We start from the raw sequence: 70,793 nt of genomic DNA, 5'->3' as shown, positions 1-70,793 counted from the left end.
CACCTTTCCTCTTCAGATCAATTACTGTTCTAACCCAAACCTTTACTACTTAGCCAAGGTAGCAAAAAAAGGCCAGAGGAATGGTTTTACTTATAACCAAGACAGTGGTAAAGACAGATTAAAAGCTCTATAAACCAATCGCAAACATGTTTCCTCATATATAACTGTGTATCACTAACCAGATTTCAGACACAGAACTGAAGCAGTAAGAACACCTACTAAGATTAAGCAGAATAATAAAACATGGAACTGCTAGCATGCCAGCAATAAAAGCAAAAAGTATCAGCCACTGACTGCACAAAACTTCATTCTGAAGTATCCAGACAGTCAAAGATTTGAGTCTGAATGAGATATATCAAAAACACTACTGCCAGTTTGAATTAGCACTTATCAAATGTGACTCCTTAATTCATGAATTAGTCTACAAATTTAGGATTATTAAAAACAGCCTTCCTAACAAAAGCACAATGTAATAGGCATCTACAAAATATTATGCTTAAGAAAATACTATGCAAAGATCAAAGTGAACTGAAAAGACAACTTCCTAGCAAGGTATGATTAACACACTGTGGGCCTCAGTGTCTCGATGTGACAGATTACATAGACTTTACAAGTCTGTACAGACTCACAATTTACAGACTTTAAACTACAGATTTGAGTGATCCTACTCCAACTAAACCTAGGTACACACAGTCTAAAAGCAGAAGTCTTGATAGCAAAATATCCAGCCCCATAATCTCTAGTGCCACACATTACCTACCAATGAGGCACAAAGACCAGAAAGTAACTCCTACAAATCGTTTGGAAGGATTTGCATAATAAAAGATGAAGTTATCAAATGTCAAAGTATTTTCTGTTTCATTTACAGAAGAAAGTTTGAAAACGCATAATATTTTCTGAATGCGCTTTTTAAAAGGAGCAAGGCCCCTAGATGTTCAAGGGAGTGATGATAGGTTATGCCTTGCATAAAGCTCACCAAGTTGAGCAAAAAGATCCTAATGGTTGTCCAGGAAGGTTGTGAACACTCCATCCCTGGTGATGTTCAAGGCCAGGTTGGATGAAGCCTTGGGTGATATGGTTTAGTGTGAGGTGTCCCTGCCCATGGCAGGGGGGTTGGAACTGGATGATCTTAAGGTCCTTTCCAACCCTAACTATTCTAAGGTTCTATGACCCACTAGTCACTGAATCTAACTTGTACATTTTTTTACTTCTAGGTTAAAACAAGATTCAGGTTATCAATGGTTAGCTTTAATCCAGTTTTAAAAAAATAGCATGAAGCATGCCAATTTCAATTTCTTAGGACATAAAATCACCCAAACATCTTCTATTACCCAGACTGCCCACCCTAGACAAAACTCAGTTAACCCTCTGACACATATCAGACATCTCACTATTTAAAAGTGCTCAGAGGAATTCCATCCCAATTTTATTCTGCTAAGGTTTCCTGGTTTCTTTCATAAACACTAAAGCATTCTCAGACTTAAGATATTAAGAAAACCTGGCAACAAGCAAAAGATTCATACTGGTGGAAGTGAACTATAGTTAATAATCTGTGAGTAACGGATAAAGTAAGCATTGATAGTTTCCAAACCACCAATGTTTAAAAGGCCTCATGAAGCAGTGACATACTCTTTTATGCTATGGTAAGAAAAAAAATGAAATAATAATAAAGTATATATAAAGGCATTTAGTTCATTTTATTAACAAATTTCACATCAGTGATTTCCAACAGTGAAAACATTAGCAGAGGCCCAGTCACTGTTGCTTGAAACAGAAGCTAGGAGAGAAGGCTCATAGGATGCTCTCTGTGAATTGAAATGCAATCAAACTGAAAACAGCAGTTGATTTGTCTGAATAGAGAAAGGGAAAATGTGCAATATCTTTAATATGTGGATGGTTGAGTAAACTAAATGACTGTCACACAGAAAGCTTATTTGTAAACACTCCAGAAAGCCTTACGATTTTACTGTGGTAAATGACTGGTTTCAATCAAACCCTGCTGCTTTAGCAAAAGGCATGGCCCACAGGATTAATTACCAGTCTCCTGACTGAAACAAAGGGCAATTACAGGAAGCTGAAATATGCTCACAGTAGCTCAGCACTTGATTATACAGTGCTGCAGCAATCAGCAAGAGAGGGTTATTGGGGATGAGGGAGAGTGTATGTGGTCCTCTTTTAATATAACTGCATAGCGAGGGATGGTCTGCCATAGAGGCTAACTTCATGCAAAGCTTAAATGTTTACTTTTAAACCACAAGTATTCTAAGTATTTTTAAGGAATTCTAAGTATTCCCTAAGAAGAGAAATAAAAAAAATCACAAGGCAGGAGATGAAGAAGGGAACTTGGTGTGATCTTGTGACTGTAAAAAGCAGTAGACTCTCTACTGGAGAAACAAATACTACATTGTGGTACTGCAGCATAGGCAATGCTCTGTCTACAGTAAATTTTTGCATTATATTTAGGTTTGCCTTCATGACTGACAGCTAAAGCAAGACTACCAGAACTGTTACTACATTAAAATACACAGCTCAACTGCAATAGCATTAGAAGCATTTTCACAAAAATCAGCTCAGGATACTCCTAAAGCCAAAAAAAGTTTTGGCACTGCTCCTTTCACATTTCAAGTGAGAGTCTCAAAAATTTCTGTCACCTCATTAAAATCTCCACTGTGGCAAGACTAGTGGAGAACACATAATCAATCTGACAGAAAAGAGCTCGTTTGTGGATTAGGTAGTCTGCATTACAGCTACCTGGGGAAAGAGATATGCTATACTTGAGGCATATGGTTTGGCAGGAGCACCTGTGGTGACAGGTTCCAGAGCACAGAGGAGCACTTCAAGTGCCAGCACACATAGTATCTACAGCTCTTAAATTGTAATTCCATCAACTAGCTTATATTACATGAGTTACCCTCTGTAGAATTTATCTTCAGAGACTTAGCATCATTTTCCTCAAAGCAGCACCCAACATGCAGACTCACCATGCAGAATAGACCACAACTCTTAGTTTCACCATAGTCATTCCTACCTCCTAAAGGCTAGAAGCCTGGCAAAGACAGAGCTATTAGAATGGGAAGCAGTTTAGAGGATGGTGGTGTAAATCTCAAAATTGCTACATTGCATGAGACAGATGATCTAGCACCTCCAGTATCCCACCTTTTCACTAAAGTGCACAAATAGCACCATAAGAACATGCCTTTCATATCACCAAAGAGGTACACCCTCTTCGACTCCATCTATCTGCAGTTTTTAGATGCTTCTCTACACTAGAGAATGAAAAGCCAATGAAATATGGTGGGTTTGGGGTGGTGGTTGATGGTGTGAGTGAATGGGGTTTTGTTTGTTTGTTTTTTGTTTTTATGGTTGGTTGGTCTGTAGGTTTTGGGTGTTTTTTTGTGTGTGGTTGTTTTGGGGTGGGGGAGGGGGGCAGGGTTCCCCTCTGACAGTGCAGGCACACAGGAGCAGAACAGAACACACTCCAAAAGAGTGATGCGCCATTGTATTTCCATTATGTTGTAACTGGCTTTTCTGCTCTCCATGGCACTACCCCAGGACAGGAAGCCAAAGATAATGTGGTTTGTGATGTCCAAAACTTCAGCTGGCTCAAGAGGACCTGCTCTCACTGTCAACAATTGCAATGCAATGTGTCATATTGCATATTTTAAAGTTCACCAAACAGATACTGTCAGTAGGGAAAATCCTAATATATCTAAATAAAATATCTAATATTCAGCAAGAACCTTTGTCTCATACACAGGCAAATGTAGCTACTTCTGCTGAGTACCTGCAGACAAGGCAAGGCATATTTGCTTGGCATAGAAGGGTCCTGTTTGCCCCATTGCAAGGCAATGATTTTCACTGTGATAGCTGTTCCACAGAAACCTCAAGTCCTCATCTTGCATAGAGCCAAATAGAGGAATACTTTTTTTATACAATGTATTATTTTGTGCACTAAATAATTTGAGGACTATTGCCTTAAATGCCAAGCATGTTACAGGAAGGGAAAAAAGTCATATGTGAAATGAGTAATAATTTCATTTCTACTGCATCCACAATACATCAAAGGGAACTAAAGAATTTCCCCACTTCCCATCCTCAAATGAGTTTCAGGTGCAACTCCCCAGGCGCTCCCAGAAGTGCTGATCACAGTACATAACCACCTAGAGGTATATTATCTGGTCATACTGAATCTGTGACCTTCATACACAAATGCAGAGGTGTCTGTGCCTGAACTAAAAGGCCAGGATAGTTATCTTGAAGGCAGTAAGTCTTTTTCAGGAGACTTTCAGTCCAGGAGCAAGGGAAATGAAGTCCTGCAGTAGGTTAATGTGGGTCATATGTATTATGTGGGCACAGCTGACGTTTTCAAGGCTGCCTAAGGGATCTTAATGTCCAATTCACATAGTGCAAATAATTTTAATAATAATACAACATCAACAGGCTCTAACAGTCTTGCTTATTCAGGAGAAACTCCCCATAAAAATGAGAAAGTAAGAACAAGATTCAATACAAATCTGTCTGTTAACTTAAACTCCTAATAACTTTCAGTGATCCAGCTGTTGATTCATTCTGCTCTCTCAACTGCCTCTGAGTACTCTGCTGTTCCTGTACAGGTTAATGTCTTAGCCCATGCTTATTCTTAACCCTTATCCTTCTTCTGTGGGTACCACACTTCTCTAAGTTCCCCTTATGTTTACTGACATGATCTAGACTTGCATTTGAACAATACTGACTTAGAATGCCATCATATCTGCATTAAATTGCAGTTCAGTACTATAATTTGTGAGTTTTGAGATAATGTATGTGTATTCCAAGGTTTTTGGTTTTTTAGTGTTTCAAAAACGTTAAAAAAAAAAAAAGCATGAAAAACCATGCCTGGATGATGAGATGGATGGCCTCTTAGAGACAACCAGAGGCTACTTAAGCATCTGAGAACAGGCAGAGCTATACTATATGGTAATGACCCAGGGCTGGGCCTGAAATATATGTACTTTTATTGTACAGTTGAAGAGCAGTATGAGGGGCAATTTCATCTGATCTTAATAATACTGACACCCATCTTTAAAGAATTTCATCAGTACTTCCAATTGCCTGCCTCTTTTACACTTTTCTGAACACACAGAAAAGCATGTGTGCAGGCTTCGTGCCTTAACTTGAAGACTCACCTAGTTTCACAAAGTACATGAGGGAAACAGTAACAAACCCTTCACAGATGAGGGTGGTCTTAGGCTAGGGAAAAGGTTGTTATGGACCATAAATAAATGAAAGAGAGAGGGAGGAGGATATGCCTGTGTTCATTTCCATCAGACAGGACAACATGCACAGGAGTCCAACATCACAATTAATATTGTCACTAGAACACTAATCATTCACTTCAGACACCTTATCTGTCTCCCACACATCCCTGCCTCAGTAATGTCATCATTTACATTGTACAACATAACTAAAACCAACCTAGAATTTTAATTGCCCACAGAGGAAGAAGCTTTAAGCATTAGTGTTGTTTCCCTACCCTCTGACTTTTTTACATAACATGTAAATAAATTTATTAAAACACCAAACATTTTGTATGGATTTGGCAGAGGCTATTTATTCAAAGACACCCAAACTCTTACATTGCCAGTTACAAAAGGGGGCCAGAAGGCCCCACATGAGAAAGGTCACCTCTTGGTATCTGCAGAAAGGAAGAGATACCCAAACTTACTTCCCACTGGAAATCTGCGATTTTTTAACAGCACAAAGGTACTCACAGTTCAAAGTCCAATAGCCAAGAAATTAGTCTGTGGTTCTGCTGACAGCAAGGATGTAGAAAGGCTAATGCTTCTTCCAGTATTTCTGAATATAGTAACAAAACAATTTTAATTTCTACCTTGAAAATCACGTTCAGTTTTTTGACTTTCCAAGTAATTGTGATGTTTTCACAAAAAACCCAAACTGTTAGTTATGCTAAGTCCAGGAAGGAAAGGAAAAACATGATAAAAAAGAATAGCTTGAAGAACCTTTGGTTGTCAAAAAACTTCTCCAACATCCACTGGAAGCCCTACAGGACGGGGGGCCCAAGACTCTTGGTTAATATTCAAGGATCACCTGCTACAAGCTCAGGAGTGTTGCATCCCAGCTAGAAGGAAGTGCAGCAGGAGGGCCAGGAGACCTCCTTGGATTAATAAGGAGCTGCTGAGAAAAGTTCACAGGAAAAAAGAGGCTTATAAAAGGTGGAAGCTAGGACAGGTGGCCTGGGATGAATACAGGGATGTTGTTCAGGAAGCTAGGGACCAAGTTAGGAAAGTTAATACCCAACTGGAGCTAAACTTGGCTAGGGATGTTAAAGATAATAGGAAGGAATTCTATAGGTATGTAGCGGCTAAAAAACAGGCTAGGGACAATGTAGGCCCCCTCCTGAAGCTATTGGGAGAACTGTCTTCACAGGACTTGTTGAAGGCTGAGGTTCTGAATGACTTCTTTGCCTCGGTCTTCACTGGCAACAGCTCTGACCGCACCACCCAAGTCTTGGAAGTTGGACGCAGGGACTGTGAGAATAAAGACCTTGGGCCCACTGTATGAGAGGATCTGGCTCAAGACCATCTTAAGAACCTGAACGTACACAAGTCCATGGGACTTACCCAGGGAGGTTGTGAATGCTTGCCCTGGTTTGAGCAGTAGCAGTTATTTTTCTCCTTGGTTAGCTGGTGCAGTGCTGTGTTTTGACTTTCGGGCTGAGAACGGTTGCTGATAGCAAGTATGTTTTGAGTTACTGCTCAAATGTTTGGTTTTGTCCAAGGCCTTTTCTGAGCTCATGCTCTGCCAGGGAGGAGGGGAGGCCGGGAGGAAGGAGAGACAGGACACCCTGACCCAGGCTAGCCAAAGAGGTATTCCATACCATAGCATGTCATAGCCAGGATGTGACCGGGAGAGACCCGGAAGGGCTGGAGCTCTGGGGCGGAATGGAGGAGGTATCGGTCGGTGCTCGGTCAGGCAGGGTGGGGTGAGTTATGGGTCGGTGGCTGGTGAGATGTTGTATTCTCTTCACTTGTTATTTGCTTTATCATCATTATTTGTAGTAGTAGTAGCAGTAGTGATTTGTGTTATATCTTAGCCATTAAACTGTGCTTATCTCAACCCATGGGGGCTACATTCTTTGGATTCTCCTTCCTAACACTCCAGGAGTTGGGGGAGTGAGGGGGGGAGTGAGTGAACGAGATGTGCAATTTGGTTTTAAACCACGACAATGCTCTATCCCTGTTGGTGTTCAAGGCCAGGCTGGAAGAAGCCTTGGGTGACCCGGTTTAGTGTGAGGTGTCCCTTCTCATGGCAGGGGGTTGGAACTAGATGATCTTAAGGTCCTTTCCAACCCTAACTATTCTATGATTCTATGAAATTGTAAAAGCCTTTTTCAAACTGGGGTTCCTCTCTACCTATTAGAGTAGGCTATTAAACAGGTGGAGAAATTGGCCTGTGACGCACCTCACTGTACTAAACCTTAACTGAAAGGAAAATATAACTTAAAAAATGTTTCAGTTGAAGTGAACTGGCCTCCTTCCAGTGGAAACAATGTTCAGGGAAAACCCTGCCACCTACTCTATCTAGGAGACAGGGATTCTGTATATTTATGCTCATTCCTATCAAAGATTTGCTTCCTCATCTGAACATAAGCTATTTCAAAATAGCTTCCATGGGTGTTTACCTCTAACACAAAACCTTCAGAGGGACACAAAACTGACTTATATTAACAGTCAAAAATTGAACCTGTAAATTATGCTTTCAAGGGCTGAAACCAGGAATCCATAGTATTTTAAAAACTTTCCAAACATCTATTTAATATAAAGAATTATCTCTGGGTCCATGAGACTAAGTATTAAGAGTATTAGCTGCATAGGTAGATGTTGCTGATATAAATAAAGACAACAACAAAGAAAGATTTTGTCATTGAAAAACAAAAATGTTCTCTAACTAACTGGGCCATAGATACTGTATCAAGACTGGAGAATCATCTCAAAAAAAAAATTAAAAGTTGAGAATATCGAGGTATCCTAAACCTAATTTCTAATATCAACATTTATTAAAGAAACACATAATATTGCAAGTGAAGTAGGAAAATAAAATCTCTACAGCAAAACAAAAATATTCCGGTATGATCATATTGCTAGACATATAAAGATTAAGCCAAATCCTACTGAGATCAATAAATTTCCTCAAAGTCTAAGTTGGTATGCTCCATATCACATGAATAAATGTTTTATAATAGTTATAGCAGAGATGAACAAAACACCATGGGTTCTCCAGATTTGATACATCATTCTCAACATCATTCTTTTGTTTCTTGAAACCATATCTAGTTGATGTTTGCTTTTTTTCATCATTTCAAACACAAATATTATTTTTAGAGCACTGTAGTATGTCCAGTTGTCAGCTAAAACACCTCTAAATTCTCCTTTGCAAATGTCCTAATAGCCTTGAAACCAATACAAGTACAATTCTAAAGCTGATTGGTATGCAGGAGTAGAAAAGACTCAGACAGGCAAGTTTTGTTATAATCAGACTATTAAGCTTTTACTTTCCACCATACTTCAACAGCAACAATTCAAAATCCAGAGATGTTCGTTCTTCCAGATTAATAGAACTATACAAGAGATTTATTCTTTTTCCCATTGTCATGGTTTAAGCCCAGCCAGTAACTCAGAACTACACAGCCGCTCACTCACTCCCCCCTCTTTGTTTGCCCCCTGCTAGCAAGAGGGATGGGAAGGTGAAACAAAAGAATGTAACTCCCATGGGCTGGGATAAGAACAGTCCAGTAACTAAGATATAACACAAAACTACTACTGCTACCACCAATAATAATGATAAGGGAAATAACAAAGGGAGAAAACAATTGCTCATTACCCATCAGCCAATACCCAGCCCAACTCAAGCAGCAATCTGGGCCTTCCGGATAACTCCCTCCAGTTTATACACTGAGCAAGACGTGTTTGGTATGGAATACCCCTTTAGCTAGTTTGGCTCAGATTTTCTGTCTCTGCTTCCACCCCACTTTCCATGCCCCTCCTCACTGGCAGAGCATGAGACTGAAAAGTCCTTGATGAGAGTAAGCTTTACTTAGCAACAATGGAAAACTTCAGCGCTATTCTCAGACTAAAGTCAAAAAAACAGCACTACACCAGGTACTAAGAAGGAGAAAAATGACTGCTACTGCTGAACCCAGGACATGCATGTGATACATATACCTCACGTATCGAAGTAGATACCTGCATGGACAGATCATAGAATCACATAATACCAGGTTGGAAGTAGACCTTTCTCTGCAAAAACAGCATCTAGAAAAGATGCACCAGCACCCTGACCACCTGAAAAATAAAAATTAATTGGAAATTTTTGAAAGGTCAGGTATTTTTTGATACTATTAGCTTTTTAGAAATCTTAAGAGACAATCTGATTTCTGTCAACAAATACATAGGCCAAACAAAACTTCTGTGATCTAGCTTAACAGCAATAACCATAATATGCTGTTAACTGTCACACAGTACCAAAGTAGTCTGAAATCCAGAAAAATGAAAATGGATGAACTGGGGAAGGGAGAGTGAAACAGAAGGGAGGGAGAACAAAAAATACCCAAACAAACAACAACAACAAAAAAAAAACAACAAAAATCCCCATCCAATTAAGAAATGGATTTTTTCAGTGAAAACAATTATGCTTGGAAGACTGAAAGAGATGTTTTTTGGTACAACTGCCATGAAGCTACAAAGACAAATTGACCCTCTATTTATAAGTTTCAGGGACTCAAAAGCCCTGCTGTGCTGTTTTATGAATTGCTGGTATTAAATAATATTTCTCAATAGACATTCCTCACTTGAAAGAAGTTAAAGAAAAATGGAATAATAAAATTATAGAATAGTTGGAGCTGGAAAGAACCTTAAGTTCATCAAGTTCCAGTCCCTCTGCCATGGGCAGAGATGCCTCACACTAGACCACATCATCCAAGACTCCATCCAACCTGGCCCTGAACACCACCAGGGAGAGAGCATTCACAACCTCCCTGGGCAACCCATCCCACTGCCTCACCACCCTAACAATAAAGAACTTCTTATATCTAACCTAAACTTCCCATGTTTTAGTTTGAACCCATTACTCCTTGCCTATTGCTACAGTCCTTCTTTATTAAGAGTCCCTCTCCAGCATCCTCATAGCCACCTTCAGATACTGGAAGCTGCTATGAGGTCTCCCCGCAGCCTTCTCTTCTCCAGGCTGAACAGCCCCAACTTTCTCAGCCTGTCTTCGTATGGGAGTTGCTCCAGTCCCCTGATCATCCTTGTGGCCTCCTCTGGACTTGTTCCAACAGTTCCATGTCTTTTTTATGTTGAGGACACCAGAGCTGCACACAATGGTCCAGGTGAGGTCTCACAAGAGCAGAGTAGAGGGGCAGGATCACCTCCTTTGACCTGCTGGTCACGCTCCTTTTGATGCAGCCCAGAATATGGTTGGCTTTCTGGCTGCGAGCAGACACTGAAGCCAGCTCATGCTCATTTTCTCATTGACCAACAACCCCTTCAAGTCATTCTTCGCGGGGCTGCTTTGAATTTCTTCTCTGCCCAACCTGTAGCTGTGCCTGGGCTTGCTCTGACCCATGTGTAGGACCTTGCACTTCACATTGTTTAACTTCATGAGGCTGGCACTGGCCACCTCTCAAGAGTGTCATGGTCCCTCTGGATCTTGTCCCTTCCCTTGAGTGTATCAACTGAATCACACAGCTTGATGTCATTGGCAAACTTACTTAGGGCGCACTCAATCCCACTGTTCATGTAGCCAATAAAGATATTGAACAGGTTTAGTCCCACCACAGACCCCTGATGGACACCACCTATTACCACTCTCCGTTTGGAGAGAGTCACTGACCGCAACTGTGTGCGCATGGCCATCCAGTCAATTCTTCATCCACGCAATGGTCCATCCATCAAATTGATGTCAAGTGGGAGAGTGTTGAATGCTTTGCACAAGTCCAGATAGATGATGTCAACCAATCTGGCCCTGTCCATCAGTTCCTTAGCCCCATCATAGAAGGCCACCAAACTGGTCAAGCAGGATTTTCCCTTAGTGAAGCCATGCTGGCTGTCACCAACCACCTCATTGTTTTTCATGTGCCTTAGCATGCTTTCCAGGAGAATCTGCTCTGAGATTTTAATAGGCACAGAGAAAAGGATAAAATAAGTAAGTTCACTCACAACTTTGATATCAAGTCATTTACATTCTTTGTTATAGAATGTATTCATTTTTCACGGGAGGTTGTGAGCTCTACAGTATCACTGGCAGAAAATAAATATGTTTCTAAGAAATAAATGATTGCAGGTCAATGTGCAGAGTTAAAGCTCTGGAAAGCTAGTAATTTTGTAGGCTTAAATCATAGTTTTAAACTAGCAGTAGTGTGTGTGGCTTTAAATCAACATAGTAAAATACAGCAAACTGTTCTAACTTGCTAACACATGGAAAGGAATGTTTAGCTGAGGGAAGGAACATCATGGGACCGACAACAACTAAGAAGAAAGTAAATAAGACCATGGATGCCAGCCTTCCAGACAGCAGAGTGGCACCCAGCATGGAGTGAGACTGGAACAGAACAGAAGGAAGGATATGCCACATGCTAGTTCAGCACTAGGACCTTGCGAGCATTCACAAGCACAGAGGTCATTCAGTAAGTACAGTGAGAAAGTCTATTAACGACCACCAGAGACTCCCACTCAGCAAAAGAGTGCATGTGTAATTAGAATGCAAATATTAAAATTAGTTTCTGACAATCTCATGACTATGTAAATAATTGCCTGGAAAATCTGTGAATATACATGAGTATGCTAAATAAATGGCTGCTGCTGGCAAGTGCACTCACCTTTGTGAAATGTTCATGTGTGTGTTCAGCGCTGCAATAAAGAATGCTGCTTTCTGAAACTCCACATTGAGTTTTAGAGAATTTCTCCAACCAACTTTTACAGTAACAATTTCTTTCAAACAAATCACCAAAAAGTTCTGATCGAAAAATGACAATCTCTGTCCAGTCAGAATAACTTAACATACCTCAAATAAGACAATAAAAACCCAAACCAACAAAAAAAAAGTAAACTTATTTGTAACTGAAAATTACAGCAAAAGGCTTTCTGGAGTGTTACTTGAGTAACAACTATTTCAGCCACATACAAAGCCCTGTTCTGCAAACACATTGCTAGTGGGGCATAAAGCTTATTGCAGAGTGTTATGATCTAGTTCATACTTCAGTATAGGAAAATATCTAAGAAGAGATTAAATTCTTCTTAGAGAAGTTTAATTGTCCTTGTTCAGACATTGGAACCTTTATGCAGTTATAAGAATTCACAAAAAGATACTTGCCAGCTTATGGCTTAGTCCAGACTATCTCACTTTAGCTGGGATGGCAGCATAGCTGTAATCCATTATATCCAAATGGTCACAGAAAATGCTGATTTATATTTCCAGCACATTGATGTAACACAGACCCAAAGATCCCAAAGAAACAGCTTATGGCTTTAAGATGCCACTAAGTAGTCAGTCACAAAATCACCAAACATAAAAAGTCACAAGGATCTTAATGATTACATTTAGTTGCCAGTCAGATAATGGCTACTTGATCTGCATCAGTCTGATCCTCCATTTGAATTCCATGTGCTAGCTTCCTCCAATATTGAACACTAAGAAATGTTTTAACATAGCCCATCCAAGAAGATTAAACGCAACAGTAAAGGCTGAGGTAATAAACTGCCTTTGAGCTCAGATCCTGAACCTTGGAGATTAAGAACCATAGGTCAGTGAGTTTTAGACACAAAAGCATTACAGAGGGGGAAAAAAAGAAAAAGTGAACTAAAAAGCAAGAACTGCAACAATCAAACTGACAGAGCTGAAATACCTGTGTAATTAATGTCAGCAAACCAAGAATGACAAGGTTTAGAGACTAAGAGGAAAACAACATACAAGCAAAGCATCTTGTATCCATAAATAAAACCCAATTCTCCTTTTGAGATGGTTTTGACTTTTCCCACTCCAGTCTGTTTCATAAAAGCAACAGAAACTGAAATATTGAATATGTATGATACGCTTATTATTTTAAGGTTTATTTTCTTTTTTGAGAGGCAGCTTGGCTGAAAGGACTGTAGCATCTTGTTAATTATGCTTCATAACACTTTGCCCAATTCAGTCAGTTAATTATGTCTGAATAACTGTTCAGGTGCCACATATTTTAATACTCAAACACAAATTAGAACAATTTGATTTTTACTCATCACATCCTATCAGGTGACATCTTTATTCTCTGCATTCTGTTTCTATCACTGCAATCCTTTCCTGTCACTTCTAAGTCTTTGCTGATAAGCAAGTGGAGGAAAACATTAGTAGTAAAGAACAGAATCTATCTGCTTCATTGCAGCTACAGAAATATGCCTGAACATTACTATACACTGAAAGGCATAGGGGAAAAAGAAAAAACTCTGTGGGTTGAATGGCTGACAGCAAGCCACGTTGCTGAACTTCCAGCTTTGAAGCCAGAGCCTGTCAGGAGAGACAAGCTTATCAAACTCACTGCATCAGAAAAATCAAGACACAGGAAGAGGAGTGAGGTAGTTCTGGGACAAATTTTAAAATATGGACAATAAGACTAAGAGGTAAAAATTAGGTAGTGGAGTTATTTATATATATTAAAATACAAAAAGACCAAAATAATAGCTTAATTTACTATGAAAACTACTAAAATCCACTTTGCAGTTATGTCTGATTTTGTCTTCATTAGATTTTGTACAAGTCAGGTCTAAATACAGAAGAATATTTTTAATACATCTCTTTAATTAGGGTCATATTCTAAAAAGGATGGATAATAATAACATACATTTGCAGTGAAAAAAAACCCCTCAATTCTTGCTACATCTGTAGAAGAACAGTCAGCCTACTGTGAACAGTAAAAATAAACAAACAAAATCAGGCAACTGATACAATCCACATTTATTTGTGTACTGCTTTAGATCAAGCACAGCATTCCCCTTGAAATCAACACTTGAAAAATATTGCATCAGTCAAAACTGTTGGTGAGCAAATAAAATGTTGAAATGTAAAGAACTTGCAATCTGGCTTGATAGTTTTCTGCTCTCTACTTTAGCTTTCATAAGTCGCAGTAAAATGGCAGAGGGTTTCACTCCTGCATCCTCTAAGGCTTTAACAGTGACAGAAACAGCAAATAGAAGCCACAAGGGGGGGAATTCTCCATTTATTTCCTTTATCACATTCTGTTTTAGGGCAGCAGTGCCAAGGACCACTTGTAAAAGAAGTGTTAGATGACCTGAGCAAACTACAAAAAAATGTAAATACCGCACAAAAAAGTAGAGGATAAAAGTACATCTGATGCATACTTTAGAAATCATGTTACATACTGTAGATAAAATCACTGCTCAGTGAGAAAAAGTATTTTTTACTGTCCTTCCATTACTGCCCACCAATAACATAATAATTACTGTCTACATATATACGCATTCTTACAAATCCTCTCTAATGGAATATTTACTAACACAAGACTCCAAACGAAACTGCGTTTATATCCTTTAATAACCTTACACAGCCTGTGTAGTACATTTTTTGCTAATGTTTCCGGAAAGGGATAATACCCCAAACCCACAACTATCCAATGCTTACATAATACAGCAACTTGTCTCTGATAACAGCCAATACCATATGTTTCAGGAAATACAAGTGCCCAAAACCGGGACAACAAGGAAACCCCAAAGCAAAAGCATCATAACACAAACTTTCTCTCATAGAAACTAATATTGGGAAATTCAACTGGAACAAACCACAGTTATAAAAGCCAGTTTTACAGAATGAATTTTTCTGTCCTTATACAAACAAGTCTCAGCTTCCTTTACATGCAAGTAGCATATGCAGCTTTCTCAGAAACAAAAGAAAAAGAAAGAATCCACAAGGCTGTAAAATAAAACACTAATCCAGTGTTTCAGTGTCAGAAGGCAGAGTAACAATCACTCATGGAGTAGCTCATAAACACAGAAAGATGCCTTGGCATAAATCCAGAAGAGGTCTTAATTCAGTGTGATGCTATCCTATGTCCCCAAAGTCAAGAATAGGACTCTAACCATATATTTTCAAGAAACATATGCTCAGACTTCAAGTTAACACATCTTGCTAACACACTAACTACAAGAACAAATTTCAATACTAAATAACAGATAAAAATGAGCTGGAAAAATTATTTTAACTTGATGTGGATATGTCAGCATCCAAGACTACATCTTGCAGGCACATCTTTCTCCAAATTCTTCCACGATATGTCACAAAATTAATTTTTAAGGTTCTTATATTAAAGCAATGGCATGTGCATTGCAGGTCATATTAGAGAACCTGAAACTCAAAGAAAAAAAAAAACTTAAATATAGAAAGGGTAGGTACTGTGACACTTAACTATTAATCACACAAGGGGACTGGAGGACAATAAAGCTAGTCTGCTTCATTGTCAGTAGATCACTGAAGCAATTCAGTGCCTGCTTTCTTGGTTCAGATTTTTAAGGCATATTTCTATCTTTTCCAAACAACTTAAATAAGCCCTCAGCTATGTCTTGAATTCAAACCAGTTTCCTTCAAGTTCAAACTGAAAACTGGTACAAGTTGGCCAGACTGAACTACTTTAAATGTCTTCAAGATGTTACTGCACCGAACTTTGATTTGGCTGCATTTATAACCCATTTATGTTAATTTCTGAGAATGATCAGATACTACAGATTTATTCCTGAAAATGAACTCAGTCACCAAAGGGAGCACTTAGTCACCAGAAAGGAATTCTGAGCAACATTTTCAATGGCAAGGTCTACCAGCGCTGATGAGCTATACAAGTCACCTAATCAGACAAGAGAAATAAGCAAGTGAAAAGGAAAAAAAAAAAAAAAAGAAAAAATAATATATGTAAATCTGACACAAATTACAAATATTGACAGCAAGGTGTTCACAGATGAGTACCAATCAGTATCAATTCATTGAGGAGTGGAAGTTCAGTGGTCTGGGTTCTGCCCTATGTCTGTTGGCAGGCGATGTAAAATGGTAATAACCATTTCTTTAACAGCATTTGGAAAGCTACAGGTAAGAGGCATGAGACAGGAGAAAGAGCTATCAGTAATAAAACAGGGAACTGTACAACTCTTTCTTGTCCTTTCACAAAAGATAAAAGGGGAGGACAGAATTTAAAAGATAAAATAGCTCCTTTTTGTGCTGATAACTTGCATAATACTATATGACAACCTAGACAGGGACAAAAAGTAAGTCCACTATGATTTCAGTTTTACTAAAAATATGCACAGTGCTAAGGCACAGCCTAGCTGTCCTAAATGAAGAGATGATCTCATCTCTCCTCTCATATAAAGACCCTCTTTGCACACTGAACAGGTCTCTAAAGCTACATCAGATTTCAGGAGGGCATACGACAACTTGGTTTATTTGGAAGCCATCAGGAGAGCTGCATCACACCACTTTCTTCTTCAGATTATACAAAAATCCAATAATTGTGTTACAGCAGATTTAAATTAGAGCAGCATAGTGCCTCAACTGTAAAACTTACATTTTGGACTTTCAAATTCTTAAATTTGCCCTTTACTTTAAAAAGTCAATGATTTCACCAAGAAAGTTTGATTAGTTTCTTTTACTTTTTGTAATGAAGTGCCATCCTTTTTTACACTTGAAAGGATCCTTGTAATAATGCAACATTGATCTTTTGAATACAGATGAGCTAATCTAGATAATAGGATTTGCCACCCAAAATAAAGGCCTTCTGAACATATATATCTAAGACTCCAGTGCCATCAAGTGGATTTTGAAGATAGGACATCTATTCATGAGCAAATGTTTATATTTGGCATAGCCACAATACTCTCTCATTTCCATTTTATTTACCTACAGGTGATCTTTGAATGCAAAGCAAAATCACGTGACATAAGTAAGAACTGCAGAATCCCAAGGGTTGGAAGGGACCTTGAAAGATCATCCAGTCCAACCCCCCTGCAAGAGCAGGGTAACCTAGAGTACATCACACAGGAACTTGTCCAGGTGGGCCCTGAATGGAATAAACACACAAGTGAGTGATGATGAATAGCAGCCATAAAGAGATAATACAAAGAAAGAAGGAGCCATTAAGCAGATTCCACAGATAAGAATTGTGGAGCTTTTCTTCTTTTAGCTAGTCCTCAACACAACATGGTACCTACTTTACTGTAACAATATCTTTATCTTATTAACAGTAATAATATCTTCTGGAAAGAGGGAACGGTTTGAGAAAAATCTTAACAGTATTTTCCTAGATAGAGAGATGAGGAATTCTTGTTTCAATATCTGACAACAGTGCCCAGTGGAAAACTGACAAGTTACTTGTGCTCCTAACACATTATCACCATTTATCATTTCCTTAGAGTGCCTAAATAGAAATTTTCAGCAAACAGAGCACAGAATTTGGTACCAAAATACTTGGACTTTCCTCACAATTTTACTACAAACTTGCTGCATTCGCTTTCTAGCCAGTGCAACAAATCTGTACCTTTATTCCTTCATCACCACCTTCCTTCTGTTCATTTACTTTCTCAACCAACTTGTGACAAGAGCAACTTCTTGTTGTGTGATTATAACATGCTTTTATTGTTCAGTCCATTTCATAATCTATAATCATTTAATTTGATTCTTCCCCTTGCAAGTACAGATCAGGTCTATTCTGAGAAAGAAAGCCATGCTGAAAACGTGTCTTAAAAGCAATACAGAAGGGTTCCACATCACCCATGACCTGTAACAGACAGAAAAATGTTCAGCACAAAATACAGCCACACTCAGGAAGGGTGAAAAAAAAAAAAAAAAAGAAAAAAACATAGCTTCTAACATCTGATCCAAGCTCTTGCCAGGCTGCCAAACCATTGCTGTAATGGAACAGCAAGAGCTGAACTCAAACTGTGTCTCAACACCATTTTCAAGAAAACTCTATTCCACGCATAAGCAGAGCTTTTGAGGAAGATAACATACAGAACCATTTAAACTGATCTTTTTGAAATCTTTTTTATGATATTAATAGGCTTATTGGGAGTGAATTTTCCACCAGAAAGATTTGTATTGGTCTGGATAACTTTAGTTGGACTTCTCCTATGCAGAGCAATCAGATTTTGCTGGTAACAGCACATACATGACATCATTTCGGCTCCAGCCCTCCAGGTTTTCAGACTACCAAAACACAATCATTCTGTATTCAGAACATCAAGCACTTCTGTTAGACCATGATAGCAGCAGGAAATCTCCTAATTTTTTTTCTTTGCAAGTGCCTTCAGGCACTATAGATTGCTAGTTTAAGAAGAAAGAGAGCCTGAGCCATGGCTTTAACTTGTAAACAGTGTCTTTGAAAGAGCAAAGTTCTGACTTGTCTCCAGTAAAGCGAACTTACTTTGCTGTTTGCTTTAGGCATTTTTGTGCGAGATTTACCAAGTAGGAATGGATTTCCTGACAGTCTCTGCACATTTGCCCTTTACTGAACCAAGCAAAACTGACAGAATTTTATTTTCAATGCCAGGGTAAAAGTGACTATCTGGCTTAGGTGCATTTCTTTTCAATTTTATTCAATATGCTGTAGTAAGTGAAAATTAAAACACTAGAATTTCCAGGGTGTCAAAAGGCAGAATGAGAAGGCTCTGGTATTTTGTTTCTGGCTGCCTTGTTGGTGCACTTCTGGAATTATGCATGACTGACTGACGCTTCCAAATGAAGCAGAAGAAGATTCCTTTTAAAACAAAGATTCTACACATTATTAAAATGGCATTGTTTATATTTTATTAGATAACCAAAATTAAATCCTGTATGGTGATTTCCACCCCAAGATCTCAGTGTATTTTCCAAGAAAAATACCAAACCAATGATATTTCTTATTACCAATTGAGGAAATTACAATGCAACAACTTGGCCAAAGTCACACTGATTTTCAGACTTTGGGTCATTGTTATTGCTTCTCTGTTGTCCTGTACAAAAAGAACAAACAAGCACATTTCCACTGTAGTTCCCTTTCCTTTCCCTCCTCCCACCCCCCAAAAATAAATGGTCCTGTTTCCTCCAGCCATTCTAACCTCCCTATAGAAAAACACACCTGAAATCTTGATGACATGAAGCATTCAGCTAGTGATGTGTACACACGAGCAACTAAGTATCATCTATTCTGCAAGTGTTACATGAGAGGGGGAATGAATGTCCTAGTCACATCATTAGTCCATCAAGTTGACAAATGAAGATAAACCAGACACTTTGCTGCTTCCATCAGTAGAAATACATAAAGAAATAATAAATATTATACATTTTTAACCATCTATCTGCTTCTATGTGCAAACATGAAATTCTCTAACGCTTCAATAAACAAAAAAATACATTCAAGGAAGTCTAACAAATGTGCCATTTTCAGAAAGCTGGTAAACCAGACCAGCAGTTAAATTGGACAATGCTGCCTCCCTGTGGCAGCTCTGTAGCTAAACAACTCCAGAAGGAAAGGTTACTTTTTGAAAATGAGAGTTTTCCTATATAGTATCCTCACAATTTACCATTGTTGTTACACCAACAGGAGAAAGCTCCCAAGGAGAGACCGAATAACATAGCAGTGCTCAAGGAGGTAAGGCTGTTGCAAATAATCTTTGCTGCCTTGCTTCAGTTTGTCTATTACTTCTTTTTGGCAGTACACACAGAGATCTAGATCAAATAATATGACTATACCCCCCAGAATAAAAAAAATAAAAAAAGCCAAACAAACAAAGCCACCCCCCCCCACCCCCCCGCCCACAACACACCCCCCCCCCCAAAAAAATCAACAAAAAACAACACACACTTCACTAAAAACAGCACTGCTAAACACTAAAACAGATCATTTCATGAGAACGCACACTTTCCAGAACGGGCTGGTCTCACTAACAGGCTTGATGAACTCCTCAAGTAATAGCTGCCCTTTCCCTTGCACTGGGGCTAGGTGATAATAAGCTCCTTCCCAAGCCAGCATCTGTACCTCACTGATCCTGAAAAACAGTAGCTTTATACAAATTACATCCTACTGGAGTTCACAGGCACATGTTCACCTCATTATCATCTGTTAAGTTGCTTTACCTCGTGCATTATTAGAAGCCATTAGCATCTACTCTGCATTGCTTGGTTCCTTTGTGGAGAACCACAGAGTGCTGAAAGAACAGCTATTGTTTTTGTAGTCATGGAGATGATTGCTAGCTGCACCTGCCTTAGGGAACAAGACCAAGGAAAACAGGTGCTTTTTTCCCCACCTGCAGGAAGAAGTGGAGATGCCCATAAATTTCCTTCTGTAACAACTTCCAGCACGAAATCAAAAGTGTATTCTTAACACTTAGCTATAATCTATAAAAGGAGTGTAACTACCACCTACAAACTTCATCCCCATCACATGTGGCACTAAGCACCCTTGTACGTGTTATATAAAGGCTGCCATGGGTACTGTCATGATGAAGACCCTGAACCTCACTTAAAAGTCTTGAGGATTCTTACTCTTTTTACACATGTGATCTAAATAAAGGGAAATACAGGGAACAAGCAGAGCATAATTTACACTAGAGCAAAAAAAAAACCAGCCAACCTCTGTCAGCAGTATTACAGTAACCCTATGCCCCCAAAAACTGATGGTCCAGGTAGAAACCATTATAAAAACACATTTGTAGCCATAAAATGAACCAACTCAGAACAAAACATGCATAACCTAGAATACCTGTAAGAGCTATGTTCTTATAGCAAAAACATGGCATGTCAAGTACTTAGAAGCACAGCTAAGTTTCCACAGGTTTCACAGCTTCATTTGTCAGCCACCTGAGACAATGAGTCACAAAAGCATAAAATCAGTTCTAAGTAAGGTTAAGTTTGATAGCTTTGTAATGGAAAATAACTGAGGTGCTTGAAGGTAGTTGACATAGTTTTAGATCCTTAGCACTTTTGTACAGAAAGTGTAAGAAAAACAGGACCTGGGGATGGGGAGTATCTGGTATTAGCAGATGTCCAGGATGGGAGTAGTTAGACTAACTGATAAGTAGGACAGGACGATTGCTATGTCTGTAATGTTAATTAAGCTGGTGCTTCAAAGACTGCCAGAAGTTATGAAGATTGTTGGAAGAAGTAAAGGAACCCTCAGAGACCACCATCACATTTTTGTATGCATGCGGGAAACTTTCTGGAAAATTATGTAATTCAAGTATAGCCTCATGAATATGTATGTATGCCCAGTGACTGTATATGTGTAGGTAGCAATATGGTGATACACGTTAGGAGGAGATATCCCCCATGTCTCCCGGCGCTTCAATAAAGAATACCTGCTTGTCAACTTGAAAACTTTGTTGGTGAGTTTGTTCCTGGGCTTTTCTCTGAATCACACTGAAGTTGCACCAGCACAGTAGAAACACACAGCAAAATCATAAAACTTCACACCTCAACAGGCAACTCATTTCATAACTTAGAATCATAGAGTCAGCTAGCTTGGAAAAGACTTTTAAGATCATCAAGTCCAACTTTTATGCCAGCACTGCCAAGACCACCACTAACCTATGGCACCGAGGGCCTTGTCTACACAGTGTGTGAACACTTCCAAGAGTGGGAACTCCAGAACTGTCCTGGGCAGCCTGTTCCAATGCCTGAGCACCCTCTGGGGAAGAAATTGCTCTTAATCTCTATCTAAACCTCCCCTGGCACAGTTTCCTTTTGAGGCTGTTTCCTTTTGTCCTGTCACTTGTTACTTGTGTCCTATTGTTACTTGGGAGCAGACTCATCCCCACCTCACTACAACCTCCTGTCAGGTAGCTGTAGAGAGTGATAAGGTCCCCCTGAACCTCCTATTCTCCAGACTAAATGCCCCAGGTACCTCAGCTGTTCCTCATCTCTCTTGTGCTCCAGGCCTTGCACCAGCTCCATTGCCCTTCTCTGGCCCCATTCCAGCACCTCAATGTCTCTCCTGTAGTAAGGGCCCCAGAGATGAACACAGGGTTTGAGGTGCAGCCTTACCAGTGCCCAGCACAAGGGGACAATCCCAGCCCTGGCTCTGCTGTCACACTGGTGCTGATACAGGCCAAGATCTTGGTGGCTTCTTGTCTGCTTGGGCACACACCACTCATGCTCAGCTCCATCAATCAGCACACCCAGGTCTTTTTCTACGAGCAGTTTTCAGCCACTCTTCCGAAAGCCTGGAGTGTTGCAGGGGGTTATTGTGGCTCAAGTGCAGGACCCAGTACTTAGCCTTGTTGAACCTTGTTCCATTGGCCACAGCCCACAGATCCATCCAGTCCAGATCCCTCTGCAGAGCTTCCTATCCTTCAGCAGATCAACACTCCCACACAACTTGGCGTTGTCCACAAATCTATTGAGTTTGCCCTCAATTCCCCATCCAAATCATCAATGAAAATATTAAACAACACCGACCCTGACACCAAGCCCTGAGAGACACTGCTAATGACCAGTCACCAACTGGATATGATACCATTTACCATCACTCTTCAGGCTCAGCATTCCAGCTAGTTTCCAACCCAGCGAAGGATCCTCCCATCCATGTCATTTGCAGCCATTTTCTCCAGGAGAATGCTTTGGAAGACAGTGTCCGATGCTTTAGTAAAGTCCAAATAGACAACGTCCACAGGCTTTCCCTCATCAACCAGCTGGGTCACCTTATCATAGGAGATGAGGTTGGTCATGCAGGACCTGTTCTTCATGAACCCATGCTGATTGAGTCTGATCCTTCCATTTTCCTGCACATGGTTTATGATCTCACTTTGGATCATCTGCACCACGACCTTCCCCAACACTGAGATCAGGCTGACAGGCCTGGAATACTCAGGGTCTTCTTTCCTGCCCTTTTTCTAGAGAGGTGTCATGGTGGCCAACCTCCAGTCCTCTGGGACCTGCCCACTAGACCAGGATGGCTGAGAGATGATGGAGAGTGGTTTAGCAAGCTCCTCTGCCAGCTCCTTCAGCACACTTGGGTGTGACACATCTTGCCCTATAGACTTCTATGCATATAAGCGGAGCAGGAGGTCACTAATCATTTCTTCCTGAATTACAGGGACTTCAACCAGCTCCCCATCTCTGCCATCCAGCTCAGAGAATTGAGTACCCCAAGGATGATGTGATCATCTATCTGTCTTCCTCTCTATCTACCCATCTATCATCTGTCTACCTATCTGTATACCTATAATTTATCTATTATCTCTCTACCTATTATCTATCATCTTCCTACCTATCATCTATTTGTCTACCTATCTACTCATCTGCCTACCTGTCTCCCTATCTGTTTACCTATCATCTGTCTACCTATCATCTAGCTATCTACCTATCTGTCTCCATATCTATCATCTCTGTATCATCTGTCTACCTATCTCCATACCTATCATCTACCTGTTATCTATCATCTATCATTTATCTGTCTACCTATCATCTATCATAAATCCATATATCTGTCTAGCTAGTTATCATCTATCTTTCTATCATCTGTCTACCTATCATCTATCTGTCTACCTGTCTACTTATCTATCTGTCTCCATATCTATCTATCATCTACCTGTCGTCTATCTATCATCTATCATTTATCTGTCTACCTATCATCTATCATAAACCTATCTATCATAAATCTATCTACCATCTATCTGTCTAGCTATCATCTATCAACTATCATCTATCTGTCTACCTATCATCTGTCTACCTGTCTATCAATCTATCATCTATCTATCATCTAGCAATCATCTACCTACCTATCATCTATCTGTCTACCTATCTATCATCTATCATTTGTCTACCTATCATCTATCGTTTGTCTACCTATCATCTATCTGTCAACCTATCTGTCTCCATATCTATCATCTCTCTATCATCTATCTACCTATCTATCATCCGTCTGTCTACCCATCTATCATCTATCTGTCTACCTATTTGTCTGCCTACCTATCTGTCTCCATATCTATCATCTACCTATCTATCATCTATCTATCATCTGTCTACCTATCTATCTACCTATCATCTTTTTATCATCTGTCTACCTACCTATCTGTCTCCATATCTATCTATCTATGATCTATCTATGTATCTATCATCTATCTATCATCTATCTGTTGGGCCTGAAACCCAAAGTAAAGCTCTTGGATCTGCCCAGTGGAATTGCTCTGTGCTTGGCAAAGGGTGCCTTAGGGACAATAAGAAAGAACAGGCTCGCCCCTGGCCAAAGGAACACAGACACAGCTTGTCCTCACACCTTGGAGGCTTTGCAGGAGCTTGATTTACCAATGCGGGAACTACGCACAAGTAAAGATGAATTTTGGGCATATTAAGCCATCAGCTTTTACAACCACTGCATCTCTTTAGTGCCTAAAGGGGCTGCCGGAAACCTGGAGAGGGGCTTGGGACAAGGGCCTGTAGGGACAGGCCAAGGGGAATGGCTTGAACCTGCCAGAACAGGGGAGACTGAGCTGAGCTCTTAGGCAGAAGCTGTTCCCTGGGAGGGTGCTGAAGCGCTGGCACAGAGTGCCCAGAGAAGCTGTGGCTGCCCCATCCCTGGCAGTGCTCAAGGCCAGGTTGGACACAGGGGCTTGGAGCAGCTGCTCCAGTGGAAGGGGTCCCTGCCCGTGGCAGGGGTTGGAGATGGATGAGTTTTGAGGTGCCTTCCAACTCAGACCACTGAGGTATTTAAGTCACCTTTGACTTACTATTCAGGATTACAAACTGTTCAGCTGTTCTACAGGACAGTCAGGAGGCCAATCAGTTTAAAAGAAATCAGAAATGGATTTTAAAACATCTCTGGTGTGTGATTCTATGATGCTGTTTCAAAGAAAACAGAATTCAGCTGCAAAACCCAGCTGAATTTCTGCACCACAACCATCAATCATGTCCCAGTACCACTCTAAATATATAAGTCCTATATGTAAAGAAATGCCTCCAAAAACACTTATTATTATAAAAAGCAGCAACAAGCTCTGAATCCTGCTCATTGCCATTAGTTTTAAATGGCTCCTGGTGCTCAGACTGGTTGAAGTCAAACAAGGTTTCATGAAAGTCAAACATTGAGCAGTACAGATTTGTAGAAGGAATGGTATATGAGGGCCTTCCAGTTAGAGCAGGCGGATAAGTGAGGGATTATGTCACTGGCTGGTTCCAATGCACTGCACATGGGAGGGTTGTTTTATGCCATCCTGCTCATAGTCTTTTCCCAGACTGAAAGCTTGGTTTGAAATCACATGCTAAGAACTGTTTTTGAGGTATTGAGCATCTATAGGCACCTGAAGCTATGCAGTAGGATCTCTTTGAAGCCTCCACGTCAAAGTTTAAATAAGTGGGCAGTGTGCCCTGTATCCACTGTCCATGTTGTATTGCTGCTCCCAAGGCATCACATTTCCTTCACAATCAAGTAGTAGTTTGAGTTTCACATTCTGAATGGGAGAGTCCTTTCTTAAACATTGTTTGGAGCCCAGCTTTTCTTCTTCAGCCTACCAATTAATATCCCAAATGCACAGAAGAAAGTGTCTTCTTTATTTGAGATGAATAAATCTCAATACGTAGGTTGGAAATATTTAAAGACATCAGAAAAAGAGAACTAGATGTAAGAGAAATGACATAAGTGGCAGGATGAAAACAGTAGAAGCAAACAGAGTTTAGTGTTTCAAGTGTGAATACATGACAGCAATTGCAATTATAAGTATTGCACTATTGCATTTGCAATTAATGAGCTGGTATTTCACACAGCCCAGTGAAAAGCTGTGAAAATCCTAAGTTTTAACTGAGAAGTTCTGTTATTTTATGGATGCTCTGAAGTACTGCTGTTATCTGCGTTTATGGACGTGTCTGCGAGGGGGGAGAAGAGCCATCCTTCCACCCAGCAGAGCATTAGTTGGTATATAGCAGCTTTGTAGTGTCTTATAGTAAGAGAAAGCACTTTTACAACCTACTCCTGGTTCTCAAATGGAGAACTCTAACTTGTAAAAGCCATAAGTCCCAGGAAATGTTGACATATACAACCCTAATATTATTTTTCTCTTTTTAATATAGCAGTCCTAACAAAAATAATCAAGACCTTTCATTTTTATCGAAGTGCAATATAATGCATACATAATTCCACACCTGTAAACCACATAGTATACAAGCCATGCACCTTATGCTTGTCCTAGTTCACTAGTCCGGTCTAATGTCCTGTCCTAATGGGTAAACCAAAAGAGTTCAAACCCAAGTTGCTAAATGTAACATAAAATGCAATTCCCGTAACTCCAAGAATAAAGGGTTTCCAATAACCAAGCCATACAGAAAATGAGAATTCTGCACTCAGTTCTGCTTAAGAACAACATTTATGCTGAAGAGCAAAGCAGGTACTTCTGAAGTTCATGCAGTCAAAGAGCAGGGCAATGCAACTGATAAGTTCTGCAAACTGTTCCAATAATCAAGTCTGCTTCTATCCACAAAAAGCAAAGCTTGTAAAAAGCAAACTGGGATTATTGTGATGTTTCTAATCTTATGCACAAGCAGCCAATTTGTTTTATGTCATCACTCAGCAAAAGCTATAACTGCAATACTACTATCATCACAATAAAACTTAACTGGCCAAGGAAAAAGTTTATTCTGCTGCTGTTTGGATAAACCTGTAATTTAGTACCACCATAAGATGTAGTAGCTTCTGAATTTAAGTTAGCTTAAGATAGTTGCTGGTGTAAACACCTATTAAAATAGGTTTCAGGTATAAGATATTACATGGTCAGAGACTGTAATGGACATAAGATTGTATGTGTTTTTAATTTCCGATCGTAGAAGCCAAGAAGCATATGCTGTTCAGACAAGGAACTAATAGCATAAAACACAGTAATAGCTCTCAAGAATGAAAATAATTTGCTTCTACAAATTGAATTAGGATATGAAAGGAAACTCTTACTCCTCAGTATATTCAAATGGCAATTTTTAAGTCAATTAAATGCAGTCAATTTCAAATACTTCATTATCATTAAAATACAATGTCTTATTTAGGAGTAACTGCAAGACCAAGAGCAAGAAACAATGCGAAGACCCCATACAGGGACACCAACTGCATACAACAATTTTTCTTGTCAGTGAAAGGAAATCAGTAAATAAATGCCTTCTTTGTCTTTGCATAACCATACCTTACCTGGAGCTACAGAAAAGCCCTGGCTTAATACATTAGTTTTCTTTTGTACCTCAAAATTACATTTCAGTCATATGAAATGAAATATGAACAATTAGACATAAATTCTATATATAAACAACATTTATATAAACTTATGTTTTAGTTCTAGGATGGAACAGGGGGCTTTCTGGAGATGCTAGCTTAATAAAACTAAGAAACTTCAGTGTCTTTTAGAACAGCTGCAGTGAGTACTTAAATCCTGTCTCTGCAAACAGATAGGAATTTCTCTTAATCGTAACTTTCATTTGGCACAGTGAAAGCATGCTTCCACCTATCCCCCAGTAAAACCAGTTTGAAGTCCAGGGTTTCTTTCTCTCCTGTGCTGTAGTTTAGGGGAATCTTCACTTAAAACCTAATGGTTTTGTGTCCCTGTAGGTAAGTTGCTGATGTGGAGTTATAGGTTTGCTGACAGCATATTGCATCTGCTTTTTGACAAGATTCTTAAACTTGTATTTCAGCTTCAAGATTAGATGAGCACATAATTCCAGTTCATATTAATATACAGTCTCACATAAACTTTGATATTTTCACGTGGAGCTACAGATGATGTACAACGGTAGCACACTGCACATCCCTGTATTTGTATTGGTAACTCTTACCTTTAATAAGCACTTAAGATTAAGCATCCCAAGGTAATGCATACTTAAAGGTTTCTGCAGTAAATATTTATTTGATGCATAGCATTCCTCCAACTGAAATGTTACATCCAATCAAAAACCCCAAGAGCTGCTCATTACAACAACTAGTAATGGCGGCTCCGTACGGCGGCTCAGTACGGCGCCTGCGTACGGCGGCTGCGTACCGCGCCTCCGTACGGCATTTGCGTACGGCGGGTCTGTACGGCGTTTGCGTAAGGCGGCTCCGTAGTGCCTACTGCGCGTGCGTAGTGGCGGCTCCGTACGGCGGCTCAGTACGGCGCCTGCGTACGGCGCCTGCGTACCGCGGCTCCGTACGGCATTTGCGTACGGCAGCTCCGTACTGCCTACTGCGCGTGTGTAATGGCGGCTCCTTACGGCGTTTGCGTACGGCGGCTCCGTACTGCCTACTGCGCGTGCGTAATGGCGGCTCCGTACGGCGTTTGCGTACGGCGGCTCCGTACATCAGCTCCGTACGGCGTTTGCGTACGGCGGCTCCGTACTGCCTACTGCGCGTGCGTAATGGGGGCTCCGTACTGCCTACTGCGCGTGCGTAATGGCGGGTCCTTACGGCGTTTGCGTACGGCGGCTCCGTACTGCCTACTGCGCTTGCGTAATGGCGGCTCCGTACGGCGGCTCAGTACGGCGCCTGCGTACGCCGGCTGCGTACCGCGGCTCCGTACGGCGTTTGCGTACGGCGGCTCCGTACGGCATTTGCGTACAGCGGCTCCGTACGGCGTTTGCGTACGGCGGCTCCGTACTGCCTACTGCGCTTGCGTAATGGCGGCTCCGTACGGCGGCTCCGTACGGCGCCTGCGTACGCCGGCTGCGTACCGCGGCTCCGTACGGCGTTTACGTACAGCGGCTCCGTACGGCGTTTGCGTACAGGGGCTCCGTACTAACTACTGCGCGTGCGTAATGCGGCTGCATACGGCGTTTGCGTACGGCGGCTCCGTACGGCAGCTCCGTACGGCGTTTGCGTATGGCGGCTCCGTATTGCCAACTTTGCGTGCGTAATGGCGGCTGCGTACGGCGGCTCAATACGGCGCCTGCGTACGCCGGCTGCGTACCGCGGCTCCGTACGGCGTTTGTGTACACCGGCTCCTTACGGCGTTTGCGTACGGCGGCTCCGTACGGCGTTTGCGTACGGCGGCTCCGTACGGCGTTTGCGTACAGCGGCTCCGTACGGCGTTTGCGTACGGCTGCTCCGTACGGCGTGTGCGTACGGCGGCTCCGTACTGCCTACTGCGCGTGCGTAATGGCGGCTCCGTACGGCGCCTGCGTACGCCGGCTGCGTACCGCGGCTCCATACGGCGTTTGCGTACAGGGGCTCCGTACGGCGTTTGCGTACGGCGGCTCCGTACTGCCTACTGCGCGTGCGTAATGGCGGCTCCGTACCGCGGCTCAGTACGGCGCCTACGTACGCGGGCTGCGTACCGCGGCTCCGTACGGCGTTTGCGTACGGCGGCTCCGTACTGCCTACTGCGCGTGCGTAATGGCGGCTCCGTACGGCGTTTGCGTACGGCGGCTCCGTACTGCCTACTGCGCGTGCGTAATGGCGGCCCCGTACGGCGCCTGCGTACGCCGGCTGCGTACCGCGGCTCCGTACGGCGTTTGCGTACAGGGGCTCCGTACGGCGTTTGCGTACAGCGGTTCCGTACGGCGTGTGCGTACGGCGGCTCCGTACTGCCTACTGCGCGTGCGTAATGGCGGCTCCGTACGGCGCCTGCGTACGCCGGCTGCGTACCGCGGCTCCGTACGGCGTTTGCGTACAGGGGCTCCGTACGGCGTTTGCGTACGGCGGCTCCGTACGGCGTTTGCGTACGGCGGCTCCGTACGGCGTTTGCGTACGGCGGCTCCGTACTGCCTACTGCGCGTGCGTAACGGCGGCTCCGTACCGCGGCTCAGTACGGCGCCTACGTACGCGGGCTGCGTACCGCGGCTCCGTACGGCGTTTGCGTACGGCGGCTCCGTACTGCCTACTGCGCGTGCGTAATGGCGGCTCCGTACGGCGTTTGCGTACGGCGGCTCCGTACTGCCTACTGCGCGTGCGTAATGGCGGCCCCGTACGGCGCCTGCGTACGCCGGCTGCGTACCGCGGCTCCGTACGGCGTTTGCGTACAGGGGCTCCGTACGGCGTTTGCGTACAGCGGTTCCGTACGGCGTTTGCGTACGGCGGCTCCGTACGGCGTTTGCGTACGCCGGCTCCGTACTGCCTACTGCGCGTGCGTAATGGCGGCTCCGTACGGTGTTTGCGTACAGCGGCTCCGTACGGCGTTTGCGTACGGCGGCTCCGTATTGCCTACTGCGCGTGCGTAATGGCGGCTCCGTACGGCGGCTCAGTACGGCGCCTGCGTACGGCGGCTGCGTACCGCGGCTCCGTACGGCGTTTGCGTACAGCGGCTCCGTACGGCGTTTGCGTACGGCGGCTCAGTACTGCCTACTGCGCGTGCGTAATGGCGGCTCCGTACGGCGGCTCAGTACGGCGCCTGCGTACGGCGGCTGCGTACCGCGGCTCCGTACGGCATTTGCGTACAGCGGCTCCGTACGGCGTTTGCGTACGGCGGCTCCGTACTGCCTATTGCGCTGGCGTAATGGCGGCTCCTACGGCGACTCAGTACCGCGCCTGCGTACGGCGGCTGCGTACCGCGGCTCCGTACGGCGTTTGCGTACAGCGGCTCCGTACGGCGTTTGCGTACGGCGGCTGCGTACTGCCTACTGCGCGTGCGTAGTGGCGGCTCCGTACGGCGGCTGCGCGTGCGTATTGCGCGTTCGCTGAGGCGGTGTGGTTGAGCGGAGCATGCGCAGGTGTCCCGTCCGAGCTGAAGCGGTCGGTATGGCTGCCAGCGGCAAGTCGTTCCTGTCCGATGCGGGCTATGGGGAGTAGGAGCTGGACGCGAACTCTGCTCTCATGGAAGTCGACAAAGGTGAGGCCGAGCGGCCATGGCAGTGCCTGCCTTGTAATGTTGCCGTTATGGTCCTCGGCTTCCACCGCCTGAGGGGCGGTGTTGTCTCGGCCCGCGGTCCTCAGCTGACGGGAGCTCGCTTTTGTACCGCCAGCGGGGGGTGGAGAGGGCATGGCCGGGAAGCAGTGTCGGTGTCCGCAGTGGTTGTTGGTGTCTCGTTTAGGTCTCAGATATGGGAAGCTCGGAGAGCAGTGCGAAGCCGTCGTTCGTTTTTCCAGGCTCTCCCAGAAATACCCGTTCCCCATTCTCATTAATTCAGCTTTCCTAAAGTTGGCTGATGTGTTCTGAGTCGGGTAAGTAGCCTCAGTCAGTTATCCATAGCAGTGTAGTGTGTCTTGGAGTGGTGCTGCACAGCAGCTTGGGCACATGTGAGGTGTTTTGTACGTTTGTGATTATACTGCTACACTGAGCACAAGCTGTGCTTAGGCTTTTCTGGACATGGTTTTTTATCAGATTTTTTTCCCTAAGTGTGCCCAAAACAGGTATCTGGTATCAGAAAGGGGCTACAAGGAGAGGGGTCTGCATCAGGGACTGCAGCCACAGGACAAGGGGTGTTGGGTTCAGACTGAAACAGGGCAAGTTTAGGTTAGATCTGAGGCAGAAGCTGTTCCCTGTGAGGGTGTTGAGGCGCTGGCACAGGGTGCCCAGAGAAGCATCTGCCAGGGTGCCCAGAGAAGCACTGCCCCATCCCTGGCAGTGCTCAAGGCCAGGTTGGACACGGGGGCTTGGAGCAACCTGCTCCAGTGGAAGGGATTCCTGCCCATGGCAGGGGTTGGAGCTGGATGAGCTTAAGGTCCCTTCCAGCCTAGCCCATTCTATGATTTTATTATTTGCTTATGCTCTCCTCATTGGTGTCACTGAGTGAATTTCCCTGAAACTGGGCCTGAATCTGACCCTACCATACTAGAAGACAAACACCATAGTGTGGCTATAGTCTCTTTGTTGTTCTCTTAGTCAAATATGTCTCTAAAGTATAGATCTTTTCTTGCTTTAATTTACTCTTGGGAGGTTGTTTTGGTTTTTATGATACTTTCATCTTGAAAGTGCTTGAATATTTAATATAGAACAACCTGATAAAGGAATGTGTGTGGAAATGTGTGTGCCTCCTAACAGAAACAACTTCCTGAGGCTCTGTGTGCTGAAAGTTACTCAGCAGAGTGAGAAGCACTTAAGAGAAGATCCTAAATGTGGATGAGTTCGTCAAAAGAGTCTTCTCCGTCATTCACAGCAATGATCCAGTTGCTCGGGCCATTACCCTTCGGTATGTAATGACATTAATGAACCTGGACTTGATGATCTTACCTGGTTGGTTCTATGATTCTGTTTGTGCTCATCCACATCTATTACAGAAAGAAACATATTTTTCTATCAAAATAGGCTTTTAACCAGCCTTTCTTTGTTTCTGTTTGTTTTTATCTGGCATTTCTTCATGATCACTGTTCTTCCTGATTTTGCTGTCATCTCTTCCTGTAGGATGTTGGGCAGCATGGCGTCTGTCATTCCAGAAAGGAAGAATGCACATCACAGTATTCGTCAAAGTTTGGATTCCCATGATAATGTGGAAGTTGAAGCTGCAATATTTGCTGCTGCCAATTTTTCTGCACAATCAAAGTAAGATGTTATTTTTGTTTCCAGTTTTTCGTATCACAGAGAATGGAAACCCCGTTAGCACTGGCATTCACAAACCTTTGGTAGTGCCAACCATGTAATTTTTATCAAAATGTTTGCTTGTATGGAACATTATGAAGAAATCTGAGCACAGGTTTAACAGATACTTCTTTTTTTCTAAAATGGTAGTGGAAAGCTCATAAATATGGGAATGCAAAACAGAGCAGCAGCTTTAATCAAGGAGTATTTTACATAAATCCTGTTCTGGAACGAAACGTAGCGCTGCTTGTCACTTTGACATGTTCTTGGAAGCCCGCATTTGATCATGTGCAGGGTTTCTGAAAGAATGGGATCTTGGCAAGCTCTCTCTTGTGGAAGCTTTTATTGCTAAAGCACAGTGTTTGGTAGTTCAAAAATGGTTTTATTTTTCAGTGATTTCCCTCTTGTATTTATCTCACCTGATACTTTGTCTTTTCTCTACAGGGATTTTGCTGCTGGCATATGTAATAAAATCAGCGAGATGAGACAAGGTACATGTGTTACATTGAGTGATAAAAGGGAAAACCTAATTTCTGTGAGAGTTCCTTATTATCCTTATATAAATATTAAATGCTGTAGCCCTCATTCTCAAATATTTCCTGGTTTTAAGTTAAATTAGCTAACCATTAATCTAGCGCCTGGCTTGTACCTCCTCTTTAAATCTTAAGTTCTCAAAACACCTGTTTGGTAAAGAGTGAAAGCTCATCTATAGCATGATGAATAAACTTGCATAGCCTATAACAGGTTGCTTCAGGTGAGTTAATCACAGAATCATGGAATGGTGTGGGTTGGAAAGGACCTTAAAGCTCCTCCGGCTCCAACCCGGGCCACGGGCAGGGACCCCTTTCCCTGGAGCAGCTGCTCCAAGCCCCTATGTCCAACCTGGCCTTGAGCACTGCCAGGGATGGGGCAGCCACAGCTTCTCTGGGCACCCTGTGCCAGCGCCTCAGCACCCTCCCAGGGAACAGCTTCTGCCTTAGATCTAACCTGAACTTCACCTGTTTATGTTTAAACCCATCGCCCCTTGACCTGTTGCTGCAGTCCCTGAGAAATCCTTGTAGCTCCCTTCAGACACTGGAAGCTGCTCTGAGGTCTCCATGTGGCTTTTCCTCCCGAGGCTGAAGAGCCCCAGTGTTCTCAGCCTGTCATTTATGGGAAGTGCTGCAGGCTGTGCTCATCCCCGTGACCTCCTCTGCACTTGCTCCAACAGCTCCATGTCCTCTTTACGTTGAGGACACCAGATGTGTGTCTTACCTACAATGAAGCAATCTTCTCCAAGAGCTGTGGAAGTGCTTGGTACTGCAGTCAGCAGTGGTAGCAATGCAGACATACCTGTGCCTCAGTACTGCTGAAAGCCAGTACAAAGGACTAACACTACCTGTTTCTCTTCCCTGTTGCAGGTTTGGCCACACCTGTGGACTTACTGAAGTTGATCCCTATTCTACAGCACATGCATCATGATGCTAGCCTAGCCTCCAGCTCCCGGCAGCTGCTCCAGCAGCTGGTAACATCATATCCCTCCACCAAGATGGTCATTGTTACTCTGCACACCTTTACTCTGCTTGCTGCTTCTTCTTTGGTTGACATTCCTAAGCAGGTAATTCTTCCTAATTATGTCTTTCAACTTAAAGCACATTTAAAAGACCTCAGATTCTAGCTGATGCTGAAAAATAAATGCACAGATATGCTGGGATGGTTGCTTCTATGTGCTATAGAGAAAGAACACCCTGAAAACTGCTGCTGCTATCATGTTTTTTGCCCTCTCTGGTCCTATTTCCAGATAACCCAGTCAAACACAGGAACCCTTCTTTACAGGTCTTTCTTTAAAACAATTGAGGTTGAAATCAAGCAGGACCTTAACATCAACCCTGGCCTGCTCTGAAAATATGTCAGCTTTACCTGTAGAACCCAGGCCTCACCTCTCACTACTGTGCATCCTCTCAGGTCCTGGGTGCGTGTGTTTTGCCTTCCTTACATGCAAGTGAAGGCATATTTTAATAGCAGGGAATGTGTTTGAAAATATTTCTTGAAGAACTCTGAGGAGGTTGAATCTGTTGCTGTAATTTAGGACTACAAACAAGATTGTGATAGAAAAATACAATACTTTTATGTTCTGGTAATGTGCTTTGTGGCCACGATTTACGTAGCGAGTCTGAGCACAGTGACGTTTGAGACTAGCTAGTCCTTGTAGTCGCGAAAGTCATTGCTTTCTTTCCATCTTGCACAGCTATGAAAGGCTGATGTCTGTTACTGTTAAACTAGTAACATTGATCTGTCTGAAACTTCTTTTTTGATGTGGCTGATTTCTATATTTCAGAGGATGCTTTCAATAGTATGGAATCTAAGCCAACTGAAACAACATTAGAACACTCCCTAGGCTTTCGGGGTTTTCTTAATGAGTAAAGAGTGGCGATTTATTACCTCTATGAGGTAAGACTGGTGATTAAGGCTGTATTTCTGTAACAGAACAGCCACTGCTGCTTAAAAGTGATAAGCCACTGTGGGGATGGAAAGCAAAAGCATGGCCAGCATCTTCGTGCTTTTTTCATGTGCTGGCTATTCCATCTTTCCATCTCTGTGAAGTTTCAGGAAAAGAACACCACAAGGGACATGCAGTTAAGTGTCATTTAATAAGAGATCAAGGCTTCAGAGGGGGTGGGTAGGGGTTTGGGGTGTTTGGGTTAGGGTTAGGGTTTGGCAACCACATAGAAGGTGTCTGTGTTGATGTCTGTTAACTGCAGATCATGCAGCCACCCAGATAAGCTTCAGTAGTTGCTAGTAGTATAATCACAACAGTATAAGGGTTTTACTGAACTTCTTGGAGATACTTTATGGTAGCTCTGAGAGTGTCAAAACAGCTTTCGAGGCTTCTCAGGTGTGCAGGGTGAGAGAAGATAGAGAAGGATGTTTGAACAAGCAGAGCAGCATGGTAGAAATCAGCTGTCAGACTGTCTTAGCTTGCTGTGGCATTGCAGCCTAAGCAGTGGCTTTTCCATGTGGTGAGCCATCGGGCAGATATGGTGAGTTAGTTTTGGCTGTGTATGCTCAAAATTCCATCACACGTACCTTTAAAAAGACCTTCCCTCTAGTAGCATCTCTCTCAAACAGTGAATTTACTTTGTTGCAGATCCAGCTTTTGTTGCAGTACTTGAAGAATGACCCCAGGAAGGCTGTGAAGAGACTTGCAATCCAAGATTTAAAGTTGCTGGCCAACAAGACACCACATACGTGGAGCAGAGAAAACATTCAGGTTGATGCATTCTTTTAGGCTATAATTTGTTAGGGAAATTTGCAATTAGTTGCAGGATTCTTTCCAGAAGAACAATTTTGGAGGTAAACAAACTTTGTAATCATGCATGTCTCTAAGACTGGAGAACTGTCTTATCATCTTTACCAATATTTGATCAGTGAGAACTGATAACTTTTTTGCAACTGATTTTTAAGTAAGAAATGACTTAGAATTGGTGTTTCCTAGCATCTGAAACCCGCTGTCCTTTTTCTGCAAGCCATGTCCTAGGTCTGCTATTGAAACAGATGCTTCAGGACCTGACTCCTGATTTTAATTTCAGTAGAGTCTATTTTGACTCTCAAAACTTTTCATAGCCAAGTGCAACCAAACTTTTGAATACAGATGGCTCATGGGACTTCCTTCCCTCTGGATCTTTTCTCCTGCTACTCTTTAGGCACTCTGTGAATCTGCTCTTCACACTCCTTATGACAGCTTGAAGCTGGGCATGCTGTCTGTTCTTTCCGTGTTATCGGGGACCATTGCCATAAACAGTACTTCAGCACTGCTCCAGGTAAGAAAACAAGATCAGCTTATTATCTTTGGCATTTTGGATGCTTTGACCTGTCTGTCTACTGATAATCAGTTTCATCTGAACATTTTGTAGTGTGTTCTTAAACTGGTTTTGAACTTCAGCATACTAGGGGAGAGACAGAATGTGTTCATTATATGTAAACTTAAAATGGGGTACTTGCATACCCACAAATAGTCATGGTCTAAGATTTTCTTCTTGATTTTGTGATTAATGTGCCTTATGAAAGATTTTCTTACCTTTGGGTCTTATATGCCCTCAGTGGTATGGTTTAGTGGTGGTCTTGGCGATCCTGGGGTAACGGTTGGACTTGGTTATCTTAAAGGTCTTTGCCGTTTCCAGTCCCAGGAGCTCTGCAGGAAGGGCCAACTCATGCGAATTGCAGAGCAACCATCTTTCCCTCCTGCATCCAGCCGGAGAGCATAGCCTGTCAGCACTGACCGTGCTTTGCAAGGCTGGGAAAAACACCCCGATGTGGAAGAGAGCATCCACTCCGCTGATGTCCGCAGGAGCAGCGTCTTCCCTTCTTGCTGCCAGCCCTGCTTCCCTCCCCGCGATTTCCAGGTCAAAGACACAGCGAAGAGCCCGAGTCGGAGACTGCCAAAAAGTTCGGTAGAGGAAGCTCTGGCTCAGCGTCTTCACTGTTCGCACTGTTTGCGCTGCCTCGCCTCCGCTTTAACCCGCTCAGGCACTGCCGGCCGGGACAGCCCGCAGCCTCCACCGCAGAGGCGGGCAGGAGCAGCACGGCTGGGCCGGCAGCACTGTCCTGGCACTTACACGGAGGGAAGGGAGGAGAAGAAAAGTGAGAGGAAAAGGAGCAGAGGGAAAATGCGAGTACGAAGAAGCCGCAGACAGCAAGGGAGAGGCAGGCGCGGGCTGCACTGGCACCCAGCGACGGCGGCCGGGACCGCTCCGGGAAGCGGCGGCGCCGGCTCCGGACCGGGCACCGCGACGGGAAGGGGAGTGGAGGAATCTCTCCTGAGGACTGGGCTTCCCAAAGCCCCTGCTCCTAAACTGGAGGAGCTGGGAGTTTCTAATAACCTACATTTTGGGGCGGGGAGAAAGGAAAGGGAAAAAGAAAAAGGGAAAAAGGAAAAAAATCCAAACCTCGACCTTTTCCCATGTAGTCCTCAAGGGTGCTTGTCCAAGCCACGAAAATGGGAAGTGCCTGGGGGAAGGTCGCATGCATTTCACTCTTTGTATGGCACCAGACTGTGTTACTTTCCAGTGCAGCTGAAGGAGAAATGAAGCCTTACTGGTGAGAACTGAACGAATCTTTCCAGATTCATCTACCTGTGTTTCACAAGTCTGAGAGCAAATCTGTCTTTTCCTGCAAGATAAAAAACATTTTGCATTTCATTTCAAAGAGACAAAGTTAAATAGTGCTGCATAACAAGGGCAATGTTTCAATAGGAGCCCCAGTAATAGATGTTCTATGCTGAGTAGTTTTATGTAGCAATGACAACATAGTCAATTGATGAATAAGTTAAAATGTTTTAGGACTCACTCAAAACCCACTCTATATAGCAGCGTAAGCATGTCCATTTTCCAGATAGGCTACATCCGTCAGTTATACGAAGTGAAGGGATAGGGAAAGCCTTCTGATATCATGAAAAATCTTTGAATGTAGCAAGCTTTTCTTTGCCTTTCTACTGTGCTTAATCTTACCCACCTAATCCTGTACAGCCATTCGCCTTACGGAAATATTTTGTGATATGGAGAAATTCTGTAGAAGGAAACAGGAGTATGCGAATTAGATTATACCCATAGCCTGGATCCATCTGGCACTGCCTGGTTTAGGAAAGCCAGAAGAGATCATACAATTTCCTCACCTTCCTGCTATGATTTTTACAACTTATCTTAAAAGTCTCCCTTTTTCCACTTGAAAACGACCCAGGACTGGAAATATGAGGGCTGTACTAACACAGACTGTATATTCTGGCTAAAACCAGAAGTCATTCATTCTAGCAGTACCCTGATATATCTGGCATGCTTATAAATTTGGGAACTAGGCAATACAAGTTCTGAACCTCATTTTTTTTCCACACCAAATTAAACATCTGAGTTTCACTTGCCATTGCCCAGTGCTGCAGTTGGCTACATAATTGCCTCTTCCTAATGAGCTGAAGCTCCACACATCTTGTCGTTTGTATGGTTTTGTGCTATGGATACAAGGATTAGCAAGGATTTAGGATTAAGATCACATTCAAAAGATGAATAACTTACCACTTTGTGTATTCCACCAGCAGGAAAGTTAAGTGAAGTGCCAGGCACTATAGTGCCCTGTGAACTCCCATCACCAGAGAAAGGTATGGAGAAAAGTGGGTTTGACCTCAAAATCATGAATCCCAGAGTTTAGGAGGCTACACTGGGAGCAGCCTCTACCCTTGCATGCTGAGGGAGGGACCTCTGAGAAGTAAAGAGGTCCCTGGAGGCAGCAGGAAACTTCCTATGTCCCATGGGAGCAAAACCTCCCACACTCCCTCCCCACAGATGTCATGGCAGGAACAAGGAAAACTCCCTTTTGTGCTTCTGTAAACCTCATCAAGCTCGAAAGTTAGCTGCTGCACCCCCACAAAACCTCTAGCTGAGACAGTAATAGAAGAGAGGCAATTTCTCAAGCAGGCTGAAATTTCAGCCACTGCCATTCTCCCACACAGTTCACACAGTGAACTCCCTTCTCCCATTTATATTTTCATTCCTCTCCCGAGTGCCATGACAAGTTAGCTCTTTGCGCTTGGCACTTCAATTACTCCCTCAGAGCACTTGAACTGCTGAGCCCTCCCAACAAAATGAGGATAATGCATAACGCTCATCGTTTGCTGTGGTGCGTCTGTTTCCCCCTTCCCAGGTTTGCAACCTGACTGGAGAGGCACAAGCACTGACAGCTGAACAAATCCCATGACACCAAAGGAGCCCTGAGGTTCAGGGCTGCCCAGCACAGCAAAAGGGGATGCTCCCTTCCTTAGTCCTTCCCAGAAGTATTACTCTTCATACCACCCACATGAATAGCCACTTTCAGATGCAGTGACCAAGGCACAGAAGCGGAAGTGTCAGACATTTCCAGCCCGAGCAGCCTTTAGCAACATTAGCAGCTGAAATCAACACCACTTAGCTTCTGTCTGTCAAGGCTTGAACTGGACTGCTTCTTATTAAAAAAATCAAGAAACACCAACACATATGCATAGCATTACATATAATATTACGTATATGCTGTTACTCATTCTTACAAAGCCTATTTCTCTACTAGAACGCCCTGTTATTATTGACTTCTCCTTGGTCAGACTGACTCCAGCACCAGGAATCACATTTACCTGCAGCCCAAGAGACATCACTCCTTTTGCCATAAATACCCTCACAATAGAGCGTTACAATGGCTAAAATTGCTGCTCAATTAATTGCCATATACTTCCTGCCAAATTGCCTGTAATAGTGCTGCCATTGGCATAGAAGGAAAGAATACGGCCTTTTAAAGTGCTCTGAGGTCACATTAGCCTTGCACATGCTCCATTACCCGTGACCTTGTCTAGAAGTGTGTATCAGATGTTTGCCTTGGGCAGCTATACTCCTCATGTATAGAGGCACCAGGCTTGACACTAAAGGGGGTCCCTGTTAGGAGATGTGGAGCAGCCAGGAGAAAAGGGTCAGAGACCCTAGAAGAACTTTGATCTCCCAGCAGGAACTTACCTTGAGGGACCAATGCAGCCAAAGGGAGAAGAGGCCAATGCTTGAAGAACAAGAGGAAGCTTCCAGAGGGCTAAGGAGAAGCCAAGGAGAAGCAAAGGTGTCCATTTGAGGGAGAGAAGCATGCCAGGTGTGGAGGTGCACTTAGGTCCCTGCCTCTTCACTTGAGGAGTGGAACCAAGGGGAAAAAAGGTGGTTTACTTCACATGTTACCATGGTCACGTGGAGATTGCTCCATTGTGAGAGCTTTGGGAGGATCACGGTTAGGGTTAGGGTTAGAAGACACAGTGTATTTTTCATGGAAACACATGGAAGATTTCCTTCCTTTCCCTTTATAAGCATGTGTTGAAAAGGCCCACAGAAACTGATCCAATTGCTTGCTGATTCAAGCACAGAGGAAGGTGATTACCCTTTCCACCTGGGGAGCAAGTGCTCTCTTCTTGCCAAGAGAATGAAGGAGAGAAACATCTCCACATATCCTAGAAACCAAAAAGTGTGTCTTCATCTTCTCCAAGCACAAAACAGCATGGTCTGGGATTACTTTGCAGCTTACCCAGGAATGCCCACTGGAATCAAACCTTCTGAAGACAAGCAAGAAGTTCATTAAGTACGCAAAGAATATGGGGAACTTCTGTTGAAAACTACCCCAAAAATCGTGGCTGCCATCATGGGTTCTGGAAGATTTTGAATAGGAAGCTGCTCTGTTATACTTTACTGTGAGAGCTTTTCACCATTAACTTGCTCTGCTGGAAAATAAAGAGCAAAACACCACAAAACAGTCTCTCAAGGCATGAATGCTGTGAAAGTTTTTTTAAACATGGACCATTTCAGTCACGTTTGGAATGGCTTTCAACTTGGAGGTGAAATTTCCCATTCAAAAATTAAAAAACTGAGCACTGAAAAGTGATCTTTTGCTATTTTTACAATCCTATGTAACAAATGAGCCATTACTTGCATCGCAAATTTGCTGAAAATATTTTTAACAGATCTTTTCAAACACATTCTTTCCAAAATATTGACACACTTAAAAAGTTTTATAAGGTGCTGGGGTTTTTCTTTGTTTCTCTTTACCTAGCTCACTAAGGCCTACATGGTTTGTGATTTATGGCTTTCTGGGGTGCAGTCTGCCAGATTCCAGTAATGATTTTTAATTAATTGCATAACTCCTATACTCCTGGTTGTAAAAAATGGCACAAATATGAATGAAATGTCACCTAATACACTGCATTCCACTTGCATTTTGGGGGGGGGGGGAAGAAGAGAAAAGAAAAATCAGGGGCCTGTGTTGCAAACTCCACCTTCCTCTAAGTGAGCTCTTGATAGGTTTGAGAATCTACAAAGGATATGTTCTCATTTCTTCAAAGAGTTCCTCCACTATTCATCATTTAGCAGGAATATCTGAACTCTGTGAATTCAGGGCTCTCACACCCTCTCAGAAAGCAACTTCTGCTCCTTTTCAGATACAAACTGGTCTCTATTGTTTCAATTTCAGATACACAAATTTCCCTCTTAATGTACTGCCTACAGTATTTTGGACATAGGACCTCTTGATTATGGCTGTGAAAGACCTTTAGCCTTCAACTTCTCCATCATTGCACTGTGATGCAGGCTCACACTTCAGAGATGTCAGTTATGAACCACTATTTTATTCCCTATTCTTCATTATGGTCCCAGTCAAAAAATAAATGGAGAATTTCTGATGGCTGCAGTGCCTACTGGACCAGACCCACAAGCACAGCACAGCAGCATCTGTGGTTTGAGAGAGCTGGTTTCCAAAGAGGGCTCGGAAGAAAATGGTCAATGATATTTGAGGGCAGGGGCAGACTGTTATTGAAGAGATACGCAGTGGGAATTTTAAAAGCACCATATTGTGGAAAGCAGCAGCTCCTGAAGGGGTTCATACATCCCTTGAAGGGGATTTAAATGTGGATAGCTAAAAATACATCCAGGTAAGTACAGGGGGAGAAATATAATGAAGTTTGGGACTAAACACCAAGGAAAAATTCCCAGACCACTGCTTAGCATCTGCAATACTCTCCAACAGAAATGAATGCCAAGCTATCAACACTTATATTTAAACACAGGTTTGGCAAAGCACAGACAGATGCTCTTTTGGGAACAATCGTACAGTGGCAAGGCTGCGGATGCTCTCACAAACACTTTTAAGAGCGAGACTTTGTGATCTTTAGGATACTAAATCAGAAAATTTATAACATTTCCCTCCTATGAGATAAAAACCAAAGGAGCCATGCCAAATTACTGTACCATATTTGCAAATATTTGAATGCAATTTATGCTGTTATCCTTGTCTATACTCCCAAGGAGCCACAGCGTCTTTTAAGCTCTTTCTTCTTCAGGTACAGTGGATGCAGCCATCCGTGACAAATTTGTGTTTTCTCTTCTGAGAATATACCATATTCCTCAGTGGCAGAGAAGTGAATGGAGTTGCCATTTGCAAGATAGAAATGTTTACACCCAGACAGCAATTAAATCTGGTTTGGATGATAATGTTATAAATGAAATGCTAATAAGTACTGTAAATGGCCATGTAACCACATCCCATCATTTGCCAATTACTGGGAGGAGAGGGGAGGAGCTGAAAAGCAGCTGTAGAGTAGATGACATACTACTTTAAATGAGCAAATGCAGGTATTGTGCAATGCACAGCCCTGACAGCATCATTTTATAGCAGGAATTCAATTTTCCAAGCAACATCTGATTTCACCTTTTATTATCATGTCAGTAGTAATAATAATTTGCTCTGACACCGGCATTTTCTCAGAAGGATCACCAAGGGATTTATAAAGTCGAAGCAGGAATTCCAAAGAAGCTGGAGAGCACACCTACTTCAGCAACTGCCGAGCGCTCAGGGTGGCTTTGTCTGGGCTCCAAGGCTGCCACGCAGCACCATACACTGGAAACTGTTTAAATGGTTTATCATATGATTGTGCCCGAGTGAGAGGCCCTTAAACAGAATTTATTTGTTCTACCCCTGTGCCTAAATGCCTTCTGGACTGTCAGTTTTTCTACCACCTCAAGGGGCAAGTTTAGCCAGCTCTCAGTGGCTACAAGGACTTACCTTCTGTAATGGCTTAGTCTTCACTGTCAGGGGACTTCGGTAAAGTTATTTCCAGATGTTGCAGATTAAACCAATTCAGGCTGTGAACTGCTCTGCACATGAAACGTTCTTAAATAAACTGGACTTAGGCCACAGAAGACCCACCTCATGGGACAGAGTATGAACCACACACTGAACTATGTGGAACTACTCTTGACCCCATTATAGATGTGGGTAAACGAAACCCAAAGTCCACATCTGACCTCTTTTCCAAACCAAGCCTTCTCCCAAGGAGTCACACAAGGCCCTGAATCCCTTCTGCTGGCACTCCTCATTTGCCACAAAAGCCATTCATCAATTCTGATGGCCAAAGGTCAGAATTCCACTTGGCCTGGGACACTTGTGCATCTGTGCATAATTAACTTGATGGTAAACATTAGTTAAAGTTTTCACTGCTTCTTACACAATGATTTTGCTGGAAAAAGATTTTTCCACCTCAAGAACTGCAGCATCATTCCCTGGGACCAACTGCAGTTTGCCTTAAACTATATGACTTCAAGACATGCAACCAAATTATGTCCTTCACATGTTATCATCACAATTCAATGGAAGATACATCTAAAAACACTTCCAAATGAACAATACACAAAATCACTTATTCTAAGCGTGTCTCAAGTTTTGGTTTGTTTTTATTTTTAACCAAGATAGAATAAAACAAAGTCCTTCTGAGAAGCAAACATTTGAAAAATGCCATGACAAAATAGACGTGATCCTTATCTTACTACGTGTGTATGAACTTATGAGCATTTCTGAATGTTACCAATACCATTGCTGCTTTACCTACACAACATAATCTAGCAAAATACAAATACTGAACAGCTGGAATAGAAGCTGGATACAGCTGGAACATTGTGTCAACATTTTTTAATGGAATCATATTTCATGGACAAGAAAGCCCCACAGAAAAAGTGCAAGTAAATCACCGGTTTCAGCTGAAACCTGCGTTTCAGATGCCACTCAAGACTGAACTGTCATGCCACTTTCTGCACAGAAGAGTTAAGGAACATACGAAAAAGAAAACGTTTGTGACTCCTAGGTGGACAAGGCCTGAAATCAGTGCAGTGGTGATTGAGTTCAGCTGGAAAGGAGGTCCATCTGGAGGAGCTACAAGGAGAAGAAAAAGGCAGAGGTAAGGTCTGGTTACAATCTGGCAGCAGTGCCAAACACTTCTGTCTCTCCATTACCACAACCTATATACAGAAGAATTACAAAGAAGGGACTAAAACTGTACTTCACAATGAGCACCTGTCTACTTGGATAAAGCTTACCTGCGTATACACTGAAAATAGTTATTAGTTCTTTAAATATTCATGATACTGGGGGATAGAGTAAGGATACTTATAAGACATCTCATATTCTACTGACTGACCTTGATCTATGCCATTTAAGGCAAGACTGTTGTTGTCCAAGAACTGTCAAGACAGGGTATAAGGATCTGTGGCCTAATCAAGTTAATGAAAAGATTTCTTCCCTGATGATCACTACTCATATCTCAATTCAAAGTGTATATAAACCCTTAGCAAACATATCTAGCACCATATATCTGAGATACTTCAAGTTTATCCATATACCTCCACAGAAGACTTTTAAGCATATTTATCAGTTCTCAGAAGAGGTAACATATTTTACTATCTAGCACAGCTCAACAGGCTATGAACCAGCCCCTGGATACTGGAACACACACACACAAACATAGCCTGTACCACCTTTTCCAACAGGAAGGAAAAAAAGCACCAATATGCATTTATCTAAGAGCCTTGTTTGCCATTGCCAGTGATGGAGAGTGAGATGAAACAATTCAGCTTCTCCATGGCAAACCAGACTGCTCCTCCCAGAAACAGCCACCTGCCCTCAGTATCATCAAGGATGACGGGAAGGAAAGGCAGCAGCCATTAACACAGCAAGCAGTGTGCAGCAAATTAATGATCTGGAGTTTATTATTTTAATGATATCCATGGGTAGGAACACACCATGGAGCAGCTCATTACAGGGAGAACATTGTTTCTATGCCCGGAAAGAAAAGTATCTGCTTTTATGTGGTTTAAGTTGAGAAAAAAAGGGAATAAATAGTAATGGAGTTTACAGGACAGGATAGGTTGCTTGCTTGTGCCACTCAGTCCTGTCACGTACAAGTGAAAGGTGGAACGGCCCAATGGACCATCTGGTTACCTTGACTGTCTTAGTCATCAGCTACTCCTTGTTACCAGCAGAGAACAGTAACAGACTGAAACTAGTCCTCCAAGTGCCCAAAGAAGTAGCAACCTAAAACTTAAAAGACCTGATCTCCCTCACAGCCTACTTCCTTCACTACCCTAGCAGACCACAAGTTGCAACCAAGCTTCTCCATAGGTTCTTTGTATGGTTAAATGCTAGGAAAACAGGAGCTGAAGCACAGCTTCTCTGAGTTTGAGCCCTGAACTGCACCATAATACCCAGTCTGCTGCTCCACTTCTGCATGAGATGAGCGAATTTTACTGTTAAAGTCTGGTGTTCTGTCTGGCAATTGCAATGTCCGCTCACCCTCACATGTCACAGCAGTAGATTTTCATTTCAAATCCATCACAGGGATTACAAATTCCTATGTTTGTGGGGCTGTGTATACAAATTAAACTGAGCCAGTTTCACCCAGATTCACCAATTGACTTCTCTACAGCATGTCAGCACTGACTCCCTCAACTGACCAAAAAAAAAAACCCCAAAAAAAGAAAAACATTCCAGCAAGTGCATAGAGCTCAATCAAAGCAGGTCATCTGCTCAGTTCTGATTCACTCATAAACCCTCTTTCATGTTTCTTCAAATCTGGTTAACTTCCCACATTATTAATTGCTGGTTGGCACCTCATCTACATAAAATAAAAATGGGATGCATTATATTCTACAAATACCTCTGCCTACCTGTTCCCCTCCTTGCAACACAAAAGCCAGCAGTCCTAGCTTTATTTTCCAAACACATCAGGGGGAAGGCAAACACATGTAGGGGAAGGCAAAAACCCAAACCAGGTTCTTATCTCACTGCCAATGGAAAAGGTGGTACCTTCAAAGGTCACCCAGGCTGTCTGATGACATTTTGTAGCACCCCATGGAGCTGTTCCCCGTGTCACAACACAACCAAAACCACAGACAGAGGCAATGGGCAAGAAACGAAACACAGGGCAGGAAAGTTCATTTAAACATTAAGAGAAAAGGTTTACTCTCAAACAAACCAATCACCAGAACACGTTGCCCAAAGAACTTGTAGAGATCTTGGAGATGTTCAGAGAGGACAAGGCACCAGAGGCTGAGCAAGGGCTTGGAGTAAACAGCAGGAAATCCCTTCCAACCTCACCCACTCTGTACTATCCATCCTAACACCAATGGCTCCCAAAGGGCCACCAGCAGTATCCAACCTGACCCCTGTAAGACCCAAACCGACACTGACACCACCCAACCTAAGGCTTCCCTTATACAAACTAACACCTATGCCTGCCAAATTTTCCTTCCACCACAAGCGTTCAAGTCCCAGTAAAGGTTAACAAAGCCCTTTACACCTCCCATTATATTCCCAGTACGCTGGTGTGCTTCTTCAGAAGCCTTTCCAGCCAATAAAACAGGCCCAAACTAATAATACTTGTTATTTAGACAGAGCCACTATTGCTTGGTATCTCTTCCAAACAGACTTCAGCAGGACCATAAGGAACAACATCTTCTCCAGAGAGATTTGAGTCTGATCTAAATGTAGGTATTTTTTACAGACAGACACGCTTCAGATGCCTCATCTGTATCTATATACAAAGCTAACCCCAAATGTCTCAGTTGCTTTTGGGTAATACACAATGGTAACTTGGAAGCAAAACACTTTGGCAGGCTGCATACCGTGTACAAAAGCACACTGGTATTACTCACCGTCAGATGACAGAGTTCCTGGTACGCAGGGAGAAGACGGAAGGCATCCCAAGCAGTCTTCCTAGTATGTCCCCTGGTCTCACCCTGGATGATCGCACGCAGACGAGAGCAGCAACGAGGCTGAGGGAAAACAAAGGAGAATTGACAACATCAGCCCAGCAAAAGCATGACTGCGGGGCTCTGAGCCTATCGGCTCATACAACCCAGCATCATTAAAGCTCTTCGAAACAGCGGGAAGTGCCAAAAAGAAGCAACCAATTTGGGGAAGGGGCTGGAACCCTGAAAAATGGCTTTAGACTTTTCTGTTTCCCCCTCTTTTCCTTTGAGCCCTTTACTTACTGTCCATGCAGGACCCGTGTCGCCCGCACGCTCTGTTCCCTGCAGCACAGAATGCCCCATGCCCGGGGAGCTGACTCAGACCCGAGGCTGAGGAGGACTCTTTGGTGCTTACGGGTGGGAGCTGCCTTTCAAAGGAACAGAGAAGAGAATAAATAAAACCGGCAAACTGGGAAGCGCAGGGAAGCAGGGGAGAATTGCTGTTGTTCCTGGCTTATAGATAGGAAAACTGAGGCACGGACAGCTGAAATCTGTCCGGAAAAGCTGTCGCTGGCCATCCCCTACCCAGGCTTGCTCGGCATACTGGTGGCACCGCTCCGGGTGCCTCCGTGTGTAGGGGATGCCCAGCACCAGCTTTCGGTAGCGGCTCCCCAACTGTGGGAGCCGGGCTGGACGCTCGCGCTCCGTGTGCTGTGACTGACAAGTATAATAAAATTATAACAATATAAATATAACAGCCCTGAAAAGAAAGCCGTACAGAGACACTTGTTAATGCACTCACTGGGAAGCCTTGAGAGGTCCTGATGCTCCGCACTCAGCTGATTCCATTACGGCAAACATCCCAGCACAACAGCACAAAACGCCGCAAGACTCCAAAGCTACAAAACACAAAGCACAGCACAGAGAACTCAACCCGCTGAAGCCCGAGAGCTGAATGAGTCTCTCCCGGCAACACTGCGCCTTTATACCCCAGGCAGGAGCCACAACTCCTCCCTCAATGATCTGGGGGCAAAGCAGCACCTGGGGTAAAAGAGGTAGGATGAGCAGTGCTTTCCGTTTTGGCTGATGGCTGCAGCCCAGGAGGAGATCCAGGGAGAAAAGGGCTCTTCAACAGAGCAAACCCCGGCGTGCTTTATCCAGAGAACAGCCCCATCTCTTAGAGAGAGATCCAGAGATCGGGCACCGGAGAGGCCGTGTGCAGAGCTCCCTCTGAATTTCAGGTGGCCAAGCGAGGGCAGGAGCTCTGTGTGTGCAGGTGATGCCTGCGGCGTTTGCAAAACCAAAAGCACCGCTCCGAGGAGCATTCCACGGAGGACTGAAGCCGGGCGCGGAGCAGCAGCTCCGGAGCCCGTTTCCCCTGCGGCACCGAAAAAGGGAGCGTGTGCTGCCACCGTGCGTCCGAACGGCGGTACTGCAGGTGGTGGAGGTGGGGGGGGCGGAGCGGCTCCGGAAGCCGCTCGCTGCTGCCGTCATGTGTCGGTGAAGACGGGAGGGGGGGGCCGCTCTGTCGAAAATTCAGCATTGAAATGGGGGGCGACGGGGGAGAAAGCGGCTGGGGGCCGCTGTCCGGTACTACCGTGTGTCCTTCGGGCGGCAATCAGCGGCAAACCGGGTCGGGAAAGCGGAGGTGCAGCGCCGAGAGACGACTGGTGCTGCCATCATGTGGCCAAAGTTCGGTACTGCACACGGTGAAGAAAAGCGGCTGCGCGGGTGGAGCCGCAGCCAATCAGAGCAGTGATCCGGCGCCGCCGGAGCCGGGCGGGACTAAGCGTGATAGACAACCGCCGCAGCCAATCAGAGGAGTGGGGGGGCCAGTGTAGAAGCCGAACGGAAGCGGGGCGGGAGTAAGAGTGACTGACAGGCGTCTCAGCCAGTCGGGGTGCGGGTTGTGCCGCCGAACCGGGCCCGGACCGTACCGTACCGAACCGAGGCGAATCATGGGGGTAACGGGACTCGGCGGAGGCAAACGGGGGGGGCAATGGCAGCTGTCGGCTCCCCTGGGACCCCATGGAAGCCACTCCGGTCCCTCCGGGCGGCTCCGTCCCCCTCAGGCGGCTTCGGCTGCGCTCGGTTCCCTTCGGGCGGCTCCGTCCCCCTCAGGCGGCTTCGGCTCCGCTCGGTTCTCTTCGGCCGGTTCCGCCGCTTCGGGAGGGTTCGGCTTCGCCTCAGCCAATCAGAGGAGTGGGGGGGCGGTGTCGGAGAGGGGCGTGGCTAGGAGCGGGTGACGTGCTCATCAGCCAATCAGAAGAGTGGGGGGGCGGAGCCGGCGAGGGGCGTGGCTAGGAGCGGGTCACGTGCGCATCAGCCAATCAGAGGAGAGGGGGGGCGGAGCCGGAGAGGGGCGTGGCTAGGAGCGGGTCACATGCGCATCAGCCAATCAGAGGAGTGGGGGGGCGGAGCCGGAGCCGGGCGGGACTAAGCGTGATTGACAACCGCCGCAGCCAATCAGAGGCGTGGGGGGGCGCCGTCGGCGCCGGGCGGGACTAAGCGTGATTGACAAGCGCCGCAGCCAATCAGAGGCGTGGGGGGGCGCCGTGGGCGCCAGGCGGGACTAAGCGTGATTGACAACCGCCGCAGCCAATCAGAGGCGTGGGGGGGCGCCGTCGGCGCCGGGCGGGACTAAGCGTGATTGACAACCGCCGCAGCCAATCAGAGCAGTGATCCGGCGCCGCCGGAGCCGGGCGGGACTAGGCGTGACTGACAAGCGCCGCAGCCAATCAGAGGAGTGGGGGGGCCAGTGTAGAAGCCGAACGGAAGCGGGGCGGGAGTAAGAGTGACTGACAGGCGTCTCAGCCAGTCGGGGTGCGGGTTGTGCCGCCGAACCGGGCCCGGACCGTACCGTACCGAACCGAGGCGAATCATGGGGGTAACGGGACTCGGCGGAGGCAAACGGGGGGGGCAATGGCAGCTGTCGGCTCCCCTGGGACCCCATGGAAGCCACTCCGGTCCCTCCGGGCGGCTCCGTCCCCCTCAGGCGGCTTCGGCTCCGCTCGGTTCCCTTCGGGCGGCTCCGTCCCCCTCAGGCGTCTTCGGCTCCGCTCGGTTCTCTTCGGCCGGTTCCGCCCCTTCGGGAGGGTTCGGCTTCGCCTCAGCCAATCAGAGGAGTGGGGGGGCGGTGTCGGAGAGGGGCGTGGCTAGGAGCGGGTGACGTGCTCATCAGCCAATCAGAAGAGTGGGGGGGCGGAGCCGGCGAGGGGCGTGGCTACGAGCGGGTGACGTGCTCATCAGCCAATCAGAGGAGGGGGGGCGGAGCCGGCGAGGGGCGTGGCTAGGAGCGGGTCACGTGCGCATCAGCCAATCAGAGGAGTGGGGGGCGGAGCCGGCGCCGGGCGGGACTAAGCGTGATTGACAACCGCCGCAGCCAATCAGAGGCGTGGGGGGGCGCCCTGGGCGCCGGGCGGGACTAAGCGTGATTGACAACCGCCGCAGCCAATCAGAGGCGTGGGGGGGCGCCGTGGGCGCCGGGCGGGACTAAGCGTGATTGACAACCGCCGCAGCCAATCAGAGGCGTGGGGGGGCGCCGCCGGCGCCGGGCGGGACTAAGCGTGATTGACAACCGCCGCAGCCAATCAGAGGCGTGGGGGGGCGCCGTCGGCGCCGGGCGGGACTAAGCGTGATTGACAACCGCCGCAGCCAATCAGAGGCGTGGGGGGGCGCCGTCGGCGCCGGGCGGGACTAAGCGTGATTGACAACCGCCGCAGCCAATCAGAGCAGTGATCCGGCGCCGCCGGAGCCGGGCGGGACTAGGCGTGACTGACAAGCGCCGCAGCCAATCAGAGGAGTGGGGGGGCCAGTGTAGAAACCGAACGGAAGCGGGGCGGGAGTAAGAGTGACTGACAGGCGTCTCAGCCAGTCGGGGTGCGGGTTGTGCCGCCGAACCGGGCCCGGACCGTACCGTACCGAGCCGAGGCGAATCATGGGGGTAACGGGACTCGGCGGAGGCAAACGGGGGGGGCAATGGCAGCTGTCGGCTCCCCTGGGACCCCATGGAAGCTACTCCGGTCCCTCCGGGCGGCTCCGTCCCCCTCAGGCGGCTTCGGCTGCGCTCGGTTCCCTTCGGGCGGCTCCGGCCTCTTGGGGTGCAGTTCGTACTTTTGGCCACAGGAGGGCAGCACCTCCCTTTGCTCTGAGCCACCCCTTTGCTTCCCCTCCCGCATCTCCGGCACCTGCAGTACCGAGCTTTGGACACAGGATGGCAGCAGCGAGCAGTGCCCCGAGCTACGCCGTGCCCCTCCACCTCCAGCACCTGCAGTACCGACGCTTGGACACGAGGTGGCAGCACACGCTGCAGAAGCAACGGCCTTAGAGCAACGGCGGCTCCCCTCCCCGTTGACAGCCTCCGGGGACCCCAGCTGCTGAGTGGGGACAGTTTGCAATATTGGGGCTGGGGCAAAGTTGCTTAAGGAACTTCTATTCGAGATTCTTTCAGACTTTTATTGCTTTGTGTTTGCTTTGTGGGGATTTATAATCACATTCTTCTCTTTTGCTTTTTATTTTCTTTACACATTTTATTTATTTCCTTTTTCATTCATGTTTTTTCCAGCTGTCCTTGTCTTTTAGTCTCTTTCAGTAACTATTTTTAGGCGTCCCATACCTAAAATGAGATAAGAAATGGGCAAACATGGGTTAGAAAATGAAAAAAATGGTTCAAAACACCTTACAAATGGTCCAAAGTGGAACACAAGTGGCCCAAAATGGATTAAAACAATCAAGAAATGGGTAAAAATGGGTTAGAAGTGGGCAAAAATGGCCTACAATGCGGAAGATGTGGATAAATATGGGACAGAAACAGCCACAGACAGGTCAGAAATAGCCCCCAAAAAAGCTTTTAAAGGGGTTAGAAATGGGAAAGATGGGTTAGAAATTGCCAAAAACGGCTTAAAACTGGTAAGAAATGGGCAAAACTGGGATAGAAATGGCCATGAATTGTTTTGAAATAGACTAAAATGGCTTAAAATAGGGTAGAAATGGGGAAAAATGGCTTAAACCAGGCTCAGAAATGGGCAAAAATGTGTTTGAAGTGGCAAAAAAAAATGGTTAGAAGAAAAAATAGTTTAGAAATGGACAAAATGGCTTAAACCAGGTTAGAATTGGACATATAAGGGTTGCAAATGGCTAAAAATGGGTTTAAATCTAGTTAGAAGTGGCCACAATTGTGTTAGAAATCGTCAAAAAAGGCTTAAAGCTGCTGACAAATGGGAAAAAATGGGTTAGAGAAATAAAAAAGTGGCTTAAACAGAGTGAGAAAAGGGCCAAAAAAAGAGGGAAATTTTAAGAAATGGCTTTAAAAGGGTTAGAAGTGACCAAACACGGGTTAGAAATGGCAGAAAGAATTTAGAAATAGCAAATAAAACAGTTTAGAAGTGGGCATAAATGAGTTAGAAACAGCCATGTTACGGCATCTTCTTGGAATCAGGGGCTAAGTACACACCTCTGTCCCTGCAAGTGCTGCCCGGGGCTGCCAGGAAAGCCGATCTGTGCAATAGGCTGTGTGTGTTCTGGTCTGTGAGCCCACCATCAGCTACGGTACAGGTGAAGTCTTGTCACTGGAAAATGTTGAGCAGATAATACCCTTTAGTGAGCTAGAAAGCGGCACTAACGCTGCCTGCCTGGCAGGCTAGGAAAGGCAGATACATTTGGGGTTATGCACACGAAAGCTCTACGTCCTGCCGTGGTTCCAATGTCATTGCTCTTAGAGGTAAATGGAAAAGCAGCCTCAGGCCTCCTGCTGGGCTCAGGGATCCATCAGCTGCACCTGAGCAGCTTTGCCTGCAGGATGTGATACTTGCTATGCTGGTAAGTGACCAGTTCAAATAGGTTGAAATCAAGGTGCATTTGCCCAGAGCTGGGTGTTACTCGCACTGGTACTGGTACTTGTGGCAGCAAACATTTACCGTGACCCACCTGCTGAACAGAGCTCAGTACTGCAAATAATAAGCCAGTTTCCCCTCCCTGGCTGCATTAAAACAGGCTCCTCCAGATGAATTTAACCTCATGTCAGTGAAGCACTTTAGCTCAAGGTGCCAAAGACAAGCTTCGGCATGGGCACAATGCCACCAGACACACCAAAGAGCGTGAGGACGGGAAGCCCTTCCCTAAGAAAGAAGGGTAACTGTGGCCTTGGGCTTCTAAAGAGACCCTCAGCAGCTGTAGGGAAATGCCTGCATTCCCTGGGGTTCTAATCATATGAGCACAGGATGGTTTTGGTTGGAAGGAACCTTTAAAGGTCATCTGGTCTAACCTCCCCTGCCATGAGCAGGGACATCTTCAACTCCATCAGGGTGCTCAGAACCACATCCAGCCTGGCCTTGAATGTCCCCAGGGATGGGGCATCCACCACCTCTCTGGCCAACCTCTGCCAGTGCTTTACCACCCTCATTACAGAAAAATACTGGGGCTGACCTGTTCCTGGTTCTCCCTCCCTCCCTCCAGGCCTTGCCTTCTCCTCAGCAGTGCAGGTCCTAATTCAACAAAGACAACACCAAGGGCTGCAAACTCTGCTGGCAGTACCCAAATGTCAAGAGGAAACCGGGGACCTGCATTGTCACAACATCCAACAGGATGATTAGAAAAACACTGGTAATTCCCCATAGCCATAGAGCTGCTGCAAAACAGCCTGCAAGCAAAGCAATTGCTGTTTAAGCAAAAAGCAGCGCAATGGTCTCCGAGCAGGAAAGCAAACCAAGCTGAGATTTCCTGGGACAATGTTTTCAATTACGTGAATGTAATTGACTGGAAGGGAAAAAACTTCTTGAATTAAGCACGTAAACAAGGTGAACAAAATAATTTCTTCCTTGTTCAAGCAGAGGATGTGGTTTTGCTCTCATTTACTGGCCCCAGGTAGGAGAATCTACATCTGTCCAGCTGTTAAAGTGTCACTCTGCATTATGCCAATGTAAGAGGAAACAAAGTCCTGCATCCACATCTTCAGCCCCAGCTCAAGAGGGACGTGGAGCTGCTCAAGCGAGCCAGAGGAAACCATGGAGCTGCTGCGAGGGCTGGAGCAGCTATGCTCTGGAGCCAGGCTGAGAGAGCTGGGCTGGGGCAGCCTGGACAAGAGAAGGCTCCTGAAGGGGAGACCTGAGAGCAGCTCCAGTGCCTAAAGGGGCTGCAGGAAACCTGGAGAGGGGCTTGGGACAAGGGCCTGTAGGGACAGGCCAAGGGGAATGGCTTGAACCTGCCCGAGGGGAAACTGAGCTGAGCTCTTAGGCAGAAGCTGTTCCCCGTGAGGGTGCTGAGGCGCTGGCACAGGGTGCACAGAGAAGCTGTGGCTGCCCCATCCCTGGCAGTGTTCAAGTCCAGGTTGGACACAGGGGCTTGGAGCAACCTGCTCTAGTGTGAGGTGTCCCTGCCTGCCTGTGGCAGGGGTTGGAGCTGGATGAGCTTTAAGGTCCCTTCCAACATGAACCATTCCATGATTCTGTAAAATGTAGAAATGGGGAGGATAACTACAGGCAAATTACAGACCAATCGATGAAAGCAGAGAGTAAATGGATTTCCTCTCTCGGCAAGGTCAGAGAAGCATGTGCTACGATTACCAGACATACCTCCGCTCTCTTCTCCTGCTTCCCAGTTGCAGAAACCTCTCTTTCCTTTTTGGTCTTGCAGATGAAAGAAAGAGGCTAAAAAAGTCTTCTGGAGCTCTTGAAAGGGTCTGTTCTGGCACACACAGTGTGCACATGGCTGCACGCTGCTCTGAAACAGAAGGGTTCTTGTATTTATCTAAGAACAAGAACTGGGTTTTTCTCAAAGCTCAAGAAACCACTGATGTGGGTCCACAGCATCAACGCTGATGAGGCTGATAGGCGGGTGTGCAGCCTAAAAAGAACGCATGATCAGGGTGCAGGTCACGTGTAAAACTCGCTCAAAACAGACACTCATATAGGGCATCGTGCAAGCAGGGTATTGCTGCAGCAGCCATCCCTTGAAGAAATGGCTGGTTTTACAAACCTGTCTATCCTTACATCATCTTTATGTTCCTCCTCCTCGTACATATGAACATAAATTGTTAACAAGTTAAGCATAGATGCATAGATGGCATAGATGGCCACTAAAAACAAGAAAAAAAACCCATGTACTACTATGCCAAACCTAATACATCGGTGCTGCTCACACCAAACCATACACTGGGAGCTTCCTGCCAGCCTGTACCACTTCAGAGCTTGCAGCTTTTACCATGATATTATGATATTAACTTGAATTTTTGCACTGACTGCTAAGAAAGCAAAAAAGGAAGCATTTTTAGCAAGGGATAATAAAGCTATTTCATAGTATCATATCTATAAATAAAGATGCATTCATTACCATCGTACATCACAGTCCTCTATGATAGGCAGGAAAGTGCCAAGTCCCCAGCTCCCCATGCCTCCCTGGGCACGGGCCCTCACTGCAGGGGCACCTCTCCAGCTCACAGGGCAATTCTGCTTTCGGAGGCAGCCTCCCGGAAGGATGCAGCCATTTCATCCTGTTTCAGGGCAGCACCACTCCAGGTGCTATCATTGCAACCGGCCACAAACTTCCCCTTTCTTGGGGGAAGAGAGGGAAACCGATGCGTTTGACTCCTGGAAAAGCTTTGGGGTGTGATGAGAAACATCCTGCACACAGAACAAAACAATCGAGCACCTTGGGGAAGCCCTGGCAAACTGTTTCTGCGGCTCTCCATGGGTCGCAGCACCCCCAGTGTCTCTCCCCCCCCCCCCGTTTGTCCGTACCCCAAAGACCACGGTGGTGGCGCCGTGCAGGAGGTGGATGCCGAGTCCGTGCAGCAGCGGCGGCAGCAGCTGTTGCCGTGGAGACCGTGACCCGGAGCGGCGGCAGCAGCTGTTGCCGTGGAGACCGTGACCCGGAGCGGCGGCAGCAGCTGTTGCCGTGGAGACCGTGACCCGGAGCGGCCGCGGGGAACACGAGTGCCTCCGGCAGGAGGGATGGGAAGGGGGACACGGTCCCCGCTGCAGGCCGGGACAGCAGCGCCGCCCCCCCGCGACTGCCCCCCTCCGGCTGCCGGCCTGCCCCAGACCCCCTCGGTGCCCCGGTTCTACCCTGGGCCGAGCCGAGCCGTGCCGTGCCGATCCGGGCTGAGCCGTGCCCGGCGGGGGGGGGCAATGGGAGGTGTCGGCTCCTCCCGGAACCACTCGGTTCCCTTCCTCCTCCTGCCCCCTCCCGCCCCTCCCCGCCCCGCCCGCCGCCATAGGGCGGCCATGGAGGAGGTGCAGAGAGAGGTGCGGGAGCAGGAGCCGTGAGGAGAGGGGAGGGAGGCGGCTGGGGGGGAGCGCGGCTCTGCGCCGCCATGGGGAGAGGGGAGACAGGGGCGGGCACGGGGGGGGGGGTGCACTGATGCCACTTGATAGGCGCCATCTTGAGTACGGGCGCCGGGACAGGCCAAATTAGTGAGACGCCATTTTGACGTACGGCACTACGGGGCGGCCATCTTGGTGAGGTGCTAGCCTGAGTACGGCACCTCACCCCTCATGGCGTCCGCGTTGCCGTGGTAACGGCCGCACCGCGCCTGCGCTGCCGCCATTTTTTGTTCCAAGATGGCCCTGACGAGCGCGGCGCGGCCGGAAGCTCCGTTCCCGTCCCGTTCCCTCCTCTCGGGGCTCGCAGGGCCCCCACAGAACCCCATAATGGGAATGCAGAACTCCAGATACCCCTCATAAAGCCCCACAGAACCCCGTATCCCCCCCCTATTGCCCCACACGTCATCTAGGGACTCCAGAACCCCATATCCCCCCGTATTCCCCCATACACCCCATAAGGGGTCTCCACACCCCTACAAAACACCACGGAGAGACTCCAGACCCCCAAATCCCTCCATAGACCCCCATACAGGGACTCCAAATCCCCCCACAGACCCCCATACTGGGACTTCAGACCCCCAAATCCCCCCAGACCCCCATGTAGGGACTCCAGACCCCCAAATACACCCATAGACCCCCATGCAGGGACTCCAGACCCCCAAATCCCCCCACAGACCCCCATGTAGGGACTCCATATCCCCAAAACCCCAGTATTGTCCTCCCATATACCCCGCCCTATGATAGGGTAGGCTAACCCCATCTAATCCAGGCTCATCTAACCCAGGCTAACTGAGGATAGGCTAATCCAGGTTAACCAAGACTAACTCGAGGTAACTCAGACTAAACTAAGTTAAGGAGGCTAGGATAATCTCACCCGTCTAATCTCACCTGTCTCTTATCTGAGCTAAATGACCCGGGATGATCCAAACCGGGTCACCCAAGCTAATCTGACCCGGGATAATCCGACCTGGGCTAATCTGACCGGGCTAATCTGACCCGGACTAATCTGACCCGGACTAACCTGACTCGAGCTAATCTGACCCCTGGGGTAATCTGACCAGGGACAAATCTGACCCAGGACAAATCTGACTAGGGTCAGTCTCCCCCCAGTCAATCTCACCCAGGTCTAATCTCACTCATCTTAATCTCACGCTGGATGGAGGCTATGCTATGCTTCCCCAGGCTAGGCCAAACCACACAGCCGTGGTAAACTAACGCAGGCTATGCTAACCCGAAGTGAGCCGAGCAGAGCTGAAGCCACCCGGGGGGGCGGGGCGGAGGGTCAGCGCCGTCCAATCCCGGGCCGCACGGCTGAGGGACCGTTTTCCCGCCTAGAGACCGGTGGCCAATCAGCGGTGTCCTTTTCTGTGAGGGAGCGATGGCAGTGCCCGGGAAGGAGCAGACAGCGGTGAGGGCTGGAACGCAGCTTTGTTTTCTGTACGTGCACGGTTACGGAGCTCAGCAGGGTTTAGCTCGGCGCGGTAAAGATCGAGACTTGCTGGACGAAGGTTAGTTCGGGCTTTGGTGGGCGGGAAGACTGTTGTGATGACGGAGGAAAGGGGTTTAAATGGGAGAGATAGTGGGGAAGGGGGGGAGAATGGCTGTTAGGGGGGACAGATGGTAGAGAAGGGGGGTGGGGGTGTGGGAATAATGGCGGTTAAAAGAGATAGATGATGAGAAAGGGGTGAAGAGTGGGATACGGGATAGAAGAACAGGGGGGAGTGGCGGGGGGGAAGACAAATTGGCGTGGTGGGGAAAAGCAGATGCCGTATTGGGGGGGACAACACATGACAAGAAATGGACCAAAAGGGCTTGGAAACAGCCAGAATGGCTTCAAAAGAGAAACAAGTGGGCATCAATAGGTTAGAAATAGCCTAAAGAAGATTACAAATAACCAAGAGCAGCTTAAAACAGGACAGAAATTACCACAAATAGAAGTAACAAAGAACAGTTTAAAACTAGTAAGGAATGGGCAGAACAAGATGGAAAAGCCTCTCCATTGTTTACAATGTGACAAAAGAATCTAAAAAAGGTTTAGAAATGGAGAAGAGTAAGATAAAAATGACCATACAGGAGTTAAACCAAGCTAGGAAACGGCAAAACCAGGCTAGAAATGGGTAGGAAATGGACCAAAATGGTTTGGAAACTGCCAGAATGGCTTCAGAAGAATTAGAAATGGGCATCAAGAGGTTAGAAATAGCCTGAAGCACATTAGAAATAGGCAAGAGCAGCTTAAAACAGGCCAAAATGACCACAAATACTAAAGAAGGAGCCAAAACCAGCTTAAAACTAGTAAGGACTGGGCAGAATAAGATGGAAAAGCCTCTCCATTGTTTACAATGTGCCAAAAGAATCTAAAAAAGGTTTAGAAACGGAGAAGAGTAAGATAAAAATGACCATACAGGAGTTAAACCAAGCTAGGAAAGGGCAAGACCAGGCTAGAAATGGGTAGGAAATGGACCAAAATGGTTTGGAAACTGCCAGAATGGCTGCAGAAGAATTAGAAATGGGCATCAAGAGGTTAGAAATAGCCTGAAGCACATTAGAAATAGGCAAGAGCAGCTTAAAACAGGCCAAAAATGACCACAAATACTAAAGAAGTAGCCAAAACCAGCTTAAAACTAGTAAGGAATGGGCAGAATAAGATGGAAAAGCCTCTCCATTGTTTACAATGTGCCAAAAGAATCTAAAAAAGGTTTAGAAATGCAGAACAGTAAGATAAAAATGACCATACAGGAGTTAAACCAAGCTAGGAAGGGCAAGACCAGGCTAGAAATGGGTAGGAAATGGACCAAAATGGTTTGGAAACTGCCAGAATGGCTTCAGAAGAATTAGAAATGGGCATCAAGAGGTTAGAAATAGCCTGAAGCACATTAGAAATAGGCAAGAGCAGCTTAAAACAGGCCAGAAATGACCACAAATACTGAAGAAGGAGCCAAAACCAGCTTAAAACTAGTAAGGATTGGGCAGAATAAGATGGAAAAGCCTCTCCATTGTTTACAATGTGCCAAAAGAATCTAAAAAAGGTTTAGAAACGGCAGAAGAGTAAGATAAAAATGACCATACAGGAGTTAAACCAAGCTAGGAAACGGGCAAAACCAGGCTAGAAATGGGTAGGAAATGACCAAAATGGTTTGGAAACTGCCAGAATGGCTTCAGAAGAATTAGAAATGGGCATCAAGAGGTTAGAAATAGCCTGAAGCACATTAGAAATAGGCAAGAGCAGCTTAAAACAGGCCAAAAATGACCACAAATACTAAAGAAGTAGCCAAAACCAGCTTAAAACTAGTAAGGAATTGGGCAGAATAAGATGGAAAAGCCTCTCCATTGTTTACAATGTGCCAAAAGAATCTAAAAAAGGTTTAGAAATGCAGAAGAGTAAGATAAAAATGACCATACAGGAGTTAAACCAAGCTAGGAAACGGCAAGACCAGGCTAGAAATGGGTAGGAAATGGACCAAAATGGTTTGGAAACTGCCAGAATGGCTTCAGAAGAATTAGAAATGGGCATCAAGAGGTTAGAAATAGCCTGAAGCACATTAGAAATAGGCAAGAGCAGCTTAAAACAGGCCAAAAATGACCACAAATACTAAAGAAGTAGCCAAAACCAGCTTAAAACTAGTAAGGAATGGGCAGAATAAGATGGAAAAGCCTCTCCATTGTTTACAATGTGCCAAAAGAATCTAAAAAAGGTTTAGAAATGCAGAAGAGTAAGATAAAAATGACCATACAGGAGTTAAACCAAGCTAGGAAGGGGCAAGACCAGGCTAGAAATGGGTAGGAAATGAACCAAAATGGTTTGGAAACTGCCAGAATGGCTTCAGAAGAATTAGAAATGGGCATCAAGAGGTTAGAAATAGCCTGAAGCACATTAGAAAATAGGCAAGAGCAGCTTAAAACAGGCCAGAAATGACCACAAATATTGAAAGAAGGAGCCAAAACCAGCTTAAAACTAGTAAGGAATTGGGCAGAATAAGATGGAAAAGCCTCTCCATTGTTTACAATGTGCCAAAAGAATCTAAAAAAGGTTTAGAAACGGAGAAGAGTAAGATAAAAATGACCATACAGGAGTTAAACCAAGCTAGGAAACGGCAAAACCAGGCTAGAAATGGGTAGGAAATGGACCAAAATGGTTTGGAAACTGCCAGAATGGCTTCAGAAGAATTAGAAATGGGCATCAAGAGGTTAGAAATAGCCTGAAGCACATTAGAAATAGGCAAGAGCAGCTTAAAACAGGCCAAAAATGACCACAAATACTAAAGAAGTAGCCAAAACCAGCTTAAAACTAGTAAGGAATTGGGCAGAATAAGATGGAAAAGCCTCTCCATTGTTTACAATGTGCCAAAAGAATCTAAAAAAGGTTTAGAAACTGCAGAAGAGTAAGATAAAAATGACCATACAGGAGTTAAACCAAGCTAGGAACGGGCAAAGACCAGGCTAGAAATGGGTAGGAAATGGAACCAAAATGGTTTGGAAACTGCCAGAATGGCTTCAGAAGAATTAGAAATGGGCATCAAGAGGTTAGAAATAGCCTGAAGCACATTAGAAATAGGCAAGAGCAGCTTAAAACAGCCCAGAAATGACCACAAATACTGAAAGAAGGAGCCAAAACCAGCTTAAAACTAGTAAGGAATTGGGCAGAATAAGATGGAAAAGCCTCTCCATTGTTTACAATGTGCCAAAAGAATCTAAAAAAGGTTTAGAAACGGAGAAGAGTAAGATAAAAATGACCATACAGGAGTTAAACCAAGCTAGGAAACGGCAAAACCAGGCTAGAAATGGGTAGGAAATGGACCAAAATGGTTTGGAAACTGCCAGAATGGCTTCAGAAGAATTAGAAATGGGCATCAAGAGGTTAGAAATAGCCTGAAGCACATTAGAAATAGGCAAGAGCAGCTTAAAACAGGCCAAAAATGACCACAAATACTAAAGAAGTAGCCAAAACCAGCTTAAAACTAGTAAGGAATGGGCAGAATAAGATGGAAAAGCCTCTCCATTGTTTACAATGTGCCAAAAGAATCTAAAAAAGGTTTAGAAATGCAGAAGAGTAAGATAAAAATGACCATACAGGAGTTAAACCAAGCTAGGAAACGGCAAAACCAGGCTAGAAATGGGTAGGAAATGGACCAAAATGGTTTGGAAACTGCCAGAATGGCTTCAGAAGAATTAGAAATGGGCATCAAGAGGTTAGAAATAGCCTGAAGCACATTAGAAATAGGCAAGAGCAGCTTAAAACAGGCCAAAAATGACCACAAATACTAAAGAAGTAGCCAAAACCAGCTTAAAACTAGTAAGGAATGGGCAGAATAAGATGGAAAAGCCTCTCCATTGTTTACAATGTGCCAAAAGAATCTAAAAAAGGTTTAGAAATGCAGAACAGTAAGATAAAAATGACCATACAGGAGTTAAACCAAGCTAGGAAGGGCAAGATCAGGCTAGAAATGGGTAGGAAATGGACCAAAATGGTTTGGAAACTGCCAGAATGGCTTCAGAAGAATTAGAAATGGGCATCAAGAGGTTAGAAATAGCCTGAAGCACATTAGAAATAGGCAAGAGCAGCTTAAAACAGGCCAAAAATGACCACAAATACTAAAGAAGTAGCCAAAACCAGCTTAAAACTAGTAAGGATTGGGCAGAATAAGATGGAAAAGCCTCTCCATTGTTTACAATGTGCCAAAAGAATCTAAAAAAGGTTTAGAAACGGAGAAGAGTAAGATAAAAATGACCATACAGGAGTTAAACCAAGCTAGGAAACGGCAAAACCAGGCTAGAAATGGGTAGGAAATGGACCAAAATGGTTTGGAAACTGCCAGAATGGCTTCAGAAGAATTAGAAATGGGCATCAAGAGGTTAGAAATAGCCTGAAGCACATTAGAAATAGGCAAGAGCAGCTTAAAACAGGCCAGAAATGACCACAAATACTAAAGAAGGAGCCAAAACCAGCTTAAAACTAGTAAGGATTGGGCAGAATAAGATGGAAAAGCCTCTCCATTGTTTACAATTTGCCAAAAGAATCTAAAAAAAGTTTAGAAACGGAGAAGAGTAAAATAAAAATGACCATACAGGAGTTAAACCAAGCTAGGAAACGGCAAAACCAGGCTAGAAATGGGTAGGAAATGGACCAAAATGGTTTGGAAACTGCCAGAATGGCTTCAGAAGAATTAGAAATGGGCATAAAGAGGTTAGAAATAGCCTGAAGCACATTAGAAATAGGCAAGAGCAGCTTAAAACAGGCCAAAAATGACCACAAATACTAAAGAAGTAGCCAAAACCAGCTTAAAACTAGTAAGGAATGGGCAGAATAAGATGGAAAACCCTCTCCATTGTTTACAATGTGCCAAAAGAATCTAAAAAAGGTTTAGAAATGCAGAAGAGTAAGATAAAAATGACCATACAGGAGTTAAACCAAGCTAGGAAGGGCAAGACCAGGCTAGAAATGGGTAGGAAATGAACCAAAATGGTTTGGAAACTGCCAGAATGGCTTCAGAAGAATTAGAAATGGGCATCAAGAGGTTAGAAATAGCCTGAAGCACATTAGAATTAGGCAAGAGCAGCTTAAAACAGGCCAGAAATGACCACAAATATTGAAGAAGGAGCCAAAACCAGCTTAAAACTAGTAAGGATTGGGCAGAATAAGATGGAAAAGCCTCTCCATTGTTTACAATGTGCCAAAAGAATCTAAAAAAGGTTTAGAAATGGAGAAGAGTAAAATAAAAATGACCATACAGGAGTTAAACCAAGCTAGGAAACGGCAAAACCAGGCTAGAAATGGGTAGGAAATGGACCAAAATGGTTTGGAAACTGCCAGAATGGCTTCAGAAGTATTAGAAATGGGCATCAAGAGGTTAGAAATAGCCTGAAGCACATTAGAAATAGGCAAGAGCAGCTTAAAACAGGCCAAAAATGACCACAAATACTAAAGAAGTAGCCAAAACCAGCTTAAAACTAGTAAGGATTGGGCAGAATAAGATGGAAAAGCCTCTCCATTGTTTACAATGTGCCAAAAGAATCTAAAAAAGGTTTAGAAATGCAGAAGAGTAAGATAAAAATGACCATACAGGAGTTAAACCAAGCTAGGAAGGGGAAAGACCAGGCTAGAAATGGGTAGGAAATGAACCAAAATGGTTTGGAAACTGCCAGAATGGCTTCAGAAGAATTAGAAATGGGCATCAAGAGGTTAGAAATAGCCTGAAGCACATTAGAAAGAGGCAAGAGCAGCTTAAAACAGGCCAGAAATGACCACAAATATTGAAGAAGGAGCCAAAACCAGCTTAAAACTAGTAAGGATTGGGCAGAATAAGATGGAAAAGCCTCTCCATTGTTTACAATGTGCCAAAAGAATCTAAAAAAGGTTTAGAAACGGAGAAGAGTAAAATAAAAATGACCATACAGGAGTTAAACCAAGCTAGGAAACGGCAAAACCAGGCTAGAAATGGGTAGGAAATGGACCAAAATGGTTTGGAAACTGCCAGAATGGCTTCAGAAGAATTAGAAATGGGCATCAAGAGGTTAGAAATAGCCTGAAGCACATTAGAAATAGGCAAGAGCAGCTTAAAACAGGCCAAAAATGACCACAAATACTAAAGAAGTAGCCAAAACCAGCTTAAAACTAGTAAGGAATGGGCAGAATAAGATGGAAAAGCCTCTCCATTGTTTACAATGTGCCAAAAGAATCTAAAAAAGGTTTAGAAATGCAGAAGAGTAAGATAAAAATGACCATACAGGAGTTAAACCAAGCTAGGAAGGGGAAGACCAGGCTAGAAATGGGTAGGAAATGACCAAAATGGTTTGGAAACTGCCAGAATGGCTTCAGAAGAATTAGAAATGGGCATCAAGAGGTTAGAAATAGCCTGAAGCACATTAGAAAATAGGCAAGAGCAGCTTAAAACAGGCCCAGAAATGACCACAAATATTGAAAGAAGGAGCCAAAACCAGCTTAAAACTAGTAAGGATTGGGCAGAATAAGATGGAAAAGCCTCTCCATTGTTTACAATGTGCCAAAAGAATCTAAAAAAGGTTTAGAAACGGAGAAGAGTAAAATAAAAATGACCATACAGGAGTTAAACCAAGCTAGGAAACGGCAAAACCAGGCTAGAAATGGGTAGGAAATGGACCAAAATGGTTTGGAAACTGCCAGAATGGCTTCAGAAGAATTAGAAATGGGCATCAAGAGGTTAGAAATAGCCTGAAGCACATTAGAAATAGGCAAGAGCAGCTTAAAACAGGCCAAAAATGACCACAAATACTAAAGAAGTAGCCAAAACCAGCTTAAAACTAGTAAGGAATGGGCAGAATAAGATGGAAAAGCCTCTCCATTGTTTACAATGTGCCAAAAGAATCTAAAAAAGGTTTAGAAACTGCAGAACAGTAAGATAAAAATGACCATACAGGAGTTAAACCAAGCTAGGAAGGGCAAGACCAGGCTAGAAATGGGTAGGAAATGGACCAAAATGGTTTGGAAACTGCCAGAATGGCTTCAGAAGAATTAGAAATGGGCATCAAGAGGTTAGAAATAGCCTGAAGCACATTAGAAATAGGCAAGAGCAGCTTAAAACAGGCCAAAAATGACCACAAATACTAAAGAAGTAGCCAAAACCAGCTTAAAACTAGTAAGGAATGGGCAGAATAAGATGGAAAAGCCTCTCCATTGTTTACAATGTGCCAAAAGAATCTAAAAAAGGTTTAGAAATGCAGAACAGTAAGATAAAAATGACCATACAGGAGTTAAACCAAGCTAGGAAGGGGCAAGACCAGGCTAGAAATGGGTAGGAAATGGACCAAAATGGTTTGGAAACTGCCAGAATGGCTTCAGAAGAATTAGAAATGGGCATCAAGAGGTTAGAAATAGCCTGAAGCACATTAGAAAAAGGCAAGAGCAGCTTAAAACAGGCCAGAAAATGACCACAAATATTGAAAGAAGGAGCCAAAACCAGCTTAAAACTAGTAAGGAATTGGGCAGAATAAGATGGAAAAGCCTCTCCATTGTTTACAATGTGCCAAAAGAATCTAAAAAAGGTTTAGAAACGGAGAAGAGTAAGATAAAAATGACCATACAGGAGTTAAACCAAGCTAGGAAACGGCAAAACCAGGCTAGAAATGGGTAGGAAATGGACCAAAATGGTTTGGAAACTGCCAGAATGGCTTCAGAAGAATTAGAAATGGGCATCAAGAGGTTAGAAATAGCCTGAAGCACATTAGAAATAGGCAAGAGCAGCTTAAAACAGGCCAAAAATGACCACAAATACTAAAGAAGGAGCCAAAACCAGCTTAAAATCTAGTAAGGATTGGGCAGAATAAGATGGAAAAGCCTCTCCATTGTTTACAATGTGCCAAAAGAATCTAAAAAAGGTTTAGAAACGGAGAAGAGTAAGATAAAAATGACCATACAGGAGTTAAACCAAGCTAGGAAACGGCAAAACCAGGCTAGAAATGGGTAGGAAATGGACCAAAATGGTTTGGAAACTGCCAGAATGGCTTCAGAAGAATTAGAAATGGGCATCAAGAGGTTAGAAATAGCCTGAAGCACATTAGAAATAGGCAAGAGCAGCTTAAAACAGGCCAAAAATGACCACAAATACTAAAGAAGTAGCCAAAACCAGCTTAAAACTAGTAAGGACTGGGCAGAATAAGATGGAAAAGCCTCTCCATTGTTTACAATGTGCCAAAAGAATCTAAAAAAGGTTTAGAAATGCAGAAGAGTAAGATAAAAATGACCATACAGGAGTTAAACCAAGCTAGGAACGGGCAAAGACCAGGCTAGAAATGGGTAGGAAATGGACCAAAATGGTTTGGAAACTGCCAGAATGGCTTCAGAAGAATTAGAAATGGGCATCAAGAGGTTAGAAATAGCCTGAAGCACATTAGAAATAGGCAAGAGCAGCTTAAAACAGCCCAGAAATGACCATAAATACTTAAGTAACCAAAAATAGCTTAGAACTAGTCAGGAATGGGATGAAGTAAAATGGAAATGCCTGTTAATTGTTTAGAATTAGTCTTACTGAGGCTTACCTGAACCTAGCGACCGTTTCTCACTGTGCAGCTTCTCAGACAGCCAACATGCAAGATCCATTCCCTGGGCATGATGCTCCAGCTTCTCAGCTGTTGGGACTCTGCTCTGGGAGGGGCAGTTTCTGCCTGACCTGGATACTGCTGGTTCTCTTTCTCCCTGCCATCTGGGCTTGCTTCTTCCCCGTGCTCTTCTTTATCTATCTCTGCCACGGATTCTGCTGCTTCCTGCTCTCACAGCCAAGCAGTGGAGAAAAGAGAACAGTGAGGGATTTTTTTATGGACAAATCCCATGCAAGCATTTCACAGGAGAGACAATCCCCTACAAAAATTCTTACCTATGAAACCCAACAGCCGCAGCCACTGCAGCCATTAGCGAGGGCCTGTGCTTGAGCTGCCTCTGCATCTGGAATAAGAAGCATTTATGAAGAAGCCTGATGGCTTTACTGGAGCTAAGCAGTTGTCCAAAGACGGGCGAAAGCAGGAGAGCAACAGCAGCAACTGAAGTCCTTAACAGAAAGGCTGGGATGAGCTGGCCTCCCCCAGGGCTCAGCCCAGCAAGGTCTGTGTGCAGAACAAAAGGAGGGCAATGCACCCTTCCCCCTTCTCATTTCTCCGAGAATCCCAGTCTCCAGATCCTTCAGCACCTTAAAGCTACAGTCAACAGTCTAATTTCCCAACTAAGCACAAGATTAGATCAGAGAAAACAAGCAGGGAACGCCTTGGCTGCTTTAGAAACAGCTATTTCAACCCTGGCCCCTTTCCCTCCCAGTGCAGGTACAGTGTGAATTACGGACCTCCAGGTAACCCCCCCCCCCCCCCCCCCCCCGTGCCTTCACTCCCCTCAGTACCGAGCACCGAGAGGCTTCCCGTGCCGAGCGGCCAGCAGGCAGGAGAGGCCCCTCTGCGCACGTCCAAGGCACGGCCGGGCGGCCGGGCCCGCTCCCCTCCCCGGTAAGCCCGGCCCCGCGGTGGGCTCGGCTCTCACCTGCTGCTGCCGGGACCCGGACCTGGACCCGGACCCTGCCCGCCGCCATGCTGCTCCCGGGGGCTGCGCCTGCCACACCGAAACGGCGCGGAGGGACCGGAGCCGGCGGGCGGCCACCAGACTGCGGCCGCATGGAGCCGCGCTTGCTACAGCCCGCCGGAAACCGGCGGGCACCACGTGACACCAGCCACTTCCGGGGACAGGGAGCACCACGGCTCATGCGCGGAGGCAGGGCTGCAGTACCTAACCTGGACACAAGATGGCAACAGCGAGCGGCGCCAGCCGCCGAAACGCCCGCCACCCCCCCCCCCCTTCCAGCCCTGCCGATCATTGTCATGTCATCCTTATGGGATCACTGTCGGGGCTGCAAGAGTGTCTGCCGGCTGCTCTGCATCTCTGCCACAGAGCCTTGCTTCAAGCCTGCTTTCATCACGTTGACAACTGCTTCAGAGCAGAGATCTGAACAAAAACACTGGCCAAATTATCACCGAGTTGCTAAACAACTACTATGTTAATACCCACACAGCTTTTATGTCTAGAGACCATTGCTGAGCCCAGAACCTGTAACCTCCATCCCAAGGAAATGCTCAAGATCTGCCTCTGATCATAATACACACAGACTTGCACTACAGATGCTGCACCTGGCCCAAATACACACCATGAGTAGAGCAGCTCCAAGGCAAACACACACACACAAAACACTACACATGCTGTGACACCAACAAACAGAGAATAACCTACACAGGCACAGTACCTCCCAGACGGAGCAGCACATCTGCCCGGATCACATGCACAGACCCAAGAGCAAAGCAACCGGGCTCCTGAGGAGCCTGAGAACCAGGTCTGACAAAACCAAATCATTCCAAACACAAACACAAATAAGATAAAAATGACCATACAGGAGTTAAACCAAGTTAGGAAAGGGCAAGACCAGGCTAGAAATGGGTAGGAAATGGACCAAAATGGTTTGGAAACTGCCAGAATGGCTTCAGAAGAATTAGAAATGGGCATCAAGAGGTTAGAAATAGCCTGAAGCACATTAGAAGTAGGCAAGAGCAGCTTAAAACAGGCCAGAAATGACCACAAATATTGAAGAAGGAGCCAAAACCAGCTTAAAACTAGTAAGGAATGGGCAGAATAAGATGGAAAAGCCTCTCCATTGTTTACAATTTGCCAAAAGAATCTAAAAAAGGTTTAGAAACGGAGAAGAGTAAGATAAAAATGACCATACAGGAGTTAAACCAAGCTATGAAGGGCAAGACCAGGTTAGAAATGGGTAGCCTGAAGCAGATTAGAAATAGGCAAGAGCAGCTTAAAACAGGACAGAAAAGACCATAAATATCTAAGAGGTAACCAAAAACAGTTTAAAACTAGTAAGGAATGGGTAGAATAAAAATTCTGTCTTAAATTTCTATTCAGATCTGAATGGAAAGTGAACACCTTACTTCATTGTAGGGTGAAATTAATGTGAAATAAACAGTACAGGGGCTATTAGGAACTGCCCATTCAGAATGGTGTGTGCCTTCCTGAGGGTTGTGTTTATGTACCCACTCTTCCAAAGTCTCCCAGAACTGAACAGAATCATAAAGTCTCCAAGAGGATTTACTGAATCACACACAAATGAAGTGGTTGCGTCTTCTCATGCACAGAACATTCATTTGATAGAATGTCTCTGGGGCTAGGTGAGGAAGAAGACCAACCAGCTAACAGATGGAACAAAACCCCATCACAACACTGCAATCACACCTCACTCTGTGGGCCCTGTGGATAGAACTAGAATTTTCCATTGCTCTCAGGTGCCTCGTTAAGGCACTGAGGGCATTAGTAAGCCTTAATGACCCTAAACAGCCTCACCTGTGCACCAGACCACACCCAGGAGCCCTATTTAAACCGAGCTCTGTACCTCAGTTTTCTTTAGAACTCTGTTGGAGGAATGCTGCTCTTCAGCTCTGTCCCTGCCTGTGAAGATTGTTAGTCTGGACTTCAGACTGACTGCCCGGCTTGATCTTCTATATGATTATAGAGCAGCTTGGCAATTGCTGGACCTGATGGTGATTTGTGGACTGGATTGCTGCTTGTTCACAAGCCTGATAGACTCCTGGCTGGACTTGGCTGCTGCTGGACCTTCTCTTCTTGGGTACCTTGAAATTGGGCCTAGGCTGGCAGAGGTCTCTTCTCCTGCTGTGGGAGCCCAGAGGTGGCCTGGTCTGCTCTTGTTTCCTGAGGGCTGTGGAGATCCCTGCAAGGTTTGTGGGCAGTGTGGAGGATATGGCTCTGAGGGTGAGCCTGTGCTGCGGCACCAGAGGGGCCTCTTGCCAGGGAGCCGGGAGTGCTGTGTGCTCTGCCTCACCAACTGCTCATCCACAGAGAACAGCTGGGCTTCTCTGGGCCTTTTGCATGGATTTCTTTGCCTTGAGCAAAATATTTGGCTGCTGAGTTATGAACTAACTCCTTAGACCTGTTTGAGCCACTACAGTGAAGAGCTGCAGGTAAAGGCCTGCAGTCTAAGGAGCAAATTATGTTTGTTTTCCAAGTGCCATGAAGTGCTGCCCCAGAAGTACCACTGCAAGGCAAAGTATGTGGGGCTGGTGTGCCCTTTCTCTGCTATATGTGTGATTGGACTTGGAAATGGCTTTTAATTGCAATGTTTCATATCAAGCTTGTGGGGAGAGTCTTGCTGAGGCTGACACAACTCCCAGTTTGACTGAGTTAACTGGCTAATTGGAGAGACATGGGAAGATGTACATCGAAAGAGAGTAAGAGGCTTCTGAAACAGGAGGTGGAGAAAGCGAACTCCATTCAAAATCCATTACCAGGAGCTTCAGCCAAGCCTCAAGCAGTCATCTGTAATGCAGCTAAACCAAGGTAAGTGTTGAGCCTTACTACTTTTACTGATAAGACTTTACTTTTTAAAGCAGTGTGCTGAACATGTTTAAGTGTTTCTATGTATATTTGCAAACATAACTTCTATTGATTGTGTCTCAAATGCATTTGGAAGCTAGTTTGTGTGTTTTGTGTGCTCTAGTGCTCCTCAGAGTTGCTACAACTACCAGGTGCTAAAAGCCCTTCAGAATAAGACTAAGCAGGAGCTGCAAGGATATTAAAAGCAAACATTCAGATACTAATCAAACTTCCTACATGTCTCAATAACTGAACAAGTTCTATTGTGTGTGCACAGCTACGCAATAGTGCACTTTCTGGGTTTGGCTAGGAAAAGATGTCTTAGCATGGTGTTTGCTCTCTCAGGTGAGTTCAAGGCCTGACAGAGCTGGTTGAACCAGTGATGCAGGTGTTGGTCCATCTTATTCAGCCTGGTGAGGTTTCTGTTACTTTGCTTCAGGGCAGTGAGTGAATCATTTTGTTTGGGAGGCTGCAGCTGTGTCTAACCCTGTTTCTATGCTGGTGGGGAAGGAATGCCTTATGGAAAGGAAGTATACCTGTGTGGTGGTAATGATTACATTGCTGAAGAGATGTTTAAGGCTATACAGCA

At 45.0% G+C, this 70,793-nt stretch overlaps 2 protein-coding genes and 2 long non-coding RNA genes across 22 annotated transcripts; 1 reads left to right on the top strand and 3 right to left on the bottom strand.

The window, feature by feature from the left end:
• The first annotated feature begins 30,614 nt into the window (after positions 1–30,614).
• Positions 30,615–39,435, top strand: LOC117436726 (integrator complex subunit 7-like). Of its 3 annotated transcripts, none has more exons than XM_034066787.1 (9): positions 30,615–30,770; positions 30,973–31,102; positions 31,923–32,070; positions 32,283–32,420; positions 32,901–32,947; positions 33,857–34,053; positions 35,584–35,706; positions 36,140–36,256; positions 36,600–39,435. In XM_034066787.1, exons 4-9 carry the CDS (start codon positions 32,284–32,286, stop codon positions 36,888–36,890), a joined length of 912 nt encoding a protein of 303 aa, XP_033922678.1. In that variant the 5' UTR covers positions 30,615–30,770; positions 30,973–31,102; positions 31,923–32,070; position 32,283; the 3' UTR covers positions 36,891–39,435. The 3 variants fall into 3 exon arrangements, with proteins under 3 accessions (XP_033922678.1, XP_033922680.1, XP_033922679.1); XM_034066789.1 differs by having other exon boundaries at positions 36,617–36,839; XM_034066788.1 differs by having other exon boundaries at positions 30,615–31,102.
• LOC117436727 (uncharacterized) lies at positions 35,068–36,826 on the bottom strand. The gene is made up of 2 exons (XR_004550060.1): positions 36,514–36,826; positions 35,068–35,725 (listed from the first exon to the last, which is right to left on the bottom strand). It is a non-coding gene; the product is annotated as an uncharacterized lncRNA (long non-coding RNA).
• Positions 39,436–43,925: 4,490 nt separating the features above from the next.
• LOC117436768 (uncharacterized) lies at positions 43,926–48,760 on the bottom strand. 3 transcript variants are annotated; one of them, XR_004550101.1, is made up of 5 exons: positions 48,591–48,760; positions 47,796–47,892; positions 47,297–47,421; positions 46,958–47,077; positions 43,926–44,180 (listed from the first exon to the last, which is right to left on the bottom strand). It is a non-coding gene; the product is annotated as an uncharacterized lncRNA (long non-coding RNA). The 3 variants fall into 3 exon arrangements; XR_004550102.1 differs by lacking the exon at positions 48,591–48,760 and adding an exon at positions 48,035–48,527; XR_004550100.1 differs by lacking the exon at positions 48,591–48,760 and having other exon boundaries at positions 47,796–47,953.
• A 2,786-nt stretch (positions 48,761–51,546) lies between these two features.
• LOC117436752 (formin-like protein 14) lies at positions 51,547–66,383 on the bottom strand. Of its 15 annotated transcripts, none has more exons than XR_004550080.1 (5): positions 66,319–66,380; positions 57,542–57,847; positions 54,562–54,709; positions 52,446–52,560; positions 51,547–51,608 (listed from the first exon to the last, which is right to left on the bottom strand). XR_004550080.1 is itself a non-coding variant. In XM_034066979.1 (4 exons), the coding sequence occupies exons 1-4, from the start codon at positions 56,366–56,368 to the stop codon at positions 53,393–53,395; spliced, it is 909 nt and encodes a 302-aa protein (XP_033922870.1). In that variant the 5' UTR covers positions 56,369–56,695; the 3' UTR covers positions 53,357–53,392. The 15 variants fall into 15 exon arrangements, 4 of the variants coding, with proteins under 4 accessions (XP_033922870.1, XP_033922873.1, XP_033922871.1 ...); XR_004550081.1 differs by having other exon boundaries at positions 54,562–54,704; XR_004550076.1 differs by lacking the exons at positions 57,542–57,847; positions 66,319–66,380 and adding exons at positions 55,726–55,856; positions 55,897–56,695.
• Positions 66,384–70,793: the final 4,410 nt, after the last annotated feature.

This window comes from Melopsittacus undulatus, chromosome 10 (genome assembly GCF_012275295.1).
Source record: "Melopsittacus undulatus isolate bMelUnd1 chromosome 10, bMelUnd1.mat.Z, whole genome shotgun sequence".
In the NCBI taxonomy this organism is placed as follows: Eukaryota; Metazoa; Chordata; class Aves; order Psittaciformes; family Psittaculidae; genus Melopsittacus; species Melopsittacus undulatus.
Note: the sequence above shows the minus strand (reverse complement) of the source record. Positions and strands in the feature narration are given on the sequence as shown.

Coding starts and splice junctions, on each gene's coding strand:
- LOC117436726 (XM_034066787.1), top strand. CDS start 32,284: ATGTTGGGCAGCATGGCGTCTGTCATTCCAGAAAGGAAGAATGCACAT. Junction 34,054..35,583: donor TGGTTGACATTCCTAAGCAG/GTAATTCTTCCT, acceptor ACTTTGTTGCAG/ATCCAGCTTTTGTTGCAGTA. Junction 36,257..36,599: donor GTACTTCAGCACTGCTCCAG/GTAAGAAAACAA, acceptor GTTATCTTAAAG/GTCTTTGCCGTTTCCAGTCC.
- LOC117436752 (XM_034066979.1), bottom strand. CDS start 56,368: ATGGCGCCTATCAAGTGGCATCAGTGCACCCCCCCCCCCGTGCCCGCC. Junction 55,857..55,896: donor GTTCCCCGCGGCCGCTCCGG/GTCACGGTCTCC, acceptor CCGCCGCTCCGG/GTCACGGTCTCCACGGCAAC. Junction 54,710..55,725: donor CCACCACCGTGGTCTTTGGG/GTACGGACAAAC, acceptor CTTCTGTTTCAG/AGCAGCGTGCAGCCATGTGC.